Genomic DNA, 71,563 nt, shown 5'->3' with positions numbered 1-71,563 from the left:
CACCTGACATGACTGTCTGATCTCACTAATGCTCTTGCACACAAAACCCCAAAGCCATGCTCCAACATCTAGTAGAAAGCCTGAAAAAGAATATAGAACTTTACTACAACAGCAAATGGGAACAAAATCCGTCCATGGTACTGTAAATACGCAGCATTCTGTGAACTCTAGTGATGTATTGTGGTGTTCTCATGGGTGACGGTGACAGTTTGGCATAGCGATGCCTCAACAGAAGGACCATTAACCATTTTCAAAGCAGTGTTCATTTAATTGCAGGCTTTTATAGGAAGAACGAGAAAGCCCATGAGATGTCGACGGACTTTGAAGTGGCGTGGGTATAAAAGCAAAGAGCGAGGTCAAGTCTGGAAGGTTTTGTCATTTTGCTGCCTTTAATCTTGTTGAAAATCTTCTGTTGCTCTGTCAACATCCTAAACCCCCAACCCCCTGCCCCTCCATTCATCCCTAGCTGCCTGCAGCAGAGTGTATAGTTTTCAGAGATTTTTTAATGAGCTGACAAACAAGTTCCTACACATCTAGCATGGCATTTGCTTCGATGACCGTGCCCTTTTGCGCCTCAGAGAGGACGTGTTAATACCAGGTTCTGATCGGTGGCACTCATTAATTCATGCTTCACAATCCTGACAATTAGAAATGAACTGATACACAAGGAGGTGCAAATATCAGAGTCTTGTGTAAAGAATACAACTGATATCATCAACCTATATGAGAATGCCACTTCTTTGGTAGACGCTTTGGCCTTCAGCTGTCCCCAAGGCACTAAAATGGCCGTCGTTTGCAATGTCTGGCCAATAGCGAAGCCTTTATGTGAGCTCAAAAGAGCACTTCCCATGAGGAAGAGTCGACGCTCTGACAATCTTTCTAATCTCCTTCACTCTTTCATCAGCTTCTGGTCATTGTTTTTCAACACGTCTCCGATGGGATATAAATGCATTATCACTCTTCCAGCTGTCAGTTCATCTTTTTTTATGCCACACAAAATGGAGATGTTATCAGCAAACATGCTATTCGTATGCAAGCACATAAAAAAAAATATATATCGGTTGATGCTACAACCGCTCACGTCAATCTTAACAGAAATGTTACATGCATTATTTATGAAACCTATTCAAGATTGCGATTCTAGCCTGGTCAGGTTTATTTAACTTATCTTTGCAAATGCAAAATGTAAAATTTTGTGTTGGGGAAAATTATAATATATCCGTATATATCCATGTAATATATCTTACGTACAGTATAGTATGTGACGTTAGCCAACCAATCAGGAAACAGGGATGTGCAATATGATATCTTGCGGCGATTAAGGGCCTCCTATCCATAGTTACAGCGACTAAAAAGCTTTACCGAAATACTACTTCGATTCAGCTCGACTTACTGAGTAAAGGCTCGAGAGGCCTCGGTCGTCTGCAGAGCCGAACTCATTACACCGTGAACGATTACGAGACCCTTTAAAACCTTTTTCAAACACGGGAATTCATCAGCTACTCCTCGTTTCTCCGTTTATTCATCCTTCTAGAAAGAAAATGAATTTCTCTTCTCTCACAAAATTACAGAGATTTATAAGGGGACGAATTCTTGTACGTGTCAGGACTCTGCTTTGCTCACATTCAGAGAGATTAAGACGCATTATCAGGTTATGGAACTACACCACAATGAATCCGGCTGGAAGAAGAAGCTGACTGATGACGTCTGACTGATGACTGCTGGATTCATTACTATTACTTATGCAGGCTTACCGATGAAACATTTTAATAAATGAGAATAAACGTTATCAGAGTGAACGAGCGAGAAGATTTACACTTTCTTTTATATGTAAGCTCAATGTAAAATCAAAGAGAGGACTTCATAATCACTAAAAGATGAATAAATCATGGGCCTAGAGAAGATCTATGCTTTATAACAAGGGCCAGGAAAGTAATTCTTTCTAAGATCAGAATTATTACATTATATGTTAAGAAAATATTGGCTAACCATTTTTTTTTCCAGAAAATTCCTTAATAACCCAGTAAAAGTACGCCACTAAGGAGAAAGTAGAGGTTTAATATATGTTCCATGAAAGAGTTTAAAACTAGTTGTAATGAATGGGTACAATACAGGTTTACTGCAATCATTTTATCTGATCTAAAATTTGACTGAGAATTCTAACCCCATTAGCAGCAATTCTAACCCCTTTTAATTCTGAGGAAATTAAAGACGTCTAATGTCAGCATTCAAGAGTACAAGAATGTTATTTTGTCAGCTTGTGTGCCTATATTCATGTACAAGCATGAGGAAAAACATGTTCACTTTGATACTGCCTTGTTTCTTACCACTCATTTCACCCCTGAGCTGCTCCTTCTCTCTCTTCTGTCAGTCTGTCACAGCTTAAAGATGCTGGTGTTTTGGATGGGCCTGAGGGAACTCTAAACAACATAGAGATTACGCTGCTCTTTTTTTTTTTTCCAGCCTTTGACAGCACTCATTTGTTTCGTTTCTTCCTCTTTATTCTGGTGTATTTCTGAGCTTGACATTTCTAAGCTCCGGCTCCAGAATGTGGAGAGGCTGGACAGAATGGACTGCATAGTGACTGAAGGTGACCTATGGATTAAAATTTCATGGGGTATATGTTGATAAGAGAAGAAGCCTTTATTTTTGTCATATATACATTGCAGCACAGAGATATTCTTTCCTCACATATCACAACATTGGAGGCTGGGGTCAGAATTCAGGGTCAGCTATGATACAGCACCCCTGAAGCAGAGAGGGTTAAGGGCCTGGTTAGGGGACCAAAAGTGGCAGCATGGCAGCACTGGGGCTTAAACCCCAATCCACCAATGAACAACCCAGAGCCTTAACCACTTAAGCCACCACTGGTCTGTAATGTAAATGACGTGGACATCTATCAGGGTCTCAAATGAAAAAAATACTATAAACCCAGATGCTTTTATGGATTTGTAAAATTGTGAATTCTTGAATATGAATATGTATGCGGTCGAGGCTTTAGTTCAGCAGATTTTTAGGATCTGTGTGTGGATGATGCACTGTGATGTGCTTTGCAAAACCTTTATTTAAACAGATTATAAGACCCTGTTGCACTCCCACCTAATGGTGAATCTTTTGGCATAACAGACAATCTGCCTTTATTACACAGAGACAGAGAATACAGAAATCAGCAGGGGTAGGATATAATGAGCTCAAAGACCAACGGCAAATGCTTTAACTACCGAATCCATAGTCTCAGGATGACTGAAAATGATTGTGGGACCGAGCAGCAAATTGAACCGTAATTCCCATCTACCCTTCGCTCTCTCCGATAAATTCACACTCGCATGTCTTTAAGGGCCTGTGCAACAGTAAACAAGTGTATTAGCTGTATTTTGAAGAAACAGTTGGGGAGAGGGGTGAAGAAGAGGTGTGAAACCCACACAATTTTTGAGATAGGCTTGGGACTACATTGCACAAATTGCTCAGCTTCCAGCAGATTTAAGCCAATTTCGCACATTCCGTTCATGCCTAGGCCCACCGAGACACGACTAGGCCCTTCAGCCGCCCTGCAGTGGGTCTTCCATGAATATCCACAAACCAGAAATTTCCTAGCTCGGAAAAGAGGACGGAGGACAAACGAATGTTGTTCGCGTTGTTACCAAATACACATACATTGTTCATAATGTAAGCATAATGTATTCGAAACAGAAACAAATACAGGCATGAATAGCAGATGCTGTGTTCTTGTTCAGTGGTGGATGCATCTAGTTGAGAATAGACATATTTACTTTCATGCAGGCAAGCAGTCATAGGAAGCTCACAGGACAAAGAAAGACCATGTCCATTAATGTGAAAGTTACACGACGATGCATTCAACCACTTCAAGTTTAGGCCACGCCCACTTCCGGTTTGACTCTGAACACAGACTCATAACATACTGATACAAATACTGCCATGATATCACAGTTCTCGACCTTATATTGAGACTATTTTCATTGGCCTGTATTGTCTGCAATGCCACATAGCCACCATACTGCCCCCAGGTCAGCACAGTGTTTCACAGCCACCACAGCCCCCAGTCACCGCAGTGACCAAAAACCCATCACACTAAGGATCAGCCACTACACTAACAATACCTCTTTCCACCACACCAAGCCCATTCACCAAATGCACCCTGTCACCAAACCTGCCATCAGTCACCACAACGACCCAAATCCAGCACGCTGCAACCTAGCAACCATTTATCCCCAAACTTTAAACTGCACCCCATCTATCACATGCCCCCAAATCCTACACTGTGCCTCACCCAACATAGTCCCCCAAACCTTACAATGTGTTCCATCCACCATAATCCCCCAATTCCTACACTGTGCCTTAGCCACGGTATGCCCCCACACCCTACACTACAGCCCAGCCACCACACTGTCCCCAATCAAAATATTCCCCTAAATACTACAAAGCCCCAAGTCACCACACCTGCCCCAAGTCACTACACAATACCCAAGCCACCACATATCCCCAACCTTTACATTGCACCCCATCTACCATATGCCCCAAAACCTAAACTGAACCTCAGCCACCAGCCAACCTGTGCCATCAGCCACCCAGTCAATTTCATGTCAACAGATTTTCTCCAGTTGCATTTACTTTTTAGATTGATTGTGGATTGTGATTGGATTTGAAATAAATCTAAAAATTGAAAAAAAGGGTTGGTGGTGCAAAAACCCCACAGTGTTCTGCATGAGCAGTGGTATTATGACATTGTGGCCACACCCCCTATGATGGATAGGGTGGTCGAAGGACATATAGCTGTTCCATCACAGTGGTCACAGGGACAAATCCTACCAGAGAAAAATGATTGAGAGAGACAATTTTCTGTATGGATGCATGTGTGTGTTTGTGTGGTCAGTGTATGTGAAATATAGTGACTGTGACGAAGCAGTCTCTTAGGAGACAGCAGACAAGTTCTATATTCACGTATCTTGTACTGTATGTGTGTTTGTACATTGAGTTCTCCAGGAGCTCTGATGAATATAAAAAAGGCGTTATTTCTAATATTATTATTCACTTATAATTGCAAAAATATGTAATAATTGTTCCACTTTTAATGAAAGAGTAAATAACTTATTTAACTTATATAACTTATAGGTCAAAGGCTTTAGTTCACATCACATAAGAACACCAGAACATCTTAGATGACTATGAATGTTACAGGGTTGTTGGTCCCAGATGGTCTGATTTGAATATTTAAGAAACTGATGTTCATGTATAATAAAAACACAAAAAAAAAAAAAAATCGTCCAAAGTGGAACCATCTTGTTAATGAGAAAAGGTAGATAAGTAAGTTAGACAGTAACTCAAATAGCCACACTTTACCACCACACAGAGCTGAAAAACATCCCAGAACACACAACAGATCATACCTAGAGGCAGATGGGCTACAACAGCAGAAGGCTTCCACTTCTTTCAAGTTAAAACAGGAATCTGATGCCACGGTCTCACCATAACTGGACGGTTGAGGATTGGGACTGCAGAGTTGAAGCATCTTCACCTAAATAAACAATATTCCTGGTTACATATTTGTAGCCGACCACTAAAATTATTTACTATTTATTCATTTTTTTTGCTAGGGAATTTTATGTTCATGTTTTACGTTGAGGTGTGTGAAAATCCTGCCTATACTGTATATTATTCAAGCATTTCACACATCAACAATTTATCCCCTCTATTTTAACTCTAATATAAAAGACATTCTTGATATTTATAATGATTTACTGATACCTTTCTTGTTGTAAATATTTTAAAGCGCTAAAAAAAAGTTTCTCATAAAATCTCAGAGATGGAAACCTGCCTCGAGGCCTACAATATTTCAGAAGGCAACAACATCTGACATTTATCGTTATTCTAACTGGATAAGTAATTACTGACCAGTTTATCACAATATGAATCCTTATAACTGGAAGCTCCACAGGATATCGATATGGAGGATATGATTTGTGGCCCGGATGAGTGTCGCGAGGAATTCATAATGAACACTGGAAGCCAGAGCAGGATGAAAAACAACAGGAGACATTTACAAAGCAGGAGAATCATAATCACTGCTTCTATGACAATTATAATCAGTGTATGTGGGCAATAAACATATTTTATCAGCCTTGATAATGCTGTTAATGTTTGGGAGTTTCAGAAAGAGGTAATGACAGCGACTTGATCAAAAATTGAATAATAAGTTTTAAGACTGAACAGCAATGATCGTGTATTATCTTTATAGTTTTGAATTTGTCATATGAAGTTATATTAAGAGCTTTGTTCAATTTTTAGCATTAAATAGTAGTTTCTGGAATGATGGGAAATAACAAGTAATAACAAAGAAGAAGAAGACAAAAAATTTCAAAGAGCGATTAAGGGGGCCAAGCACTTAGCAATGCTTGAATAATAGATTACAGCCATTATTACTGTTAGAGTAAAATCAATATATGCCTTGTGGCCGAACCTATCTACAGTTACCTTTTTGCCGTAAAATTCATTAGAAATTCAACAGAAGCTATGTGAGCAGAACATAAATACAGGTAATACATAGTGGAAGAAATGACCACCAGCACACTTTTAAATATTACGTGTTGTGAAAGTTTTTTCAGTGAACCAGCAAGAAAAAGCAAATATTAATCAAAGAAATGACACCCATTTGATTCGTGGCCAATTCAGGGACGAACCGAATTTCCAAAGGTACTTGGTTACTAAAAGTACTTGCTACGTCTCTTGATTTCAAAGCCACTGTTACAGAATGCTTTAATGTGTCAACGGTGATTACATCAGAAATGTCCTGAGCATTTTCACCGCACAGGGATACGCTTTGATGTCTGCAATTATAATGATATACTGTCTGCTTCATGGACTATGGGTGTTTGATTCACAATGTTGGCTGAAGTAGCTTCAGTATTCTATCTGTAATACAATGATATTAAAATACTTTTTATCTTTTCAGTGTGGGAGGAATTCACAAAGCAGATTAGCGCTTAAAGCAGGAGAAGGAGAAGCTACATCGAATGAGCAGGTAATAAGTAAGTAAGTAAGTAGTTACACCGTAGTGTGGTTAATAATACTCGGCTGATACCGTAGTACCGGCTCTTAGCTGCAATATAAGATTCTTTAAATGTATAAAAAAAAATGCTGAATCCTACACAGCCGACTTGCTTCTAATGAAGTCGATGGATTTATCTCTATGCTAATGAGATTAGACTTTTCTAACTGTAATTACAACCTTGTTGTACAAACATGTTTAAGTTCTTTTAATTAAATTTGGTTTATTAATCTACTCATGAGAGAGCGAGAGAGAGAGAGAATAAATATGAGACAGGGCCAATAAACTGGAAGAGATATATATATATATATATATATATATATATATATATATATATATATATATATATATATATATATATATATATATAGAGAGAGAGAGAGAGAGAGAGAGAGAGAGAGAGAGAGAGAGAGTTATTTGTTTTTGTTGGATATTGCATTGTGCCTTGCTGCCCCATAATTAAAGCTGATAATGATAAATTATGGAACATTTCCTTGAGATAAAGCTTTTCTGTTCTGCTTGTTTAAAGCCATTTAATGAGTGAATACTTGTGCTTCCTCAGGAAGGGAAATCCAGGAGGAGAAGATCACCTTTGATACTGTTCATTTCTCTTGAGGTTCTGGAAAGGCAATGGACCCTCTAATGTTTGGGAAATATATCTGCCTTTGGAAAATGTTTACTCAAATACAAAATAATGAAATATACTATACTATACTATACTATACTATATCATACCATATAATACTATGCTATACTATACCATACTATACTGTACTATATCATACCATATAATACTATGCTTTACTATACTATACCATACTATACTATACTATACCATACATATAATACTATACCATACCATACCATACATATAATACTATACCATACCATACCATACCATACCATACTATACTATACTATACTATACTGTACTATATCATACCATACCACACTATACTATACTATACTATACTATACTATATTATACCATACTATACTATACTATACTATACTATACTATATTATACCATACCATACTATACTATACTATACTATACTATATTATACTATACTATATCATACCATATAATACTATACCATACCATACCACACCATACTATACTATACTATACTGTACTATATCATACCATACTATACTATACTATACTATACTATAACATACTATACTATACTATAACATACTATACTATACTATACTATACTATACTATATTATACTATACTATATCATACCATATAATACTATACCATACCATACCACACCATACTATACTATACTATACTATACTATATCATACCATATAATACTATACTATAACATACTAGGGTCCAGTGAAAGGGCGAGAAAATAAAACTGGATTATATAATAAGAACAAAACAGTTTTGTTACAGATATCTGCGTCTTTTAAACATTTAATTAGCTGCATGATATATGAATAATTTGTGTCTCAGCCAAAGCCGATGTCAGTTCCTCCGAACCAGCACACTGTCATACAACCGCTGTCGTATTCCTGTCAGTAAGTGTGCATGATATTCACTTGTTATATAATGAATACGAGGTTTTAAAAAATAATCAGCATGAATATTCCTCCAGTGACAGTGTATTTTTGAGACTATTCTGGTGGCTACGATGAAACGATGAATCAGAATTCACCTGTTATTGATATTGGTACTGTAAGAAATAATCAGTAAAATCTAAAAGTTATTCATAATATGCCAATCAGTAATTTATATCAGTAATTTACAGGAATCTTTTAATGATCTGGTAGAAAATATGTAATATATGTTTTTGTTCAAAGCCTTTGTTAAGTTAAGAATCCAGGAATAACAAGATCCAACGACGTAGCAAGGCTTTATTGCTTTTAAACTACCCAATGTAAGCTTTTACAAACTTGATACATGATGTAAAGGATTAATCTGGATTTTCTTTCTTTCCATTATTTTATTTTAATAATTACCTCGTACCCAAATGAGACTATAGACAGCAGATATTGGATTGCATGACTTCACCCAGGACCTTTAAATGTTGAAGAGTGACAGACAATAGAAGCTATGCTAATGTGATGAATAAATGGAAGAGTGAATATCTTATTCAATCACAGTAATATATGGGAGAGAGGGCATTAAACTGCACAAGCTCATTTAGGCTGCAGAGTAATGCTGCATGTATTAGCATAATGACAAAGTGCTTGTGTTCAGCACCCTCACTTCAGCTTCGAACACTGTAAAAAGTTTCAGATACGTTCGATTTGAGCCTGGTTCATTTTGTAAGCCAAGCCAAACAAATGAAAATATATGAATGAATAAAAAAGGATTTCTCTTGTGTAATTGCAAATCTGTGGAATGCTAGCTCAGCTAATTATTGCCTAAAGGGGTATTTAATTTGTATGGAATATGCGAAACCAACATGCTAACTTTAGATGTGAGCCATGTGCGCCAAGGCAAATAAATATGGCTTCTAAACAATCCAGTTACTTTATAGTACCATTAGATGGGACTATTAGGTGTTTATGGGCAAGGGATGTCCTCAGTAGAGAAAGGAGGCAGCGTGACTTAGTGCATTGAGGTGGCAGAGTAGCATCGGCAGTGGATGAATGGGGCAGAGCGACGTCTGTTGTGGATATGGGTAGACTAGCGATGTCCAAGGCAAAGCAGGGAGACCAATGATGCCCATGGCAAGGCCATGAACCATAATATCATACTTTGTGAATTGGGAAGGGTATGAGATGGCTCTAGCTAGATCGGGTACTCCCTTATCAAAAAATTTCCTGAGGGGCAGATAGCAGCAAGCTATCCCTGCATAGCTCTTACTCAAACTCCCCATCCCTGTTCCTTCTGCATTAAAGGGTTCCTTTTCGGAGGTGCTGAAGAAATCATCTACCTCCATTTTAGGTGAAGCTTTGTCGGATTTTAATAGTGGAAGCAGATTCACATGTTTTTGAAAGGATTTAGATCTTGGCTCTTACTCGGCCATTCCAATGCCTTCTTTTTGAAGTTATTCCTTTGATGACTTGGCAGTATAATATCAAAATAATAAGGGGCTGAACAACCACCTGAGGGCCTTTGTGGACAGGAAAGCCCCCTAAGGCTGCATGCTTTATCAGATGGTGTGATCAGAAAGCTGTACTGGAAGATCTCGATCTTGATATACTGTAGCTACAGTGATATAAAGCTTAATCTGAAAAATAGAAATAAACTTCAGGGTTTTGTTAAAGTGTGTGGTAAGATTGTCGGCACCAACCTGATTGATTTAAACAGTTTGCATAAAGCAAGGACTCTGAGGAAGGCCGAGTTAATGTTAAGAGATTCCAGCCATCCCTTTCAGAATCTTTTTATGTTGTTACCTTCTTCACGTAGATATTCTTTACCGCTTTGTAGGACACTCTCACTCACTCATTTTCTACCGCTTATCCGAACTACCTCGGGTCACGGGGAGCCTGTGCCTATCTCAGGCGTCATCGGGCATCAAGGCAGGATACACCCTGGACGGAGTGCCAACCCATCGCAGGGCACACACACTCTCATTCACTCATGCAATCACACACTACGGACAATTTTCCAGAGATGCCAATCAACCTACCATGCATGTCTTTGGACCGGGGGAGGAAACCGGAGTACCCGGAGGAAACCCCCGAGTCACGGAGAGAACATGTAAACTCCACACACACAAGGTGGAGGTGGGAATCGAACCCCCAACCCTGGAGGTGTGAGGCGAACGTGCTAACCACTAAGCCACCGTGCCCCCCTTTGGAAGACAAATAGATTTAAAAATTCTTTTGTACCAGTTGCTATTGGGTTTTTAAATACTTAATAATTTTTTTTTCTTTCTTATCCTCTGTCCTGTTTGTTATTGTGTGTTTGGGATTGTATGGATTCTGCTGGCTGTGAAACAAATTGCCCCTCGGGGATAATAAAATTGACCTAACCTAACCTAAAGCAGCTCAGTCTCACTGAGATTTAATTTCATCTAGTGACTTGCCATCCATGATGAGCAAGGTCTTAGCAGAAACATGGTTGTCTGGGGGAGTAACAGAGAGGATGATTTGATTGTCATTAGCATAGCCCTGGTACAAAAACCCTTGTGAGGATATGACCTCACTAAAAGAGTGGTTAAATCTAGAGGACAGCAGAAAACCCAGCACTGAGCCTTCTGGGACATCGGTAGAGAGCATGCCAAATTGAATAGCAGCCATGTCCTTGAAGACTTCCTAAGCTTGGACGATAGAGGGCAGAGGATGATTCCAAAGGAGTCAGGGTAGGGAATAGTTGCTAGAATACTGGAAGCCAGAGAGGAAGTGGAGGTTGTGACAAGTAGGGGAAATGCATAAGCAGTTGGAAACAGGAAGGTCAGGGAGGGTTGGGGTGAAAGATACAATGGTTGAGCAGGAATATTGATGTCCACGGTCAGGGAGTCTGGCTGAAATCAGGTCCAAAACATTTGCGCGCATGTTTGAGAGAGCTGCTGTTAAAAAGAGTGCAATAGAGAGATGACTTGTCAGAGGACAAGGAGAGTGACAGAGGTGTTGTCAGTATAAAAGATAGTAAGAAGGATGTCCAGTTCTACGGTGAAGATTCCAAAGGGGCCTTGAGGGTAATAGATAACAATAAACTGAACACTGAATGGAGAGGTGACAGCAAATCCAGGGAACTCAAAGGAAGAGTTGTATAGATTAGATAATGAAAGAGAAAGACACTGCAACTCTAAGGCCAAAGCAAACCATCCTTACCAGTTCCTCTTGGGGTGTGAGACGGTATAATCTGTGATAGAGCATCCATAACACCGGGTTCTCTCGAGGCATCCAGTGCCAGGGAAGTTTAAGCTGAGATGAAGTCAGCTGTCTGGATGACAGACTAGAAGAGCACACTTATCATCACTGTTTGTAACTGAGACAACAGTGGAGGGTAGCTGAGGTTACAGGTAGAACAATTTTCTTTACTGTAGTGAAATCCTCTAGGATAATACTTAACCCAGAGTAGCTAGTTAATAATAGCAAAGGCTAAAGCTCTTGAGTCCAAAGCGAGCGCTGGCAGTTTTGGGGTCAAGGAATCACAGAGAATGAATTTTATAATATATGACCTGTGGAAACCAACCAGTGTGGTTCACTGCAGTTAACACAATGTCTGATATGTAAACGGTTGGATTGTTTACTGAGAGGGTCTCAAGTTTTTTTGTTTAGATGTTAAAAGGGCCAACGCAAAAAGGTTTGAGGACCTCTGCTGTAAGCATGTACGCTCACAATGGGTTTCTTTTTCAGCTTCATAGTGATATGCAGTTCCATAGCACAACCCAGTGGATCACCAAGAAACAGCACAGATTCTGAGCAGAGATTTAAAACAGCTTTAAAGCTTCAATCAAACAAGTTCTCTGATCTCTTATAGATTTATTTTCATTTGTATCCCATGTCTATGTTATTAAAGTATAGCGTAGTGTCACATATACTGTAGGGTTTATATTTTGCCCAGCACTTGTTCCACAGAGCATTACACTCCTCTCCTGTTTATTTGTATAACAGCACACCACAATTTACATTGGCTCCAATTTTAATTACAAAACTGAGATTGTAGAATATAATTTCTTACTCAAATTTGCATGGCACTCACATGGGAATATTTTTCTTATCAGACTGTTAACACCTTTACTATGTCTTTTCTACAGGCAATCCTCTTCACGTATCAAATGTTCATTCATCCATCTTCTACCGCTTATCCGAACTACCTCGGGTCACGGGGAGCCTGTGCCTATCTCAGGCGTCATCGGGCATCAAGGCAGGATACACCCTGGACGGAGTGCCAACCCATCGCTGGGCACACACACACACTCTCATTCACTCACGCAATCACACACTACGGACAATTTTCCAGAGATGCCAATCAACCTACCATGCATGTCTTTGGACTGGGGGAGGAAACCGGAGTACCCGGAGGAAACCCCGAGGCACGGGGAGAACATGCAAACTCCACACACACAAGGCAGAGGCGGGAATCGAACCCCCAACCCTGGAGGTGTGAGGCGAACGTGCTAACCACTAAGCCACCGTGTCCCCCATATCAAATGTTTTCTTAAAAAAAAAAAAATATATATATATATATATATATATATATATATATATATATATATATATATATATATATATATATATATATATATATATATATATATATATATATGACAGTATATATATATATATATATATTTATATGTCAGTAATAAGGGTCATTTCCAGAGGCTCCTGCTGCTACAGAGTGCAATTGGATCTGCTGCCATTGTTCTCTTAATGTGAAGACATTTCTCTCTCTCTTTTTTTTTTTTAAACAAATACCCCATTATACCATTAGAGTGTCCCATTATCCCATCTGCTCTATTGCTAATTAACTCATCTCTGCCTTGCAGTCATTAATTATTTAATTCACCATGCTAGCATGCAATGCTATCATACAGCTTCAAATGGAGACCTAGAGCAGGAAGAAAACATGCACACAATGGAATGAATTTAAGGATTGCTTTGGCTGCCCAGCTTTTGTTCTTAACTCTGTCGCACAGCTTGCATTGGGAGCAAGTAGAAGGATTCGGCTAATTTCACTACACTTGAGTTTTGGTGCAGAAGTTTCAGCTTCTGGACATCTGCAAACAGATATGAAAGAGGAGCTGAAGCATGAAGGGCTGTGTGTAAATTCGGGTGGGAAACCGAAACTGCATGCAAATCTAATCCTTGAGGGCAATGATTAAAAAAAAACTCTCTACATTTGGTGTTGATTTACAAATGTAAAATAAAGATTCATTCTTTCTGGCACTAACTGCCACCAAACTCTATTACATGGATAATATAAAACTTTGTCTTCAGCTTTCCATTCTTGGTAACCAGAGTTGTACTTTGTAACCCACATTCTTTAAAAAAAAAAAAAAAAAAAAAGCATGGAAATAAATCCCATTTACGTATTTGACGTTTGGAAATCATTTTATTGAAGAAAGCATAAAAAGACTACAGAATACAAACTTAGAAAATGCTCCATGGAGGTATTAAAGGAGCAGCAGAAAAGCAAAGAGACATGAACTAAAGGGTTTTTTTTTTTTTTTTTGTTATAATATTCCATCTCTCCTCTCTCTGTGCTGATGATCGCATCCCTACATGCAGCACATCCCTTTCTCCAGCTTGTCTAGCTGCACTTTTCAGCACTGGTGCTCTGACTCAGTGGTGCTGACAGAGCCAGGTGGTTCACGTGGCACGTGTAGGTTCGTCCCGAGCTCCAGCGCTCCGGGCTGAGTTTCAGTGTGCTGAATTTGATGAAGGTGCCATCAGATTGACGCTGAGATGAACTCGTCTGTACCTCGGTCCCCGCTACGGCGTTTTCGTTATCGGACCAGGACAGAGTGGCGCTATCAGGACGGAAACCCTTCACCAGACAAACCACCCTGACATCATCACCTGAAGACAGGGACTGAGAGGGAGCCAGCAGAACGAGGGACGGGGGAGATTTAATATCTGGAGAAGACACAGGGAGAGAAAAAAAGAATTCATAATTCTGTATATATATATAATGTCTTATATGAATAATGTCTTCAAACACAATATTATTCCTGTATATTATTTTCTCGAATCTGTTTGGTCAAGTAACATCTTTACACAGGGACTTAAATAGCAGATGCTCCACATTAACTGATTAAACCATGTGTATTTTGTGTCAGGTGACTTTTTATTTTTACATTCATAGAAGTCGTCTCCACTTTTTTGGAGTCTCCACTGTGATAATCTTTTTTTTTTCCTTTAAATATTCAGAAGTAAAGCTGCAAATTTAATTTTTTTTAACCACAGAAAATGTTTAATTTCTAAGTAAAGTAAGATGTAATTGTAAAAATACATGTTAATGTACTGTGTAAAAACATATATTACTGGTGGGAAATCCTTATGCAAAAACATAAAATAATGTAATCACACTACCACTAATATAATAACAATAATAATAATAATAATAATAATAATAATAATAATAATAATAATAATAATAATAATAATAATAATAATAATAATAATAATAAGCAAACTCATACTTTTTGCATGTCCTGATTTCTTTTTTCCACTGTGATAATCTTTTTTTAAGCTGCAAATTTCAGTTCTTTTAACTACAGAAAATTAATAAAGTAAAATGTAATTGTAAAAATGCATACAAATATTAAATGGTGGGAAATCCTTATGCAAAAATAGAAAATAATGCAATTACACTACCACTATTATTATTATTATTATTATTATTATTATTATTATTATTATTATCATTATTATTAATAATAATGATAATAATAATAATAATAATAATAAGAAGAAGAAGAAGAAGAAGAAGAAGAAGAAGAAGAAGAAGAAGAAGAAGAAGAAGAAAACTCATACTTTTAGCATTTCCCAATTTTGTTTTGTAGTATTTTTTATTTTTATTTCTTTCTTTATTTTTATTTTATTTATTTATTTTTTTTGCAGTTGTTTGGAAATTAAAAGCTTATTTGGAAAATAATAAATTAGAAAACAAATATTACACTATTTATAAAAAAAAAACAAACTTTGAATATTGGGTATGATAATTGTGTGCACTATTTATATTGATCACATTTATGACAGTATTTAATGATTTATTTGTAACAGTTGTTTTTGTTCAGTTGGACGTAAAATATCTGTGTAGTTAAAAGTGAACACAAAGATTTAACTTACCAAAAGTCACTTCAGTGCCTCCACCGAAAACTGCAGTGTAGCACAGTGTTAGAGCTGAGTACAAAAACCTCAGGGTCGTAGCTCACTGTTTCTGCTCATGCTGAACACGTCAGTCATCATGACTACAGAATTTAAAGACACTAAACAGGACAAAATGACCGTAAGTGGGACAGGAAGTGGTGCAGAACTCGTGATGGTGATCATACTGAACACTACAGTGTGTGTGTGTAGAACTGGGAGTGTTTCAGACTGATTTATATCCAGTTTAAGTGGTGTTGGGGTTTTTGTACGAGAGGATCGTTAAACTGCAGCACTGTGCCGGTTCCCACACAGTTATGGCAAGCACAGTAATAAACGGCTTCATCTTCAGCCTGAACACCGTTAATATGCAGATATTCTTGGGATCCTGATTCACTGTATGTGAATCGACTCGGCAGTCCGCTCGCTCTGGTGCTATCAACAAGCAAGAACTTTGGAGATTGTCCTGGTTTTTGCTGGTACCATGTTAAACCCCAGCTACCTTCACTGGGTGAACAGAGAATCTTGACATTTTGCCCAACCTGAACAGATATCGCCTTCTCCTGGGTCAACACGAGCGCTTTCAAACCTGTTCACACAAACAGAACACTTTCATTCCTACATTGTTCCAGTCCAGCACTGTTAAAGTTCAGAACTCACATGAGATTATGATGAACTCCATCTTCAGACTAAGCTGAATTGTTTAAAGATTTTGCACTAGAAAGTGTGTTTAAATTGTGAGTAACGTTACCTGTCAGCGTGAGCAAGATGGCGGTGAGGGAAACGGTGTTGAGGGTCATCGTGTTCGGGTCTATAAAGGTCAAGAGAAAAGAGACTCGGGTTTCTTTTGAGAGCAAAGTCGAGCTGCTCGAACTCAAGACACTGCTCCTTTTAAAGGGAGGGTGACAACAGGAACTCACAGAAACACACCTCCATGAGCGTGTACACACACACACACACACACACACACAGAGAGAGAGAGAGAGAACTTTACATTAACAAAGTGCAAGACATTTGCATTGACGTTTTTATACTACATGACTTTTATATTTAAATCAGCCATCAATAACCTTATCAAATATTTAAAAAATTTAAAGTGGATTTCATTTTTTTCAGCAGTTATTTAAAACATAAACCTCATTCTTAATGCAATGGGCAAATCGGCTGGTCTGAAAAATAGCCAAAAGGTTTTTCTGGCATTAAAAGTTTATGCTTTTTTGTCTTAATAAGTTCAAAAGAGAGAGAAATTTAACAGGTACCGCTGAAGGAACGAGTGTTTCTAGCTGCTGTGATTCATCACTGTAATATAAAGATAAAAGAAAAAGCACATTGATACTTCAGTTGTTGTCAAATTGGTGTAAAATAAGGGGAATAAAACACTTTAGGTCATGTCGCTATTGGAAAAGAATCATCTTTAGAGTAACAGGAGTCGTGCAGCTTCATGATTATTTGCCTGTAACACCACATCCCCAAAGTGTTTATTCCTTACTGACTGAATCAAGAAGTGAGAGAAAGAGTGAAACCTGATGACAGGAGAGCAGTTAAAAAAAAAGAAAAAGAAAAAGGAACTTAAACAGAAACTGGATGTAAATGAGATCTCTTGGGATTCCAAATGATCATTTAATAATAAAACTCTAATCGAAAATCATTTAAAAATGAACAACGTACCATAAAATCTGTTCATTTTGAAGTAATAAAAATAAGACTCATGGATATTATTTAGGTGTTTGTTTGTACCGATGAGACTTTGATCTTCGATTAATAAAGTAACGATTAAATACGAAATCTAATTATTCAACACCTGTAAATTCTATTGTTTTTAATAAGGAATTATCAATAATATGGATTTTACAGCTTCTGTATCATCAATAGCTTCTAGTGACTCGGCTTTCTTTGCATTTGGTTTATTAATAAACTCGGCAGAACTGAAGGAATACTCAGTGTTATTCTGACTGAGATGATTAATATCCCACTTTTAAATGTTGTGTTTTTGACACAAGGGGTAAATAAATTAAAGAAGAAAAATATTTAAGTCTATTTCTTTTCTTATTTTAATGCATGAGTTTAGTTAAACTGATTAAATGAATTCATGTTCAAACAGGTTTCAGATATGTTACAGAATTCCACACACCAGTTTGTCTCTTATGATCATTTTATTGAGGAAAACGTTTGTGATGAGCGAAGCACCTACTAGAACATGAAGGATTCTACATGGTCTCTAAAAGAAGCAGAAGAGCAGAAAACCTCAGAGCAGAAAACACTGAGACATGAAGAGAAGGAAGCAGCTGTTCTTAAACTGTATGGTTTATTAATCACTTTCTCCTCTCTCTGTGCTGATGATGGCATCCCTACATGCAGCACATCCCTTTCTCCAGCTTGTCTAGCTGCACTTTTCAGCACTGGTGCTCTGACTCAGTGGTGCTGACAGAGCCAGGTGGTTCACGTGGCACGTGTAGGTTCGTCCCGAGCTCCAGCGCTCCGGGCTGAGTTTCAGTGTGCTGAATTTGATGAAGGTGCCATCAGATTGACGCTGAGATGAACTCGTCTGTACCTCGGTCCCCGCTACGGCGTTTTCGTTATCGGACCAGGACAGAGTGGCGCTATCAGGACGGAAACCCTTCACCAGACAAACCACCCTGACATCATCACCTGAAGACAGGGACTGAGAGGGAGCCAGCAGAACGAGGGATGGGGGAGATGGAGTGGCTGGAGGAGACACAGGGAGAGAAAAAAGAATTCATAATTCTGTATATATATGTAATGTCTTATATGAATAATGTCTTCAAACACAATATTATTCCTTTATATTATTTTCTCGAATCTGTTTGGTCAAGTAACATCTTTACACAGGGACTTAAATAGCAGATGCTCCACATCAACTGATTAAACCATGTGTATTTTGTGTCAGGTGACTTTTTTTTACATTCATAGAAGTCGTCGCCACTTTATTTGGAGTCTCCACTGTGATAATCTTTTTTTTTTTTTTTAAGCTGCAAGTTTCAGTTTTTTTAACTACAGAAAATTAGTAAAGTAAAATGCAATTGTAAAAATACATGCATATATTAATGGTGGGAAATCCTTATGCAAAAATAGAAAATAATGCAATTACACTACCACTATTATTATTATTATTATTATTATTAGTAGTAGTAGTAGTAGTAGTAGTAGTATTAATGAGCAAACTCATACTTTTAACATTTCCCAATTTTGTTTTATAGTATTTTTTTATTTTTATTTCTTTCTTTATTTTTATTTTATTATTTTTTTTGCAGTTGTTTGGAATTTAAAAGCTTATTTGGAAAATAATAAATTAGAAAACAAATATTACACTATTTATTAAAAAAACTTTGAATATTGGGTATGATAATTGTGTTCACTATTTATATTTATCACATTTATGACAGTATTTAATGATTTATTTGTAACAGTTGTTTTTGTTCAGATGGACGTAAAATATCTGTGTAGTTAAAATTAAACACAAAGATTAAACTTACCAAAAGTCACTTCAGTGCCTCCACCGAAAACTGCAGTGTAGCACAGTGTTAGAGCTGAGTACAAAAACCTCAGGGTCGTAGCTCACTGTTTCTGCTCATGCTGAACACGTCAGTCATCATGACTACAGAATTTAAAGACACTAAACAGGACAAAATGACCGTAAGTGGGACAGGAAGTGGTGCAGAACTCGTGATGGTGATCATACTGAACACTACAGTGTGTGTGTGTAGAACTGGGAGTGTTTCAGACAGATTTATATCCAGTTTAAGTGGTGTTGGGGTTTTTGTACGAGAGGATCGTTAAACTGCAGCACTGTGCCACTTCCCACACAGCCATGGCAAGCACAGTAATAAACGGCTTCATCTTCAGCCTGAACACCGTTAATATTCAGATATTCTTGGGATCCTGATCCACTGTAAGTGAATCGACTCGGCAGTCCGCTCGCTCTGGTGCTATCATAAAGCAAGAACTTTGGAGATTGTCCTGGTTTTTGCTGGTACCATGTTAAAACATAATCTCTATTGGCATCTGATTTGCAGGAAATCTTTACATTTTCTCCTTGTTTTCCAGCAATTGCTTTGTCCTGTGTAAGCACAAGACTCTCCAAACCTGCTGGAAAAGAACACATTCTGATCAAATCAATCATATTAACCAAAGAAAATCTTATTCTCTTTACAAAAACATCATGTTAGATCTCATGTTTCAAAATCAGGACTGATAAAATAACCTCACCAGGAAGAGTGACGAGAAGAATCAGAGTCTTGAGGATCATGATGCTCTTCCAGAGATGGGACAGAAAGGACCAAAGATTAATCTTCAGGGCAAGACACAGACTTACACAGACGTATGAGGACACAGACGTATGAGGGTCCTTATGAAGAGACGCAGCACACTTGCGTGCACTCACATACACACACACACACAGGAAAGGATCTCAAGCATTACGAGAAATGATGCATGTGTGAAAAAGTGCATGATTGGAAAGTATGTAAATCTTCTCTCTCAGGAATCCATCTATAGAACTCAGGTTTCGGTATGAAATTTCGACAGATGTGTGAAGTAACAAAGCATCATTAAACCTCGTGCTTCTGACGTTTAATTACTACATTAAAAAATAAATAAATCTTTACTAGTTACTCACTACACTACTAAAGATAGTGATAGCGACCGGATATCAGTATTTTGCCAATCATTTTGCAATGTAAACAAACCTGATGATCATAATTACACATTTTCATCATCATTGTTTTAATTCATTCATTTTTATTTCAATTAAAAGCACAGAAGCTTCTTTATCATTTAAAACCTGAGAATAATCTGACTAAAAGTAGAACCAAAAAAAAAATCCAGACAAATATACAGGTTACAAACAACTGATTTAATCAGCAAATAAGAAAGAAAAAAAACGTGTGTACATATACAGTACACACCATGCACAGATTTGTAAACAAATTTGTATTACGACACATTTGCTTTACAAAAAAAAACGGATTTTATTTTAAGGGGGAAAACAGAAAGACCTCAGATGTTCTGTTTTCTGAATACTGACCATGGATTTGTGAGAAAACCTTGTACAGAGAGCACAATGAGGAGTTTCTTGGAAATTGCTTCATTTACATTACCGGGGATGAACTGTAGTGTAATCGAGCACTTGGAAAATAACGACATACAGATACTTGGTTAAAAAGCAGAAATATTCAAATGAACTGCTTGCTGTAGTGTGTACAGGTGAATTGGAGGCACTGTTACAAAGTGTTACGAGTGAATATACTGGCAGTAAAAAGTAAATATATATATATATATATATATATATGTGTGTGTGTGTATGTGTGTGTTAAAATAGGAATATTTGATGTAATTCTGAGAGAAAAAAAAAATAATAAAATCATGTGTGAGACCCAACTCACGTTTACACTGTAGTACATGTGCATACATCCTTTACATCATATATACACATTGCATTAGAATCAATGGTTAACTTGGTCCACCCTATTGGAGCGACGGACAAGTCACATGACCAATCCGGTTACTCCAAAAGGGAAAGCGGAAAGCAGAGGTCCGATAGAAAGCAAGTAGGCATTGTGGAGTATTTGTGAGTTTCTAACAAAAGCGAGCGCGTCCTTCTTTCTTGGTCTCGACACTCCTCCTGCTCCTCTTTAAGCTCTGGGCCTTTACTGCAGTTATTTCACTGGTCCCTCGACTCGTACAGCAGTTTGGTAGCCTGTTCATGAACGGAGATAAAATCACGGCACTGAAGAAGAAACTGGACAAGAGGGATACTAATAGGACAGCAATCAGACATCATGTTCTGAAGAATGATTCTTTTTTTTTTTTTAACAATGAATAGTTATAATTTTACAATTAATAATTAAAAAACTGCCTGAAATCAGCTGATGAAACTTCTTTCCTGTTTCAGTGTATTTTTTTTTGTATACAAATATGCTTATTAATTATTTCAAAACATATATTACCCGTACATATTTTATGAAACATTACACGTGTAATTAATCTTCTATACTGCTAGGATTAATTAACTGCAATCTCTAAAGCAGCATAAAAATGCACACGATCAATACTTTGAATCAAAACATTACTACTGCTTAAAATAATTATAATAATAACAACAATCCAAAACTATATCACATGCTCCAATTATCACTCCTTGTGAGAGATTTTGCTCATTTTGTTGACAGGTGCCATTAATTTTGTTCCCTTATGATCAGGTTTCCTACGACTGATGCACTGAGAGCAAATTAACGCTTCGTTTTGCAACAAATTGATGTAAATTAAGATACAGCTAAAGATACAGCCGTCATCTCGTCGTCGTGTACAACACACCTGTGTAAAGAAAAAGCTGCCCAGAAAATCTCTGCTATTCCGATGGCATTGATTCCGTGATCTGTACTTTCAGGAGATCCCTTAATGATCTAGACAGCTAAAAGCACTTACCTTGTGCATGGCAGCAAGCCAGCAGGAGGCGCTCTTCTTGTCGTCGGCTGCCTCCATGCGGAGCTGCTGAGAGTCCTGTGAGCCCGGAGGCTTATAGTGCAGCAGCATGCCTGTGGCACGAGACAAACCTCCTGTGTAAGAGTACAGAGAGTAGAGATTAGTCCTGAAATTGTTTTTAATGTAAATAACAAAAAAAACTAACAAAAAAAGTCTGAAATGGACTGATGAAGCATGTGCAGTACCACACCAGAGCGACTCAATATCAGGGTTTACAGCACACAATGCAGTCACATTACAAGGCAGTGATGGCGGTAGAGTATATTATACTAAAGTTCTTTTTAAAGAAGAAAGCTTTTAGCAAGTCATTTATAAATACTGCAACCAACTACTAAAGCGAAGGTGGTTAGTTATTATTAGGTTTCCGTTACGTAACTAAAAAGGTCATTTCAATTAATATTTCTACTGATTTTGGCTTAAGGGTGCACAAACTTCTGCACTAAACGCAGGGGTGGTAACAGTTTTGGCATGCTGAAGTTTTGGCATTGGAAGATCATACTGGATAAAGGACACAAAGGTCTTATTGCATCATGCGATATAAGAGCCAATCACGTTTCCGATATGCAAATCAGAAGAGACTTGGTGCATCATATTCAAAAAATAAATAAATAAAAAATAAAAAATCAGCAAACGTACATGGTGTGTTTTTTTTCCCTTTGAAACTACATTAAATCGTTAGATATTAAGGCGCAGCATATTTAATCTACTTGATGCTCCTGGAAATGTCCTTAGTGTGTTCTACTGTGTTCGTCAGTTTCACTAGGCTGTTGTTTCATGAGACAGCTACAGCGTCACTCCCCGTAAGTACTGCAGCAACATGTGGTAAAGATTCATGCTAGTGCATTATTGATGAGCGTGGAAGTGGTCTAGGACACCAAACCCATTAATGGACATTCCTCCAAGCCGTGATAATGGGTTTATGTAGACGGGTCGTGTGACAAAACATCATTAATACCATGCAAGTCAGGCACAACAGACTTTTAAGATGTTTGCCTTGTAAGCCGTTTCAAAGCAACAGAAAAAGGCAAGCAGGATTTGGGTAAACAAAAGGAACAGAGGAAGAAAGACAGAAAGAGATGCTAACCTTCTGATATATATTGACTGTCCAGCAGAGTGGTGTAAGTATGAATATCTTTCTCTGGGCCCAGAAAAGAAAGGAGGCATCAAGCAGCCCAGAGAAAACAATAAAAACAAACAAGCGCAAGAAATGTTAATACAATTCCAAAGCTTTTTCTTTCCTGTAAAGAAGTGCACACAGGATTAGTATACATCAGTGTCATTTCAATCCTGGAGCAGTTAACTCTAAAGATTAGGACAATATAATAACGATATTGAAATTTCTGCATATTGTGTGCTGTTTTTTTTTGTGAATAAAATGATATATAATGATAAACAGGTTGTCACACATGCACACCATTTCAACAAAGTTAAACGGACTGCACAGAGCTGTGCTGACTCACGTTCGCTTGAACAGGAGCCACACATTACTTTCTAAATCGATGACTGCGTGGTGTCCGGAAGCCAGTTAGCCTTTAGACTGGAGGTTCTCTCAATGCGGAGACTAATACTGTGGTTTAGCTCTTTGGAAAAGTTTCCAAAGAGGAGATTAGACGTACTACGCGTATGCAAAATGAAATATTGCATTTTTACAGATTTTTAGAGCAGTTCAAGGAACTGGATAACTTCAATGTTGTTGTTTTTTTTTTTTATTAATATTATTATCTACACCTAATTTCGATGGTCAGTTAATTCATTCTTTCAGTCAAGACTCATGAGACGACGCATCACTTGTAAACATTCTTATACCACACGGGGGCGCAAGAACATTAATTCACTGACGATCACAAACCGTTCTTATATTCTGCAAAACAAACAGAAAGGAAAATATGCAAAAAAAAAAAGACTGCTCTAATTATGTGATCCACAAATTATTATTTTATGTTATGCCCTATTAAACATCATTAGTCACAGCAAGCTCAGTTTTCACATCAAACAACTGTTAAGTGTAAATGTCAACAACCCCCAAGGTTAGGAAAAAATAAGGCCAGCGTGCCGGGGCGATTAAAAGCTTTTGTTTCTGTAATAACACCCCACATAACAGCAAGTGCCCAATGCCTTTGTGGGTTTGCTAATAAAGCTAATAAAGATATAATGTCCCTGAATAAGCATTATGTATATACATATAGAAAACAGATCTACTAAAAAAGGGCGCTATAATCCTTTGTATCATCAGAAATATTGATTACATTACAAACGTTTGTCACTATCCCACACAGAGAGTTTGAGTAAACCAAATGACTCAACCCGGGGCTGGATCCTTACATGTACACAATTTGGCAGATGCCCTTATCCAGACACCCTTACCTCCTGGGGCTGAGCCTTCTGTCTCTGTCAGCACCTGCATGGTGGAGATCCGTGACAACTCCACCTCAAAATGGCTTTCTCCATCCAGGAACAGATATCTGATTGAATACATGGTACAAAACAGATCATTTTTAAGGCCATTCTACAGTTAAACGTACTTGTTTTTGTATACTTGTGCATGTATATTTGTACCTGTGGTTATTGGACAGACGGCACACCATGGTCTCCGATTTCTCTGAGAAGCCTAGTGTGACCAGGAAGGTGCCACCTAATGTAGACAAATCATTAGAACAAGATTCGCCAGGTACATTTCATACATTGCATATCAGTGATCTTCTGTCAGCTGCCATCAGCTCAAAATAAAAAATAAACACAGAACCCTTGATTATGAGTGGATATTAATAGTGAGTTTGCACAGACATGAAGCCGTGATGCTCCCACCACCATGCTTTACCATGAGAATGGAGCCAAGGGTAGTGATTTGTGCCAAATAGGTTTCAATATCAATAAAATATAACTTTTATTACATTTGCGCGTCTCCTAGGCAAGAAGGCTTTGCCTGGATGTTTTCTAACACAAGTCATGGAATTTAGACTAAAAATCTCAATACACATCCAGTACATGGACAGTTAATAAATTACTCATTGAACTGCACAACAGTTCAAAAGTTTAAACCATGGGCAGAAAAAATTTCCTTTTAAACCAGTGTGACCATGAGAATGTACGTTCGGTCAGTCTCACCTGCCATAAGCACTTTGAGCTGTTTGTCGTAGAAGTCGAGTTCTTTCTGTGAGACGAGGCCGCAGTCCCTGCACTGCCTGACTGGATCTACAAAGCACATCCTGGGCAAGGCCACTTTCTTACTGCAGCATTTATCACAGAAACACCGACCACATCGTCGACAGTGGTGCTGAGGACGCACGAATGAAACATCTCAAACCTGTAACTTGTGACATTTAAATTTCCAGCATTTAGCAGACGCCCTTATCCAGAGAGACTAACACTTTTTTTTTAAACAACTGAGGGTTAAGGGCCCTGCTCAGGGGCCCAGCAGTGGCAGCCTGGTGGAAGTGGGAATCGAACTCACAACCTTCTGATTGGTAATCCAACACCTTAACTACTAGGCTACAACATCTACAACATTTATTCACAATAAAGTATTTACATAGATATAATAATAAAGTATAAACGTAGATAGTGGCTTATTCACTTCTAACTCAGTAATTCATGTAACTGTCTATAATGCTGTCTATAAATCAATGCACATAGCCACCTAACTGCTGTTACTACATAACCACGTAAGACGATATCTTACATATACAGACACACATATAAACAGGAACTTAAAAGATCATTTCACACGTGAAAAAGCCAATGTTACAGACATGCATGTAGAAAAGGGGTTTAAAAAAGGACATAAAAAAAGAATGTCACAAGATTACAAAACAGAACAGTGTTACGCAACAGGAAGCAGCAGAGAAACCAGTCCACTCTGCATGGACATGACACATGACACATGACAGAAGAAAACTAAGTACAATCCTTTTACTAACCTTTCTGGTGATGAAGTCAAATTTTGTGTCACACTGCATGCATCTGGGACACTGAAACAGACAATAAGAGGCTGGTGCATGTAAATGCATGTAAATTATAGATGCCTGTTAATTTACTATATATATATATATATATATATATGTTATATACTATGTTATATCTGAAGGCACCACAAACAAAAACCTGCTGAATGAATGTTTCTTTTTAAGCGGAGTGCGCATGCGCAGAACCCCTTGTTTGACAACACACCGTTTAAATCCCACAACATTGTACTGCAAAAGATTTTCAAACGACTGCTGTTTTTTCACGTAAATCACGATTTATAAAATCTTCTATTCAACTGAATTATCTTATGCTGCGAATATATACAGGAATTGGATGAAACGTCACACTTTAGACACCAATTATAGATGTAAATAATAAACTACTTTAGCTTAGTTAGCTAATGAGACAAAAACAAGCAAAATCTCGGTTTAAACAAAAGTTTCCGCTGAGACGAGCTGACCGAACAAACGGTGCTAAGTCGAATTAGCAAAACAACAACGCCCAAAGAAGTCCAGTTCATCGTGCCACGTCGTTTTTACCTCTTTATCCGGGACCCACTGAGGCTCGTCTAACGAAAACGGGCTGCTGAAAGCTCCGTTCTCCGGCACCATGCGCAGTCCACTCGGGCTTCGCACCAGCTTTTTGCCGTCAGGCAAGGCTGACATTTTTCCTTTCCACTTTCTATCTGCGTACGCAAGAAGGACCAATGTAAACTAGTCGGTTTGCGTTTTGCTCAGTCTGAAATACTTCAATACTCCCTACATAGACTCACTATACAAGACGTCGAATTGTAGCTTCTGCACCCTATGTAGTGCCCTTCTGTATTAGACTGACACCCGTTTTAGGACACGGACAATGGACGAAACTCAAATGACGCCGTGCTTCCTATAGTTATCAACTACGTAGAGTACGAATTAGTGACCTAGTGCACACTACCTAGGGCACTACATATATAAAAGGAAGTGATTTGGGACGTGATGTCGAATGACGAATAAGGTGATATTATAAATCAAAACTGATTACAAACAATATTCACCATTTCAAAATATTTATTCAAAATTTTCTAAATATTTATTCAAATTTTATTTTAAATTGAATGTCAATTTATTTCAAAAGTGTATCATTGTTTATTTATTTGTTTGTTTATTTGTTTATTTGTGTATTTATTCTTTATCTATTTTAATACGCATGAATTATGAACAAAATAAATCTAACATTTTAATAGCACATTTTATTTTTCAACTAAAATGTTTTGTTTCATTTTAGTTTGGTTATTAAGAAAATATTGGGTTAAAAAAATAAAAATGATAAGTGTTAAGCAACCTAAATGATGTTACATGTTTACATAGAGATGTGTATTATTTCAGAATCAGAATCAGAATCAGGTTTATTGGCCGTGTGTTGACACACACAAGGGATTTGGTTCCAGCTGTTTGTGACTCTCAAAAGTACAGACATAAATAACACTATACTATACAAGACAAGACAATACAGACGATGAGATACAATATAGACAGTACGAGTATTACATATGAACACAGAATATGTGACTGATCAGTTACGCACATAAAGTGTGAGAAGTGTATGGTAGTGCAAATAACAGTATTGTGCAATATTATGCTTTTTGTACACTGTACAGCAGCAGTAGTGTGTAAAATATACTGATGATGTGATGACTGACAATTCTGATAATGCAGTACTTACAGATATGAAGCAGGGAATATAAATATGGTGAGTTGTTAATCAGGGTGATTGTCTGGGGAAAGAAACTGTTCCCGTGTCTGGCAGTTTTGGTAAACTGCAAGAAGGGAGGAGCTGAAAGAGGTTGTGTCTAGGGTGCGAAGGGTCAGTGGTGATTTTTCCTGCCCGGTTTCTTGTTCTTGTATGGTACAAGTCCTGGGGAGTGAGCAAGGGGGCACCAATTATTTTTTTCTGCTGTTTTTACTGTGTGTTGCAGTCTGTTCCTGTCCTGTTTTGTTGCTGCTCCAAACCAGATGGTGATGGATGTATGTACACAGGACAGATTCAATGACTGCATCAACAGCTCCTGTGGCAGACCATACATAATTCCTAAATTGGCGTAGAAAGTACATCCTCTGCTGGGCCTTTTTGATAATGGAGTTTATGTTGCACTCCCATTTCAGGTCTTGGGGAATGTTAATGCCCAGAAACTATATATAAATGTAGAAAATATATAGTATTAAAATATATATTTGTAGGAACACTTGATAGTTGTAGATAAAACATTTATATATTTTAATACTATATATTTTGTAATTTGTAGGAATACTTGATAGTTGTAGGTAAAACATTTATATATTTGAATACTCTATAATCTCACTTGAAGTGAATGTAGTAAATAAAGTATTCGTCACTCTTGCGTATTTCATTGGCCCAATTCCAAACGACTATATATTGTACTTGTTTTGTAGTGCACTGTGAAGAACAGGTCATCATTTCTAACTTTATATAGTGCACTTATATAGTCAGTACGAAGGTATTTGGAATCGAGCCATCGTCTGGCAACAAAACGCTCATTCGCGTTGTAAGCTCGCTGGCGCCCTCTGGTGCCCACCTAAAGGATTGATTCCTGCTTTTTGGCCATGGAAATGCCACGGTGGCTTTAGCTGGCAACTGTATGCGTGTGGATGTTTACTGAAATAAACACGTGTCAAAACAGTTTTCAGCGCCTAGTTGGTGTACTGTTACTGGATTTTGCTTAGTTTTATTTTTCGCGTAAAGGTCGCTTTATGAAAGCTACAATCTGGATCGCGGCGGCGGAAACAGAAAGAAGAAGATAGAGGAATTCTCTCGGTCTTCTCGCGAAAAACTCGTCCAGTCCAAGAACAAGATGTTCTCCAAATTCACCTCGATTCTGCAACACGCGGTGGAAGCGGTGAGCTTATGAAATGTTGTGTTTAACCGACAACGTAAGGACAAAGACCGACTGGTTTTGTGTGTCAGGACGGAGGGCCTAGTTAGCTAACCAAAACTAGCACATTAGCCTTACCTTGACGTTCGCCTAAAATAGATAATGCCTGTAATCCAGCATTCTCTATCTGTTTAACCAACTTTAAAACAATTAGTTATTTAGCTATGGTACCGTGTATCACTAACTGTCCTCGTTACCTATTTTGATAACCTACCTAGTTAGTCAACAAGCTAACTTAACGCCAGTGAGTCACAGGCTGAATTCCAAATAGCGCTGTATTTACTATATATAGTGCACTACATAGGGTGCATGGGATTATTTTATACTCTGTGTCGTCCACTTGAATAACGGACCGAGTAATGAGCAATTTGTGACTGGACCAAACGTTAATTAGCCTGTATTACCTATTTTTTACTCTATACACTAGTAAATATAGTTTGTTTACCTAGACGCCGAGCTTGATGTGTCTAAAAAAAAAAAAAACATTGCTGATTAACAAAGCTTAGTTAGTTGTAAAATATTTACCAGGTGGCTTAAGTTCGTAGTCACTACTTGAGTTATCTAGTAAACATGCTAGCTAATCAAGGGACGCTAACGAGACAGTAAATATATAGTGCACTATATAGTGTGCAGGAGTTATTAGTGAAGACCAGTAGCCAATGTTTTCCATCCTTTGTGCACGATTAACAAATGTTCTTGTCCAAGAAGTTGGTCTGTCTTAACTAGGTTTGCTAACCGGTTAACTAGCTATGCTACCTATGCTACGCTATGTTGTTGTTATCTTGGGAGGCGTTAGTGTATAAAGAATAAAGCATAATACAAAAAAAAAAAAAAAATCATAACCAAAAGAAGTTAATGCGTCACTTTTAAACACAAACTGTGTCTAAACAGAAAGGTTAATTAATATGTAGTTAATTTGTTTTGACGGTAGTGTAGCTTGCTAGCTAACGTGCTAGAAAATGTAAACACTGTGTTTTTAGACTATGGCTCGATTCCAAATACCGATGTAAGTGCACTCACTCTATAGGGTTTGAAGTGTTGGCCAATACATCATACACACTAACTCCGATATCTAGGGTGAAAACACCTCATCACCCTTTAACTTAAACGTTTATTTGACGTTGTATTTCATGAAGTTCATTCCTAACCACATGTTGACGTGATGTTGATTATTCTTGGGGATATGTGAGCTTTTCCGTCCTAGCAGTTACATAACAGTGCATTATGTCTTATAACAGCTGCTGTTCAGATCATGTTGTTAGCTGGTATTTTTGTTTTGATTCTGTTCTGCTTAATGAAACGTTTGATTGTTTGCAGCTTGCGCCGTCACTGCCCTTGCAGGAAGACTTTGTCTACCACTGGAAGGCCATCACACATTACTATATAGAGACTTCAGGTAATATTTCTACATCTTGGCACGGCCTCTCAAACCCATTCTCTGTCAAATGAAGGAAAGACCCAGTGTGTGTGTGTGCGTGTGTGTGTGTGTGTGTGTGTGTGTGCAGTTTTTGAAATTTGATACACATCAAATTTGTGCCTTTTGCCTCGGTATAGTCTGCATTATTAATGTGTCTGACTAAACAAACCTTATTTTTCCCCCTGTTTGCAGATGATAAAGCCCCAGTAACAGACACTAACATCCCATCTCACCTGGAGCAGATGCTGGACATCCTGATCCAGGAGGAGGGAGAGAGGGAGTCTGGCGAAACGGGGCCGTGCATGGAGTACCTGCTCCATCACAAGATCCTGGAGACGCTCTATACCCTGGGCAAGGCTGACGTGAGCACTGTTCTATAAGCGGATATTTCTTCTGGAAAGATATCGGCATAAATAGCGGTTGAAAATAAGTCGTCGAAATTTTTTGTTTGTAGTGTCCACCTGGTATGAAGCAGCAGGTTCTGAGCTTCTACACCAAACTACTGGGCCGGATTCGCCAGCCACTCCTGCCTCACATCAATGTGCACAGACCTGTCCAGGTAAAGCTGTCGCACGTGCTGATGTCATCTATCTCTAATCAGCCAGTCTCATCATTTAGCACAGGAAAACGTTCCTCTAACCCCAAACCTCAAATGCAGACGTAAACGCTGTGTTAAGCGAGTTTTCTTCGGCTTCCACAGAAACTGATCCGTATATGCGGCGAGGTTCTGGCTGCTCCTACAGAGAACGAAGAGATCCAGTTTCTCTGCATCGTCTGTTCCAAACTCAAACAGGACCCCTACCTTATTGACTTCTTCTTGGAGGTGAGCATTGTGCCTTATAGATTGTCTAAAATCATTCATATGCATTCAGATGTCTGTCTGTAGCCTAGTAACTTCATAAGAAATATCCAGTAAATATCATTTTTCGGTTCTTTTTTTCTTTCTTTGAAACTAATAGCTTGTGTGTGGTTCTCGAAAAAGGATATAAATATAAATGTACATAGAACAAGATTATATTTATTCAAAGCAAGTAATATAAACCTGTCTGGTCATCACGGATGCAGTTATTTTCTGTTCCGTGTGCAGAATAAAGGAAAACGAGTAGACGACAAAGTACCAGGAGCCGACGGGCAAAAAGAGGATCCTTCGTCTCCAGATACGGGTCAGCAGCAGAGCGACGGAGTCGCGTGTGACAACAGCAGCCCTGCACACGGTGCCGCGGCTGCGCTACACACCAACCACAGCAGCAACAGCTACAATCTGGTCAGCTCTCTGCTCAACCTGACCAAGAGCCCGGTGAGTCCGCCTCTCGTTTATCTCACAGAGCAGGTGCTCGTGTTTCGGTGAAGCGAAGGACTAAAGTCTGTGTGCGTGTGTGTGTGTTCCTGTTCCCCACAGGATGCCCGTGTGGTGGTGAAGGCGTGCGAGGGTCTGATGCTTCTGGTCAGTTTGCCCGAGCCTGCGGCGGCAAAGACGTTAACGGAAAGCACAGAGCTGTGTGAGCTGCTCACGGCTCGCCTCACTTCAATCTATCAGGCGCTGCCTCAGTCCATGGATCCTCTCGATATCGAGACCGTGGAGTCCGTCAACTGGGGGTGGGTTCCACTTTCTTTACATTACCCATTATTCAGAGAGAAACAGTTTGCATTTGTATGCATTTTATATATTTATTTATTTATTATTTCTTCTTCCCAGGCTGGATGTGTACAACTTGAAGGAAGATGCTGCTGCCTTTACAGGGAAGCGAGCGCTCATTTCCTTCCTCTCCTGGCTGGATTACTGCGATCAGCTGATCAAAGAGGCGCAGAAGGTAAGAAGAAGGAGCGTGAACTAACCACAAGCATACAGTAGAACTTTAAAGTGCCGCGTTGTTTGTTTACACACTTGTTTCCGTGTCGACCCGTAGACCGCGGCAGTAGCTTTAGCTCGGGCGGTGAGGGAGCGCTTCTTTGTACCCGTGATGGAGCCACAGCTCATGCAAACGTAAGTCACCTACGCAGTAATGTAAATAAATGACAGGTACACATAAAACTGCACGCTTACTTTCAACACATTGTGTAACCCAGGGTACTTGCATAACTCACTAGTAAGCGTCAGGTCATGGACTCTTGTGTGTCACACCACAGTGTACACACTTTACTGACACATTTATGCCCTAGAGCTTTGTTTGTTTTGGAATTCTCTCTGGAAAACTGCTTTTTTATTTGGTTTTCCGTCCCCGGGTTAGTTGTCGGCGTGTAATTTAGAATATTTGTGTTATTAAAATGATGAAACTTGGATGAAACTAGTTTTTGCCGTCGGCCTGTTCACTATTTTGTATTTATATATTTAAAGAAAACAAAATAATCCTGAGTGCATGTTCAAGTAGAGGCACCGAAGTGCATGTGGACACCAGGTACAAACACACACATGTGACTAATATGGATTAGAATAAAAGCTCTGTGTGTTTGTGTGTAGGTCAGAGGTGGGCATCCTGACCTCCACAGCACTGTTGAATAGGATCATCAGGCAGGTCACGTCGGACGTCTTGCTGCAAGAGACCGTCCACTTCCTGTTGGGAGAAGAACTGGGTCCCGAGACGCCGGCCAGCATTACCCAGAATCCCCTGAGGCACAGACTTATCGGTCACTGCGACCATCTTTCAGACGAGGTACATGCACAGTTATAGCCCTAGATTTGCTTGTTATTTTTCTTATTCATGATTCAAGTTTCTGGTATTGAGTATAAACCTACTAAATAATACATATGTATTATTATTATTATTATTATTATTATTATTATTATTATTAAGCGAACAGCAATCCATTCCATCCACTGTGCAGATCAGTATCATGACCCTGCGGCTGTTCGAGCAGCTGCTGCAGAAGCCGTGCCAGCACATTCTGCACAACCTGGTGCTGCGCAGCATCGACGAGCGCAACTACATCGAGAACAAGGCCCAAGAGGAGCGCGAAGAGCGCGAGCACATGGAGAACGGGCAGCCTCACGACACCGTGTAAGAGACGTGAACGCAGGCACTTTTTTTCACGGTACACAGCAGTAACAGGTCCAGATAAACTAGCTGGTTGTCTGGAGCTGCAGTTGAATCCGGGATCATTTAGTCAGAACCCTTTCTGTGCCTCCCTGCAGTGATTTGGAAGAGGACCCTCTGTTCTCCGATTTGTCTCCAGACACCAGGCTGTCCAGTCCCGATTGGCTGAGCTGCTCACCGCCACCTAGCACAGAACACACCAAGCCTGATGGGAAAACCGAGGTCCACAAAATTGTAAACAGGTCTGTAAGAGAAAGCAAAACCGTTTATACTCACTCACTCACTCACTCACTCATTTTCTACCGCTTATCCGAACTACCTCGGGTCACGGGGAGCCTGTGCCTATCTCAGGCATCATCGGGCATCAAGGCAGGTTACACCCTGGACGGAGTGCCAACCCATCACAGGGCACACACACACACACACTCATTCACTCACACAATCACACACTACGGACAATTTTCCAGAGATGCCAATCAACCTACCATGCATGTCTTTGGACCGGGGGAGGAAACCGGAGTACCCGGAGGAAACCCCCGAGGCACAGGGAGAACATGCAAACTCCACACACACAAGGTGGAGACGGGAATCGAACCCCCAACCCTGGAGGTGTGAGGCGAACGTGCTAACCACTAAGTCACCGTGCCCCACACCGTTTTATACAACAGATTAAAATTTCTGTTCACCGAAACACTGAAATATAGCACACGTTAATATAAACCTGCCGAGTCGCCTTCAAGCCAGAACACTTTTATAGAAAGAGACGCTTTTATAGAAAATAAACAAACTGAATCAAGAATTCAACAGACCCGTGTTTATAAATTGAAAGAAAAAAAAAGTTGATTTCCGGCTTTAAAGTCCTGTCCTTGTCTCCATGGCTTTCGCTCAGTTTCTTATGCTTAGTCCCGGACGAAGCGAAATCGTCTTATCAAGTCGAAGGCACCGGTTACGACACTTACCTGAGGGATGCACACAGACAGGTGAGTGTTTCACATGCTGCATCGAAACAAACGTGTCTCTGTACATCTCTCACTCTGACTGTGACAATACTAATGATTATAAGTTGAATCATTTTCTATAGCACCTCTCCAAAGCAGAACTCTGTGTGTGTGTGTCTCCGTGTGTCTCCGTGTGTGTGTGTGTGTGTGTGTGTGTGTGTGTGTGTGTGTGTGTGTGTGTGTGTGTGTGTGTGTGTGTGTAGTTCCGAGACTTCTGTGGCATCTGCCAGAGGTGGGACTGGCGCAGCAGCCCTAAACCTATTGAGAAGTGTAACCTGGACATCCCCTTCTTTGAGGGACACTTCCTTAAAGTGCTCTTTGACAGAATGGGACGTATCCTAGACCAGGTGGAGTTAACATGTTCTTTACCCGGATCTCTTATTCATTTATTCTGTTTAATATTAGAAACGTTTTAATATTTCCGCTCTAGTCTTAGCGTATTGTATTGCTTCATGTGCTTTATGGTGGGGTCCATATTTTTACACAAAACAGTGAATTTTAATGGACTTTTTTTTTTTCCGTCTTTGTCTCTCTCTCTCTCTTCTCCATTTCTAGCCATATGATGTCAACCTGCAGGTCACATCAGTGTTATCCAAGCTGTCTTTGCTGCCCCATCCTCACTTGCATGAGTATTTGCTGGACCCCTACATCAGCCTGGCACCTTGCTGCAGATCCCTCTTCTCCGTCGTTGTCAGGGTATTTCTGTTTCTGCTGTTTCTCTGAGTTCGGGCTCACATAAGTATTCGATTAACAGCAACAAAACACCTCGCTAACGCTTCCTCTTCACGTCCGCGTCAGGTGGTGGGAGACTTGATGTTGAGGATCCACCGTATTCCAGATTTCAACCCTAAACTGCTGCTAGTGAGGAAGAGGCTGCTCGGGATGGAGCCGGAGGGGTCGAGGTAGTACAGATCTCTACCGAGCGCTGGTGTAAACCTGCTATTCAGCTAAACTGTCATCTTTATCAGAGTTTATCGACATGTATTTCTGCCACAGTGTTTCTTACTCTACGGACTTTTTTTTTCCTCCTCAGTATTGATCACGTGACATTGCTGGAAGGAGTCATCGTCCTGGAGGAGTTCTGTAAGGAGCTGGCGGCCATCGCGTTCGTCAAGTTCCACGCTACTGCGTCTTCATCTCCATGAGCTCCTACCCGCCGTGCCGTGGTGGACACAAGCATCATTGGCACAGTTCAGACTCGCCACAGAGTGGGCAACTGGCACAGGAACCACCACCTGAATCCCATTCATCCTTCAGATCAGGCTCCTGCCTGTAAAGATCCAAAGGGTCGACACTCATCCATCTGAGAACAGGAGAGATCAGGATGGAGTAAAAAGCCCACAGGTCAAACCTGCACACGTGTGATAGTGAAAGGTGATCATAGTAGCACTCATGATGCATTTCCTTGTGCTTTATCCTGTTTCCGATTCATCCAAATCATCATTTTTTCTGTTTTTCCATTTTATGTTCGTTTTTTAAATTCGCCTTTTATTGTTCTTCTGGCCTGTAATTTTTTTTTTAATGTTTCTTTTTGCACATGAACCTGCTGACTTTCAGATTTTCAGGCTTATTTATTCTTGTCCAAAACGGATCATAGTTCTGTGAGACCTAAAAAAAAAAAAAAAAAAAAAAAATCCGAATTGTTGATTAGAGATACTAATTGAAGAAAAAAAAAAAAAAGCTCTTGAATATGTCTAACGTGAAAAAAAATAGAATTTTACTAATCTGTTGTTACGGTAACAGATACTGTGTTCCTATTATTTTCTTTTGGGGAAACGATACCAAATGATGGACTACGTATCCAACAACGCATATGCAACCTAAATCATTATCTGTAATGTTGATACTTTTAATAACTCAGGATCAGAAATCGAACTGTGCTTAAAAAAAAAAAAAAAAAACAACAACGAAATAGAATGAGCAGAATGAGCTGCTTTTAATCCTGTTTGTTTTCTCAGTCCTGATCCCTCTTTCCATCTGTTTAAAAAAAAAAAAAAAAAAAAGATATAACGTGGACTCTGAATGTTTAAGACGGACTGCGCACGTTTGCACACGAGAAAATCGGATTTCACTGGAGCGTCCGCGGAGAACTGTGCGTCACGTTCACGACAGTGTTTGAGAACCTTCCGGGTTTTTTTTTTTTTTTTTTTTTAATGGTTTAACTTCTTCATTGCCTTACATGTGTGTGTTTTAATTTATGTCTCGTGTAAGCGTGAGCCTTGTACTTCGCTAGGATTTAGCCGTCACTCTTCCACATTTTACAGTTATTTATTATAGGTATGAATTTTCTGGGGCTTTCTAAATTTTAAAGGCTCCTTTTATTACTTCAGTATTATTACAGAACATCCGCCATCTTTTTTTTTTTTTTTTTTTTTTTTCTTTCCTTCTCCGTCGTCTATATTTTAAAACATGCACCAGCAATAGTGTTGTCCAGTAGACTTTTATTTTCTGTGAGACGCATAAACTTTACACCTCTGCAATCGTCCATTTACTGTACAGCTGAGGTTGTGAAGCAGTTCTGTTATTATTATTATTTTATTTTTTTTCCATAATTAATGTAGGCATGTGTTGATAATCAATTCTGCAATAACTCAGCGTTATGTAACATAACAGGACGTGCTGTGTATTATTAGACGAATTATCACTCAATATCAGCATGCCCTGAAGTGATTAATCCTCTAGCACGGTAAAGAGATGTTAGGATGTTAGATTAAACGTTACGCCGTATAGCGAAGGCTAAATCCGGTAAACTTTTTTTTTTTTTGGCGGTTATTGTGACGTGATTAGCATCACATGCCTGTAGAAACCCTTTTGCTTCGATCTCTTCTTTCCATTTAACTTGATTATCTTCTCCCCTCCAAATCGATCCAATTAATCAAACTTGCAGTCGGTGTATAATTAAATTGCACATTCACACTTGACAACGTTGTCCTATTTAAATTGTACATATACAATACTTTTACTTATACAAGGCTTTTTAGCATTGTTTTCATTTTCTTTCCTTTATTACCAAAGGGTCGTGTCGTGTACAAGTGCTTATTGTAAAGATCTTTAGTTTCTTGATCTTGCACATTTTCTACCATGAAACGTCACAAGAGGTTTTGTCTAATTTTGTATATATGTGTACAGTGATGTAAAACGCATGCAAACTCTCTCGGGGGGTGGGTGGGTGGGTGGGGGGGTGTGCGGGGGAAATCCCATCTCTTTTTTTTTTTCTGTCATTTTTAGCGGATAAGAGGGAAAGAAGATATTCTCTGGTCTTGGATCAGTGCGGGTCAATAGGCACCTCATGACCTGGAATTCAGATGCAATTACAATAAGACTTTCACAAATTTTTCAACTTTTAAGGCCCAATTAACCAGCATACAAAAAAAAAAACTCCAGGCTTAACATATTTATTATTATATTAAAGATGTGAGAAGTTTGATTTGACCAAAATACTGAACCTTAAACATACTGTCCTTGTGCTCCCTGCCAAATAGAAAATGCAACCCAGAAATATTTTCTAGCGTTAAATGTAACATCACACGCCTAGATGTGATGAATGCCTTACTTAGGTGTAGGGAAGGATGGCATTCGTGCCCTTTCTTGGGGCTTTGAGTCTTATAATTAATGTGCTTTCATTTTACCGGGTGATGTTTTGTGAGTAGTCGAAGTAGAAAGCCACCAAACACCAAATTTTATACACGTAAGTACGCGCTTTTACCTGGTTTTCATTCATTCAGACCAGCCACTGTTCTGCTTGACGGATTTGGTGGCAGCTTTTGTGGAAATCTAGCTCACGACACTGCATCGGATTGACACGTGATGTCAAAAAAAAAAGTCACTGCCATGATGCAGCAACGAGCTGTTGTTCAGATCATAGCGTTGCATGCTCACAATCCATTAAAGTATAACGTATAGACCATTAAAGTAGAGATGAGCTTGTATTAGAAGGGAGTTGCACTCTTACAGCCCCTGCCGACACACTATACGCTGAACATTTGTGATTCAGCCTCAAACTTCTTGTCTTGTCGCACCTTGCATCAATTTTGTATCTTTAAAAAAAAAAAATAGGTTTCTTATATGCTTTCCGTCCCAATTAAAATATTCATTTTCTTCAAGAAGTCTGTATTTTGAATTATTTAAGAATGCTTGATCTTATTGTTCCATCTTACATGAGTTTGATTTGTGTTCTTGTGCATTTTTTAAATATTTCCTTTAATAATATAATTATCTGATCACTGAAGTTAACTAAAGCCAAAATTATGGCTTGGAACAATCCATTCAACTTGCTGCAGTTATGTTTCGTCCTCTTTTATCTATGGCGTTAGGAGAAATCTATAGATCTATGGGTCTCTTTTCAAATTGTGTCCCATACCACCCTCCATACACTTTATGTATCATACCACTTTAAAGATTGCAAAAGTCTAGATCCATATTCGTAGCATTTCTGGAGGATTACAGTTTGGGGAAACAAAAACTACTAGTTGCATATGTAGCTGTGCAACTAGTTTCCATGAACCTTCTCTCGTGGGTGTCTACCAACTACCATCTCTCAAGGGCAACTACCGACCTACCGTTCCGTGCAGCTTGGCAGATGGCTTGCTTGGTGAGGTCCACCTGGGAAGATTCTGTGCAAGGAGATGAGGCACTTGCCCCCCTGGTGGTTGAGCAAACTGACTGTCACAATGTTTTCTGAAACAAAAAAGGTAAATGCGAGATTGACTGCTTTTAACCTTTGTTGATCTACCATACCATAGTTGTTGGCACTGTGGGTTAAAAGGTAGGGTCTCCGATTTTTGAGAAATGCTTCAGAAAACTGACTCGGGCCGAAAACTAAACAAAAATAAAAACAAATATGTAGCCAATGAGCAGAAAGGGGTGGGGCTTGTCAATATGTGGCGGAGAGAGTGTTCAGTGCGCATGTGGAAGGAGCAGGAAGTTGGCACATATTCACAGATTGGAGTTTCCTGAGTCAATAACTCCTGAGCTAAACACTGTTACTACACAAATAACACCTCTTTTCTATCGTAGTAACGTAGAGACGCAGCTACAACCGCGTTTTGTGTAGTAACAGCGTTTAGCTCAGGACATTTCTTTCCATTAGTTGCCTGGGTTACATATGTATGTGTGGGCGGAGCTATCAATACAGGGGTGGGACCCGTTTGGGTTAGGGGCGTGTTTGTTTTGGTGATTTTATATGTCAACATTGGCTTTCAAACATCGGAGACCCCACCTTTAACATCAGGCTTGAGTACCTGTAATCTGGTCACAAGTTTACTCATAGACTCATAGCTGTTCACACCTATACCTGATACTGTCCACTTCACATTCAGATCACCCAATACATGTTGACGCCAGCTGTGAACGGTACCTGTGCCATTACAATTTAAGATGTGTGTATTTTGGCTGGCATGGAATCTGTCACTCAGAGCCTACGAAATGGGAGAGACTTCAGGTCACTACCCTATATTTTGAACACATTCTTTTTTCAAAGAAGAAAGGCTGATGTAGCACATGTTCTCTACCCTGCTCCTGGAAATGATAGTGTCCTCCATGCTCTAATACACCCACTTCATCTTGAGAAAGGCTGTCAATTAGCTGTTTAGTTGTATTAGGTGTGTAGGGTATAAAGCAACTGGCAGGGACTAATCCAGGACCAGGGATAGGAACATATTGTTAGATAATCAAATATGGTGCAATCCAAATAGAATGAGTCAAAGATAGAGACAAGATGTATATATTTATGGCATTTGGAAGACACCCTTATCTAGAAAGGCTTACGTTTATATCATTCATACAGCTGAGCAATTTAGGGTTAAGGGCCTTGCTCAGGGGTCCAGAAGTGACAGCTTGGTGGACCTGGGATTTGAACTCACAACCTTCCAAGTAGTTAACCAAGTGCCTTAACCGCCAAGCTACTCCTAAAGCCGTAAACTTGAAATCCAAAGTGTCCATTGTTGAGCTTCGGAACACCAATAGGCCTCAAAGATGACAAAAACAAATGGTCAAACAAAAAAGAGAAACCCCTTCAAGATAGTGGGCCATAAGAATCGAGGAGGTACACTTATCTGCCAAAAATCAAGACAGGGCTTCACCAGAGTAAACGAGGGGTTTACCATAATATGATAAATTAGCCTCAAAAACAGAAAGACCAAATTAGTGTTTAAAAAAAAAAAAAAAAAAGCTACTACGCTTTTAGAAAAACTTGGCTGCCGTTTGGATTGATTCTGTAGTGTGTAAGGCAAATATGAGCCAAATACTTCAATATTCATTGCGTGGTGTAGCTGGAGACAATACTTTTATTTTTGCGTACTTCAAAAGTAAACCAAGACTTTTTATAGGTCAAAGAAGTGGAATGTTCTGCAATCCAAGACGGTCATCTTACCTGAATCCAAGTTTCAAGGCAAAATGTCCCAAAAACAATCATTGAAGGCCACTGCACTAATGTCTATGGCTTCAGGCAGTGGATGGATTTGTAACCGTGTATTAAATATTTATGGTTTTTAGTTTGTCCAAATATTTTTAGTTTCTTTACACAAATGATTGTGAAGACTGAACTAGATTGGGTCTTATAATTGCCCAGTTACTTATTGAGCATCCTTTGTGTGTAAGGAGGGGGGTCAATAGCCTAGTATGAGCAGTGTTCTTCCTGTAAAAGCCCCGCCCTTCCTCTGCACCAGCCTGCTTCACAATACCTGTACCTTTCTGCTACGAGAACACGCACAGCAAGGACGCTCCATCTCAGCACTTTTCTGAGAGTGTTTGTACGCGCGCGCGTGTGTGTGTGTGTGTGTGTGTGTGTGTGTGGTTGAATTATTGATGACTACGGATGCTCCACACGTCCTGCCAAGGCCGTCCTGGGAGTGTGTGAGTAGGAGCGAGCACTTTGTGTTTATGTCTCAGCAGAGATGGGTGAAAGGAGTACAGTGCAGGAGCCTGCTTATGATGGCTTGTGCAACTACGCCCAAAAAATCACCTCGTGCTTCGGACTTGACGGTAAGTCTTCTGGGGAATCTGTGAACGTGTGTATGAGAGCCTGACCTTGACAGGCATGCATGTGCGAGTCTTGTTTATTTTTGGCATGTGAGTGTATTCCCTGTTGTTTCGGGAGCTGTCCCTAAATCTCTGCAGAGTTATCGATGTTAGCTGATCGAACAGAAGTCTCGAGTGAGCTGAGGTGAAACAAGAGCACTCGTAAAATCTTTGTCCTCATTATTTTGAAGTGTTAACTGGTTTTGGTAACTGGTGCAAAGCTAAAATTAGTGCCAACTGGAGTTGAAGGCACGGAAGCGGTCCCTAGTTTATCAGTCTGCCATGTGATGGAAAATGAGTAAAGCCAAATGAACCTCGCTTCCTTTCCTCGCTGCTCCCAAAGGACAGTTAATGTAGTGGAGCAGCACATGAAACAATACCAGCTATTCTACCAGCTAGTGAATTACAGATATTAGGCCTCATTTTTCAAACTGGATGCAAATGTATTTATTCATAAATTGTTTGTAGGAGTATTTCCAAAAGCAAATTGGATTATATGAAATCCACTTAGTTCTGAAAATGTTTGCAATTAAATTTGTGCAATCAAATAGAGTCTATCATTAATATGATATTTGATGGCCTGGCTTAAGCTTGTTTGATTGTTAATGAGTTACTGCCATTTTATTTCAAATTACATTTAATGACATGCACCTCTTTAGCACCGTTTAGTAGTCGTTTTGTCATTTTCAGCTCTGCGAGCGTTTGCCTTATATGGAGTTTTGTGGGCTGCATTTAATAAAACAATTCAGTTTTTTTTTTTTATTAATAGTCTAATTTTTACAACAACTCATTTGCATGGACTTGCATGGTGGATGCTTCATATACCTTGTAAGCCTATCCATAAACACTTAAAAAAACAATAATAGTCGATATGGTGTTGACGATTGTTTAGACGTTTATTTATGGATTGGATTTATGGATCGGGTCTCCTGTGTCAGTGCTCGGTAACGATCAGGAGACAGATTCATTTATGAGTCCCGGTTTCTTGATTCTGTGACAAGCTGTGTTTTTGTCTTACTAACTTCGAGACAGGACAGAAAAAGAAGCCGATGAGCTGATGTAACAACCACGTAATTAAAACTAACTCGTCTCATAGACGTTACGTTTACTATAAACGGATAAAAAGCATGATGTGTCATTTAAGAATAAATGAAAGATTGTAATCATAAACGGTGTTGTATGGTGTTTCGGGGGGGGAAAATATTCACTTTGGAGTTTTATAACTTCTATATTGGTGTTTTTATCTACATAACAGCCTTTTTACAGACTTTTCAATATTCCCATAGACCATGACCATAGGGACATGTAGATGTTTGTGGATGAGGAGCCTCTTGGGGGTGAGGAGGTCAAGGGTTCCTAGTGTTTGGAAGTGTTCCAAGAAAGCACCGTCTGTAATGAGTTAATAAAATGAAGGACAAAGATAGTTAGAAGAAAAGGTGAGATGTAAATGTTCATGGCCATATCTAGTGCAGACCAACACATTAAATCTCATACCGTCAGTACGAGTGAACGGTTGTGTATTATGCGTTTAGCCTTGTACATGTAATTGGGTTTCGAAATTCAGATCATCAATGTTAGGGCGTACACTAATATCCATGATAGTCAAGAATTCATTCTCATTAATATATTATATATTTTTTAATCATAGAATTTAATTTTTTCTATTGAACCTCCCCAGAGACTCTACAGGAAATAATGTAATAATGGTGGATTGAGGCCAAAGATGTGGGACGTGACTCGTATGGTCACCTGACTGCACTGTTCATTTGATCTTGAGTAAAATGGCAGGAACTAATTGAGAATGTGTGGATTATGAATAAAAAAACGCATCCATTTAAGTCAGAAAGCAGCAGTAAGTTTCAGTGTTATTCACCGTAGCTGTTATATCGTCGCTGTCGGGCGGAATCCTCGTATCTCCAAAACCGTTATTTTTCAGGAAATTAAAAAAACGCCGTACCTTATCTGCAGTGCACAGGGTTTAGTCCCCGTTGCAGTGGATTGTCTTGCGCTAAATTCCTGTCCTCAGACGAGCACCAGAACTAGCGGGGGTCAAGATTTTTTTTTCTTTGAGCCCAGTGTTTTGAAGACATTTACCTCAGAAGACATGTTGATTCGTTGCGACTCTTATTAAGGAGAAATATGCCGTGAAGCTCTCCCGCGGAGTGAGGAAGAGGTGGACAGTTGAAGTGTCCAATGGAGTTATGAGATTTGCGCTCAAGCTATTTTCAAGACTTTAGATTGGTTAATAACTTGTAAAAATAACAGACCCACGTGGGGACTGACCAATAGCATCGATATGTGAAAAAATATGAAATTGACCAAATTTGGACATACGAGGTTTCCGCCCGACAGCGACGATATGTTTATGTATATGTGCTCATCATGGTGTCTCTGTTCTGCTGGACAATTTCAATGAACTTGTGGCAACACTAATATTTCTGTGGTTTTTAATACAGTTTTACATGTAAGTATTAGACACTTATACACAAAATACCTGGATATTAAAATCGCAAGTTCTGTCGGCGCATACAGCCGAAATTGGTTACGGTTGATTGGTTTACTTTACGCTGAAGATTTAATCTTATATTTAACTCTTACTCATCACCATGATTCACTCTGAAAACATGTACTGTACACCATGTTCTTGCTTTCAGTCTTTTATCTCTGAATTATTTACTGAGTAATTCTCCGAAGCTTTATGAATATCTGGCCCGATCACGATAAGTAAAATGAAAAGTGTTAAAATTGCAAAACAAGGATTGGCAGTTGTCCTAGAGCCTGACTAATAAGGCGGGTGTGTGGAGAGTTGTAAAAAAGTATACCGGTGATCAAGCCTGGAAAAATATTGCTGTGTCAGCATTATCTGATCGCATCCTTGGAGATAATCGTGTAGGTAATTCTCTTAGGGAAAGTCTGAGAGCTCATAATGCAGCCTCACGGGCACTAAAACAGTACGTCCTGTCTGGCCATCTGCTCTAGATGAAGTTTATAGATCTCACACAGGGTCTAGTCCTCTGTCCTTCCTGGCAGAGCTGTGATAGTGACATCTGATAGACCGTCTGTCTTAGATATATCTTTCAAAAAACTGTACAGTTGTACAACGCGTTGCATTCCTGCCTCACAGTTCTAGTCCCCATTTGATCCTGACCCTGGGTTCAAATGGGTTGCCTCTGGCTTTTCCCAGAGGGTTTCTCCACGAAACATGCAGGAGGGTGAATTGGCTAGGTGGAATAGTCCCTGTGCAAATTTATTTCTCGGTGATGCTCTTGCATACCTTCCAGAACGCATTCTCGTCTCACACTCAGGGTTCCCAGGATGGATAACGTATCTGACTAGAGGTATGCTTAGAAACTTGGCTCAACTTCTTGAACGTGTTATTTATCCAGGCTTGCAATGTCTCAGCAAATTTCCATCTGGGACGCTGATGTGCAGCATCATCGCCTGGCACGGGATCCTCTTTTCAGTTTGATATTACGACAGAAACTGATCTGCACACCGTAGCTACATTTTCTGCACTTAGACTTGCAACACTAGCAGTCGTGTTTTCATGCACGATCTACCAAGTCAGACGGTTCATCCACTCATCCTCTACCTGCAGTTAGTTTTCAGTATGGTGTCCATGTTTTTGTGCTGAGTACAGCATAGATTCGTAAGCTCTTTGGCTGGGTTTCTCTATCTCTGGCACCATCGTAATCTCTCTCTGGCAACTTTATTTTTGATCGATGATTCTCAGCACATTACTCTAGTTACTCTGGTACTCTAAGTATTGCTTTAGTCTGCATTTTATTCACGTTTTTGCTGACTGGACTGTGTGTTACATGTATCTCGATTACAAGGGGTACGTTAAAAAGCAGCCGTCTTTAGCATTATCGATCCCATTAATAGCTCCATTTGAATAAAATAATCTCAAATACACCTATTCAGAGCAGATTAAAGCAAGTGACGGCAATTTCAGTTTATTTTCCGATATGATTTAGAGTTTACCATTAATTTAATTAAATAACATGTCATGACCAGGTATTCTTTTACAATTAAGTTTAATGTTTTGGAATGATTTCGAATCAAGGTCACTTCAAGTGGGTGTAAACAGTTGTTTCCTCACCTCACCCTCAACTTTCTCTTTTTCAATCTCTTTAAGTTAAAGGTGGGGTCTCCGATGTTTGAAAGCCAATGTTGACATTTGAAATCAACAAAACAAACACGCCCCTAACACAAATGGGTCCCACCCCTGTTTTAATAGCTCCGCCCACACATACATACGTAACCCAGGCAACTAATGGAAAGAAATGTGTCTTTATCATAGCCGTAGGGAAGAACAATACGATTGCAGATAAACCAATAACTCCTGAGCTAAACACTGTTACTACACAAAACACGGTTGTAGCTGCGTCTCTACATTACTACGATAGAAAAGAAGTGTTATTTGTGTAGTAACAGCGTTTAGCTCAGGAGTTATTGACTCGGGAAACTCCAATCTTCCAAGCACTGGAAAGCTGATCCTATATTAACACGGGTCCTACTTCTTGCCTTATCGTAAGCCTTTCTTCGCTTTCTTTCTTTGTTTTTATCCTCCATGTCAGTGTTAAAACCGCTTTCTGTTAATGTCACACATGCGCACTGAACACTCTCACCGCCAGTATTGACAAGACCCGCCCCTTTCTGCTCATTGGCTACAGGTTTGTTTTGATTTTTGTTTAGTTTGTCGTTCCGACTCATTTTCTGAAGCATTTCTCAAACATCGGAGACCGTACCTTTAATACAACAAAAACTTGTCATCGAGAAACCAGAAAGAACAAACTTCTTCAGTCTTACAGTGAAAAGCTTAGTGGCAGCTTTACCTCTGTCGAGATGATAGCACGGACACACCTAGGGCTATTTTTAACAGTCAGTCCACCTATTCAGCCAACTCAGAACCCAGAGGAATGGAAACTGGAAGAACTTTGAAAACTCCACACAGCCAGTTATATGGAAACAATATTGACACTAAATGGATCTCCTTGCAAGCTAAATAGAAATTCAGTTTAAATCAAATTTATTTATCCGTCTTCAGTAATGACAGTGAATCTGGAGATTTCACATGTTTATGGACAAGATGGAACCACAAGGAAACCATTGAAGTGAGGCAGAGTACCAGGACACTAGACTTTGACATGCAAGGCAACAACGCAACTATGCTGTTCAGTTTGAAATCCACTTAGTAATCTATGTGAATTGTTGAACCTCACTGTATTGCATGTAAACCTTATGGTCCTTGGTGGTCCGTGGTCCGTGGTCAGGGAGGAATTAGTGTTAAGTCTGTAATGAACTCAAAAAATTTAAGTTCCCCAGGAGCTCTTGGTTGCTCAATTCCAACCGACTATAACTGTTGTAGAAAGGACATGAGGATGGGATCCCTTCTGAATCTGGTTCCTCTAAAGGTTTCTTCCTTCATATCATCTCAGGGAGATTTTCCTCAAGATGTTAGAGACAGTAATTTTAAACTTTACCATTTTTATTCTGTTTCTATGCTTCTGCTTTTAGACATTGTCAATTGTTAAAAGCGCTATACAAATAAATTGAATTGGGAAAAATTGGATTGATTTGTACTATCAATTGTGCTAAGGTCTATTTTAATTTGCCATTGCATTCTTCTTGCATACAGATCTACTGTTGATCGTTGACCCCCATATTGTGTGTTTGAATGGATGGCAAACTCTTAGAAGATCATCACTGTACTCATTTATAATAGCACACAATTGAATGATGTGATCTCAGAGCAACTAGTACGATTTGTTTTGGACAATTCACAGAAGAATGAGCAAAATCGTAAAGTTTTGGTTAAACTATGTTGTATAGAAAAAGACAGCTATATTATTTCCCTTCTTCACGTCCTACAAATGATGGAGATCTGTGCAGCTCCGAGGGTGAGAACACTGAATGGAATAGATTTGAAGTTTCCGAACTGCACAAAGTGCTGTCCATGTTATGCGAACAGGGATGAGTCACAATTATTCAATTCTTCATTGCTGTGTAAATTATTCACGGCAAAAAAATGGTGCTGATGAGTCTTGTGAGATAGAAAGGATTTAGCACAAAGCATGACAGACTTTAAAAGACACGTCTGTATTTATTTTTGTTATGTAAAATATCAGACAGAGAAAAAATATACATCGTCTAATGGCAACATGACTTGATTGGGCTTCCATATTTACCATCAGAAAATGAGCTAGCTAGCGACTTACATAATTTACTGTAATGTATTAAAGTATTGTAACTGACCAAGATGCATCTACTGTTGTGTGTCTCTATATTACTGAAATTTTGTAGAATTTGCATACACTCCGCCCACAATGACACGATGTAGCCATTTTTAGTGCTGTGCAAAAGTATTCACCCCTATGATTTTTTTTTATTTTTTTTTTCCCCACCTTTTATACTGTTGGAACCTAAATGGAGCTATTTGGATTTAATCTACACAAAATATTGCAAAATAGCTAGCAAAATTATTTACTAGCTGGAAAATCATTATCGTGTAAGTATTTACCCCCAGTGCTGTACAATTTAGTTCCCTGTTGGAAATACTCAAAGAAGTGAATATTACATCCAGTAAAGGACCCATTTTACATCCAGTGATGGATGATATGTACTTGTAAGATATTTTCAAATTTTTGGTGCATTTTTATGTCGGTAATCAGGGGTACTGTAAGTAGCATTTAGTTTTTTTTATTATAAAATATTTTTTCTATTGAAGTTGCTATATTAATATAAACTGTAATGGAGGATAGAAGCTCAGAATAGTATTTTGATATGATTTTTTTTTTTTATGTTAACTTCAGTGTATGCAGTGTATTTAATAAATATACATTTTTTTAATGTTGTTGGGGATAAGATTTGAGATTTAAAATAAAAGTTTGAACTCTATAATAGACATAAAAAATGTCTATTTATTTATTTATTTATTTATTTATTTTTATTTATTTTTAAAATGGGCCTAAAGTGAAGCATCTGGGATTCTCACAAAAAAGGTAAATGCTTAACATTGGTCAAAAAAAATGTATAAAAGCTGTAACAGTCTAAATAAATAACTTATAATATAGTTCATAGTTTAAATCTTCTCTACATCTCTTTAGAGACTGACCACTCTGGAAGCATATCATTTTCCACGGGAATTCCTTATGCGTCATCTTTAGCCTAATTTAAATAATTGCTTTAATGTTGAGAAATATTTTTTTATTGTTGTTTTTGACATTTTGACTTTTTTTTTTTTTTTAAATCTCAAAACCTCTCATTTGAAATGTTATACTGTAGGTTTTAATTACAGTCAAACCTTATCTCCAGAAAAAGATAAAATGTAAAACGGTTAAATATATCAGAGAAAAAAAATTATCTGATTTAATTAATATTAAAATTTTGTTTAAGCTCTACCTGTGTATGCCCTTTAAAAGGAGTGTATCTGTGTAACATGTTCTGGTCTTGTCACATGGCAGCCCCTGCAACCCCAATACTGCAGCGAGGCATGGGTGAGCCCACAGAGGGATGAGAGAGAAAGAGAGGGAGAGGGAGGGGGAGGGGTTAGATGGATGGAGGGAGGAAGAAGGGGAAGAGGGGAGGAGAAGAGAGCGAGAAAGAAGCACAGGGAGTTGGAGAGCAAGCACACTGCGTTTATACCGACTGTCTTGTTCATGCGTTCCTGATTCGCATCTTTTATTTCTTCAATTTCTATTACTACGGCAACTGAAGCATCGAAACGGATTAACACTCAGGCTCCATCTCACCACTGATGGTCATGGTCAAGAAGAAAGGTGATGTGTTTTGTGTGAGCGTTTGTGTGTGTGTGTGATCAGGAACACATTGTGCCTGCACTAAAGTCATTATCCAGCTGTTTTATATGTTGCCACTTTATTCAAATTAAAACGAATTATCACCTCGATGCTGCGTTTATTCTGGATCTTTTGAGTGGTGTTGAAAAAGACGACACACTTCCCAAGCACTTAGACATGATGCTCAGAGATACTGCAGTGCTGCTTGATGTCTTTATTTCCTAAATAAATAAATAAACAAAATAAATGTGAAAAATAAATAAATAAAACAGCAGCTTGAGTCGTTTGTCATTCGATTCAGAATCATTTTAAGTTTGCGTTGTGTTTAGTGTCGGATCGAGCTGTTGACATTCCACTGATACAAAGTCATTTGACTTGAACGATGGATTAATAAGTGATCACGACTGACAGACTGATTAAAGTGATTTTTGAGACTGGAGATCTATAGATCTACAAATCCTGCCTCCTGCTTTTGCTGCGTTGCAGTGCTGCGGTTTTAAATGGGACGCACACTCACGGGGTGGCCCGCAGCCGTAACCATGGAAACAAACCCTCCTTAGAGGTGCAGTCCATTGTCGGCTGTCCTGTGATGGCCTGTTTTATTCTAAACGCCTCTTTGAACACCTCGTTGATGCAGCCAAAAAAGCCTGCGTCTGGATTGTATAGATGAGGCTCTGTGAGGATGCGAGGATGAGTCAGTGACATTCCGCGGGTGGTGGGTGGAAACAGGAGCGTGACAGAAGCAAAGTTCTGCTTATTTCATGCTCTTTTGGTCTAGATTTATTTTGTAGCATGTTTTAAATGGGCTGATCTTTCTTTCTCTGACTCACGTACACACACACACACACACACACACACACACACACACACACACACACAGCTATAAATTTAGAAATGGAAGTATTTTTGTTCTGTAACTGTGAGATGTTAATGCATCAGACCCAACCATTGCATCTACTGTACAAACATCATTTTCTTGCCAGCCTTTCTCTCTCTCTCTCTCTCTCTCTCTCTCTCGCTCTCTGTCTCAAAACGTACATTAGCTCCTGACACTGGAGACTCCTTATAGTAAACTCTCCATGCAAGTTCCTCTGTTAGTTGTTACTATGGAAACAATACAGTATTAAAAGGATTAATATATATATATATATATATATATATATATATATATATATATATATATATATATATATATATATATATTTTATTTATTTTTTTTTTTTTTGGTTTCAGTTGCAGCTGGAAGTACACTAAGATAAAAATTTCAACCTTCTGACCAATCAAATAGCACTGTGACAGTCAGATATCCGGCCATGTGCCTTGATAAAGACTTATTAACGCTCATGCTGTATAGTTTTTTCCTGCTTTTTTTGTTTTTAACACAACTACATGTTAAAGCTCTGTAATGTCTGACGTATGTCTACACTGGAGCTGTCTGTTTTGCTAGCTGCTCCTTGCTAATCTAAATTGTAGTCATTTCTTGCTATGTGCTAATAGATTTAGATGAGCATTAAATTGCACGCTGGGTCTGGCAGAGCGAAGGCTTTGTTTGCGCTGAGACAGCATGGGACGGGGCGGGGAGGTGTGGTTCACGGCGGGCGGAGGGAGTTCAGAAATGAATGCACTGATGAATATTTATGAACAGAGGCTTCAAAGGCCTTGTTATGTCAGCATGCTGATAAATAGGACTCTATCTAGAACATACACAAAGGACATGAACCTGAGAGTTAATTCCTAATTAAATTAGGTGTATTATACTTTGTGTATGTGATGGAGTCAATGTCAAACATTTCTGATATCTATGGGTTGAAGCACATTGTTATTTGCAGGCTGGCGGTGCAGCAATTAAATCTGTTCCTTGGGGAATCAGAAATGGTTGTCACTGGTTCATGTTGCAGAAACGACATTTCTTTGTGCATTACTGGGTTATGAAGGTGCTGTATCTAGGCTGTGCTGTAAATCCCTGGCTTTATATATGTGTGGGGGGTGGGGGGTGGGGTGTTTCAGTGTACAGAAAATAAGGAAGCAATCATTCTTAAAACAATACTGACCTTAGATTCTAATCATATAAGTGTCCTGATTTCTAAGAAATAGGTTTTTGGATTAAGTAGGTTGTATTAGCATGCTAGTTTTATCTGAATTTTGGATCTTATCCTATCTATGATTTTTTTAGCTCTATTTGTGAGTGGTGAGTCGTGAGGACTTGCTTTGGTGTCTCTTTTAAGCTTCAAGACTAAGTCCTTCAAGACAGGACTAAACACATGCTAAACATGTCTTGGTTTTTTTCAACAGTGACCCACACACATGATGCTCAACACCACCAGGAGAAGCCTTCCATCCAGTGCTATAAGTGTGGCCAGCCATGCAAGGGCGAGGTGTTAAGAGTGCAGAACAATCACTTCCATATCAAATGTTTTACATGTAAAGGTAAGTGACTGAGGAATGACAGTCTTTTGTAATCCAGACCAGCTTCAAGCCTCATAATTAGAATGATTCTGAAGTTTATGGCATTTGGCAATTTACTGAAGTCTCACACTGGAGAATACATCCTCATACTAGTTGACTAGGTCATGTACTAAGAATATAGTCTGTTTAAAGAACTCTGTTGTAGGTAACATAATAAGAAAACCACACAAACACCAAGTGCTAATTTAAGTACTTTAGGAAGATATTCTGTGGAGACATCGAGATCATAACAGAGGAATGGTAGAGCAGGGTCGAGCAGTACGGGAGGATCCGAGGAAGGGTGGTGCAGTGTATATTTTGTGCTTGGAGGTTGGTGTGTGCTGGTCTGATTTTGGCTCTGTAAGCAAGCATCGGCTCAAGTAAGGCAGTGGAGGGAGTGTACAGTAGCAATGGGGTGGTGTGGGAGAACTTGAACTGGAAGGTTGAAAAGAAGTCACGCAGAGGTCGAATGGTGCTCAGAGGCAGAGCTTCAGAAGTCCATGCTCCATCCAGGAACTGAACAAGCATCATCGGGATGGTAGAAATGGACAAATGGACAAAAGGAAAAAACAGGAGTTATTGTCTATGGTTATTCCAAGGTACCCCCGAGAGATCCTGACATGGGGTTGATTCCATTTAACCCCGGGAAATCGTCTACTACTAATATGACTGGAGATGCCTTTTGTAGATGTCGAGCATGCCTGTAATGCTTGGGATCCAAAGTTAATGAATTCTTTTGTATCTGATGCTTCCTGAGTTGAAAGCCATCTTGTCTGCAGAGGATTGTCAGAAGAGCAACTTTGCCAAAAAATCATTTATGCATACAGTAAAGATAACGTTACTTCAAATCCCTGGGTTCTTGAAAGACGGAGACCCGATACTCTTATGATAGCGATCTGAATTTCTGTGTGTGTGTGTAAGCTTTTGTCGTCTGCAGAAATGGATCACTGTGTCGATGATTCAGAAAATGTAGTTCTTTTTCTTCTGCATAGACTATAACTGATTATCTCTGTACTATTAGCTTACTTTCTTCTTCTTCTTATCGTCCTTTCTTCTCGTTGCTGAGTATTGACTTGAAACAGAGACACGTATCATCTTCTTGAGGATCGGGATCGAGGTGGATCTGAAGTCTTTCCACCCTCAGAGATCCATCCGGATGAAACATCTCTGTACTATTTGCTTCCTTTCTTCTTCTTCTTATCTTCCTTTCTTCTCGTTGCTGAGTATTGACTTGAAACAGAGACACGTATCATCTTCTTGAGGATCGGGATCGAGGTGGATCTGAAGTCTCTCCACCCTCAGAGATCCATCAGGATGAAACCCTCGGAGATCCATCCAATCTAGGATGGAATTCTGTGGTATACTTTCCTCACAGCGTTTGACTCATCATCTCACTCTGGAGTAGTGACTCATGCTCATTTATTGGGGGGAAAAAGAAGAGCTGCTCTTGCTTCTTTCTCCTCCAGATGACATATTGCAGATGATGTATGCTACAAGTCGTGCCAGAAGACTTCATTGATTTGAAGAAAACTATTCGGTCCTACAGTGCCAGAGATCACTACCCAAAATTCTATCACGTATCTCACCATTGCTCAGTTCTCACAGCAAGCTTAGACCATCCAGGAAATCCATGGTTTCTCTGGTACATCATATCCTTCCATGCATCTTTGGAATTTTTAGCCTCTTTCTAGAATAAGACACAATCTTACTTCAAGTGGGCTGCTAAGTTTGCCTACAATTCTCTTGATGGAAACTTTGACTAGAAATTTCTGCATCTGTTCCTATTATACTGTTTATACAGAAGCAACATAAGAACCTCTTGACTAACGTTATCGTTTACCTGCCCGTTTTCTCACTACTATTGTACAATCTAACAATTGTACCAACACATGCTTCGTCGTAGAGAGAAAAAGACCAATTTGGCTTTCTTGGCTCTAGGGGTTTTATCTTGCACCACTCAAGATCCTCCAACCTCTAACTGACGTTTTTGTTGGAGTCAAATTTTTTTTAGGAAGTAAATAACGTAGTGGATTTTGTTTTGTTGTTCAGGAAAATAATAAGAAACCTTTATCTTCATCATTGGACCATGGTAGTATTTTTTCCCATGGAGGTTTTTCCCCCCACATGCGTCATCCTGCCAGTAAAATTCGACTAGTTGCTTTATTAGAAATTGCTGTGGTACGACAGTTATACGAAAGTTATAACAGGTGTCACGACAAGGCCTGCTCTGAGCACTTTGGCTTGATTGACCCTACGTATATAAAGCCGTAAAATAAATTACATCCCGTGCTGAGAGACTGTTACATTTCCACACACACTTCACACACACTTGACATGCATGAGTCACGAATTGTACTATATAAAGCACCTTGTGGCAAAGATAGAGCTCATGTCCAAGGCAACGACTTGGCGTGAACAATAGCCTCTTTATTTAAACACAGTAGATGCTAAGTATGTTGTAACCTTGTGGGATCTCTAGATAATAGAAAAGCAGCAAGGAAAAAACTTCAAGGATTTTGCATCAAGGACTTTTCAACAACCAATGTAGAGATTTATTTTTGAACTTGTTTATGTAAGAGGAAGAGAAAATGAATAACGGTTTATTTATTGGGAAAGAGAATATTTACTATATTTTATGGCTGTTCATGGGTAAAGAAGTTATTGTTATTATTATTATTATTATTATTATTATTATTATTATTATTATTATTATTATTATTATTACTACTTGGATTATTGCTTATTTTTTATGTGATATAATTTATTGATTTATTTTTACATGACTTTTCTTCACAGATTTTTCCATATGATTTTTTTTTTACACAGATTTTTCACAGATTTTTCCATAAGATTTTTTTATTTTTAAATGCAATTTTTTTTTAACAACTCGCTTATTTTTCCCAAGTGATTCTTTACACGATTCTTTTATTTGTAGGCATTTTTTTTCCTTCTTTTTCTTCTTTTGATTCATTTGTGATCACATTTACATGTCTTATATAAATATAATTCAAAATGTAAAATGTATGTGATTTTTCGGGAAAGGACACTTTAAATGACAGAAGTTTCCAGAATCCTAACTGCATGCATGCCTTAATGTTGTGTGTTTGTGTGTTAGTGTGCGGTTGTGACCTGGCACAGGGTGGATTCTTCATGAAAAATGGAGATTATCTGTGCACGCTGGACTATCAGCAGATCCATGGCACCCGCTGTAACGCATGTGGTGAGTTTGTGGAAGGAGAAGTGGTCACTGCACTGGGGAAAACTTACCACCCTGCCTGTTTCGTCTGCACTGTCTGCAAGTGAGAGCAAAACCCAGTAAAAAATAACTGACTTACAATATCTAGCCCATACACTTACATTGTCTTATTTTTGTCTTCTGTTGTCGTCCCACAGAAGGCCGTTTCCTGCAGGAGACAGAGTGACGTTCAACGGAAAGGACTGTCTGTGTCAGTACTGTGCTGAGCCCATGTCCCCCGTCCCTTCTAAGGGCATCACAGGGCCTGGCAGTGAGTCGTCACTAAACACACTCCAGACAGCTCACTACCTTTTTAGTACTTTTCATGAAGAACTGAGGTTTTACTCTCAACAGAGCAGCTAGTACACAGATTTAATTCTGCTTTACTCTGAACTCTATCTGGAGTATTAACACGAAGGGTTGTAAGACTTTTAGGAACAATTTGTTTGCACACTACGGTTACTGACACTAACTTTTTTAACATGGAAGATCTAGGAAACCATTTCATTTAGAGAATTGAAACTCATACTGTTATATTTCCTGTTATATATCAAACCCACTACAGAAAATATGGTATAGTAGTATACATGGCAGAAAATAACCAATAGAAATTAGACGCCGATTCGAATCAGCAGAATAAGAATTCGATACGAATTCAACAGAAATGTGCTGTAATTAAATAGATGATAAATACATGATCAAAAGATTAGCAAATATTTGTGTTCCATTTGTCAGAAACAAACTAGCATGTCTAATAAATGAATAAATAAATAAATAAATAAATAAATAAATAAATAAATAAATAAATAAAGGCAATTTTATTACACACCACAAATCTCTTCAGTGCTCTCACGTTTTCCCTTAAAATCTCAAAACATTATAGTTTTTTTAAACACGAACATGAATTAATATCTGCCTTTTATGCTGCTTTAATATTTAGTTATTTTTAAACCACACTGTGCGTCAGAGCGTAAATAAAAGGACTTGTGTGCGACTCTTCTGCCACCTAGTGTTCTTTGTGTGTACTGCTAATAACACATCCAAGCTGATGAATGTGTAAATGTCTTAGAAGTGTGTGTGTGTGAATGTGTGTATGTTGTGTGTTTGTTGTGTGTGTGTTACAGCATGTGCAGGTTGTGTCCCCGTAACTCAGTGTGGTACTTATTGGGGAAAAAGTCCTAATAAACCACCAGTACCTGTGTGTGTGTGTGTGTGTGTGTTTGTTGTGTGTGTGTTACAGCATGTGCAGGTTGTGTCCCCATAACTCAGCGTGGTACAGTACTTATTTGGGGGTAAAAGTCCTAATAAACCACCTGTGTGTGTGTGTGTGTGTGTGTGTGTTACAGCATGTGCAGGTTGTGTCCCCATAACTCAATGTGGTACTTATTTGGGGAAAAGGTCCTAATAAACCACCAGTACCAGTATGTGTGTGTGTGTGTGTGTTACAGCATGTGCAGGTTGTGGCAGAGACATTAAGAATGGACAGGCTTTACTGGCTTTGGACAGACAGTGGCATTTGGGCTGCTTTAAATGTAAAGCCTGTGGCAAAGTACTGACTGGAGAGTACATCAGCAAGTAAGATACACACATTTCTCTCTCTCTCTCTCTCTCTCTCTCTTACATGGATCTTCAGTCTGCTATCTTTGCACAACAACGTCAAAACACGATAAGCTATGTCCAACATTCAAAGGATAAATAGATAGATAAAATTATAAAATATAGAATGATATAAATTAGCCTGTGATTAGTTAATTGCTGGTAGATTAAAACATTTTTGTATAGCATTCTATTGAGAATTTTCTAAACAATTGCAATGTTTTATACAGAGGTTCTTTGGTCAATTCAATTCACTTCAATTCAATTCGCATGTATTCCTAAGACTCACATTGTATCCAAGGTTACACTTTATATTTCAGTAATTATTAATTCAGGCATGATTATTCATTATTATTGTTGTGAAGTGACATTATAGTTTATACCACATTATTAAAAACAGCTACATGACTGCGTTTCCTGCGTTTTTTTTCATTCTGTTGTTATTCCTTATGTTTGGTTTCCAGAGATGGCTCCCCATACTGTGAGAAAGATTATCAGCTCCATTTCGGAGTGCGCTGCGAAGCCTGTCAAGAGTTCATCACCGGCAAAGTGCTGGAGGTAGAACGATTCCCTCGTCCACGTCCCTTCCTTCTGTTCGTTTATTATTGAACAGAGAAAACAAATCCTTGCAAACAGCTGCTCTCTGGTTGGTTAAGAGTATTCGATGGCTCCACCTCTTAGTACTTTGACTACTGCTACATGTAGAATAGTACAGATTTGTGTTGGAGTTGAAATCCAAGTTGAACTGGAGCACAGTTGTGCAACAGGACTGGCTTTAGACCCAATGGTGTGTGTGTGCGTGTGCGGTTGGGTGGGTAAACCAGCGATTGTGCTAAAAGCAAAAGAAGGGTGTGTTTGTGATTACGAGTGCGTGTAGCATCAGGAACATGCGCTCGACGTCTTGTAGAACTTTTAGCTGTAATTATAGGAGTAGTTAATTAGTGGCGTTAACGTTATTAAGAGACAGAGTTCTTCCACTCGAGGCGTTTTCTCATCTAAGAGTTTCTTGAAAGTGAATACTTCTGGGTCTTGTGTTTCTGAGAGGAATGAAAGCATTTGTAAAGTGCACTTTGCTTTAAGAGGCAGCAGAATACAGTACATGGTGCCCTTCAGGCAGGTGAGTACAGAAACAAGACCATGTCTGAAAAACATCTCTATATTCTTCCACAGTGGATATGGATGTGAGAAAAATGTGAGATTTTACATTCATAAGTTCATGCTGCGAATGCAAAGAAATGTTATAATGTGAGATCCTGTGTTATTAAAAGACGGCAGCATTTCTGGTGTGTGGAAATGATTCAGTAATGGGTCCAGAACCTTCTGTATAATGTGGTAAAGATGTAGCAGGTTTGATTGACCTTTCTGTGGGTTTAAAGGAATATGAATATTATTAAAAGCTCTAAGAAAAAAGCACACTTTTGTTTCTTTCCTTTAATTGTGGGTTGTTGTTTTGTTTGTTTGCCTTGGTTCTTTTTATAGCTGGTTTTTCTAATTTTTTTTATTATTTTGGTCAAGATCAAATCAAAATCTTGTGTTGTGTGTGTGTGTCTCTAGGCAGGTGACAGACACTACCATCCTAGCTGCGCTCGCTGTAGCAGATGCAATCAGATGTTCACTGAAGGAGAGAAGATGTACCTGCAAGGTCAGGCTGAAACTTTCTCATGAACTTGAAAACACTGAACTGTTGCTTTTTTCTCAGCCTTTTTTAACCAAACAGGTTCTTGAGTATCCGGTTTGGCTGAAATTTTGCCTATTGTGCTCCTTAAGTCTTTAATGAGTCTTTTTTCTCTGTGTGTGTGTGTGTGTGTGTGTATGTGTTGTTTTTATATTTTTCTTTTCTTTAGGATCGACTGTTTGGCATCCTGGCTGCAAGAACTCTACAAGAACGGATGACAGACAAAGGGTGAGACACTTCTCATGTCGTTATCCGTTCCTCGACGTTTCACCATGTCCTCCTGTATTCATGTTTTGTATGTCAGGGGGTGAAGGTTCCGTATTCAGATTCTTCTGACCCCAGATGTCTTGTCCAACGTCCACTTTGCCTTCCTTCACAGCTGTTGCCCGCGTCGCTAGCTCTCCTCGCCAAATCCGAAAGGCAGGTACTGTATTTGCTTTCGGCTGCGCCACACGGATGCCTGCCTTGCTCCCCTGACTCAGAGCGCCATCGCTAGTTCGAATGCTCACACAAAGATCCACTGGCATTGTGTCATTGAGATGTTACCCAGTCATCGATGCTCTGATTAGCTTTGTGTGATTCTCCTTACCATTGGCTGAAAAGATCTCACACAGCATTTTTTTTGAGGATCTAATTAAAATACGTACATTTTTGAATCTCATGAGCCATTTTAATGGCCATGTAATGTATAGTTTGTGCTTAAAGAAGCAGTTTGTAATTTCTATAACACTCCCAGTACTACCAGTGTTACAAATTTTAAGAAAAATAACGACCTTCCATATCCAAGTCCTTTCCCAACTCCCTCAGTGACCTAGTGTACCAGTTTAAGTAAATTTAGCAAGGGGAGGAGCCTCTTTATGGGCCAGAAAAAAAAAAATCTGAACAGAATGAATGGAGCTTCACCTCATGTCCATATTCTGAATCGCACTTCCTTAGACATTATATGGTTAAGATAGGACATCTTTGAAATATTACAAACTGCAGCTTTAAAGCTATTACTCTATCAAATGCACATGCTGATGGACACAAAAATCCAGCCACATCCAGACGCACCCGCTCTCTCAGTATATATACAGCACGGTTCAAAAGTCGAAGTCCATTAGCGATCCTTGTTTATTTATTTGTTTGTTTGTTTTTAAGTCGGTGATTGCACCATTGGCGGGCCAAATTACATTAACAGATATAATGTAGTAAAGTAAAGGTAGAACAAAAGTAAAGGTGCACTCAATTTTTTTGTTCCACGGAATAATCATCGTTAAAATAATGTATAAATATGATTTTTGTTATGAAATATGATGGAAAATACACATTTTGGTATTCCGTCTAACTCACCTAGCTTAAGATGCTTCATCATGGGACGAAGAAAAATAAATTCACCCAATAGTTACCCAAAATTCTAGCTCAAAAATAAAAGATTCATTAAATCAAATGTAAACATAATGATGTTCTTGATGTTCTTATGGAATTAGCATGGATGCTAATTAACTACATTTTGTGTAATTGCTAATCCTATGCTAACCCTGGGTTGCTAAAGTAAGAGCATGACAATTGAAATTCTAGTAAAGTGAAATTCAAATGAAAAAGAAATTCTAGTGAAGATGCACTTCACTGACCACTGACACGGTGTTTAAACTACGAAGGAATACGTGTTCTTTGTTTCTTGTCGCTCTCGAGGAACGTATAAAGCTTCTACACCGAACCTTGAACCAAATGTTTCAGAAAGGTTTGAGAAGAACGCTTTAATAACCAAAGAGCTCTGATATATTTAAAGAACCACTGAGGAACCACAAAAGCTTCTTTGTTGGGTTTTCTTCTGAAGGTGCCGTACTTTAGCCGTTTAAAGGGAAAACTTCTGATGAAGAACGTTTAAAGTTTCCACCAGCAGGACAAACTGCTTGCTTTATACTTGATCAAATTGAAATAGAAAGCAGTTTTGGTGGTAGAATCAGACCTCAGACCTGTGAGACTTTTGAACCCTGCGGTATATACAGTACATATACTTTTCCATCCCCAGATCCAGTCCATAGTCATCATCCGTCGTATTGCTGGATCAGGTTTGGTCGCTTAAAACGTATTTACCTGAAGGATTAGCCTGTCATAATCCTACGTTCTTCTCTTCCTATATTATTTCTCCCACCTGACCATCCTGCTGTGTTATTTTTTCTGCATTCTCATGTCGGGCGATTACTTGTTCCTTGAAAAATCTTAAAAATGACATTTATTTTCTATCGTTTTCCTGCTGTTAATCGTAATAACGTTTACAATCACACTAAAGTTTTGGCGCCCCCCAGTGGAGATGACCGTGCTTGCCTTTCATCACTAAGATTTATTGACCGATTAACACTTTATATCATACAAATTCTTCCTGTTTAACACTCAGATGGTTGCAGTTCATCATGTTGTTCGTTGTATGTTAACGCTCGGTGGACAGGTCTCGGCAGTGAGTGTGTTAGTTCCTGGTTCTAAACTTGTGTTCGCTCCACAGCCGACACGCTCGTCATCCGAGAGTGTGTGTTCCAGACCTGGTTCAAGCATACCTAGCTCACCGGGTCACACCATATATGTAAGTGCTGCACACACACACACACACACACACACATACACACATGAATAGAGGTTAGTGACAGAGCGATTGTTTACAGCTGCTATGATGTGAGTGATAACTTAATTAATTAATTGTAACTGTAAACGGATAAAAAGTACAACATGTTCTTTATCTATTGATCTATTGAGTCTCCAAACTGATGAGGTAAATGAGAAAACAAACTATTGATGATTGTGATGATAATTACCTTGATTATTTGATCCCTCGCCTGTTTTCTACCTTCCTCTCAATCATATAAACTCCTAGATCTTGTAGTTAGTATTTCTTTTTCCTTACCGGATCTTGTTTTGTAGCTAAACATAAACAGCTTGTCCATGTGAATGCTCGATGTTTCTGTTCGTCCTTTTATGATCACTCCTTGTCTGTGCTTGTATGTGTTTTTTTTCCCCCATGTTTTCCCTACAGGCAAAAGTAGACAATGAGATTCTCGATTATCGGAATCTCGCTGCCATTCCCAGAGTCAAAGCCATTTATGACATTGAACGTCCTGACCTGATCAACTACGAGCCGCTTTACACCACTTCCCTCGACGAGATGGAGGAGAGAGAGAGTGTCGGAGAGGTAAAACTCCCTCAACATTTTAAGAGTGTTTATTGCACTATATATAAACTATAATATAAACCATATCCCTTTAATTTAACAGTAGGGTGCAAAAGTCTGAGTCCAATAACAAGAACTGCTCTTATTTCATTTACCGTCATCAATTATTATTATTACATGATTTACTGAGGCAAATCAGTTGCTCTTTTTTGTTTGCACTTCACTTGATTTTTCTTTTTCTTTTTTCGAATATCGGATTCTAACTCATTAATTTTTCATAACTCATGAAATAAAAGCAGTTCTTGGTAGTGGACTCAGACTTTTGGGTCCTACACTTTGTTAACAGCTTCAGAGCTTGAGGCGTGAGCGCTCCCCCATGCCAGATGACCGAGTAAGTCATGCTCCAGCTAGAAGACCTAGACATGTGTTCTTCACCCCATCCCACCGTCTATACCTCACTGTGGCTTTCATTGTAGCACCATAATATTCATTCATATGCATGTTTGTGTGTGTGTGTGTGTGTGTGTGCTGAGTGTAGCAGTTGTCACATTCATGATGCACAAGAAGGTTTTTCTTATCTCCTTATGCTTTCATCTCCATCTTCAATGTTGCTGACTCATTACTCATTTCAGCAATGTGACGTTGCCCTGTTTCTAGTTTTATTATTTTTAAATAACGTCATACAGCCATCTAAAATGTCTCATTGATTTGCCAACACTGCAATAATGTGTTAAATGAATAGTTTAGGAAGAAAAAAAAGACACAATTGCAATTCTATTCTATTCACTTTTTTTTTTTTATTATTTATTAATTCTTTCAGACACCAAGAACTATGTCGCCGATCCCGTCTGCAGATGTACGTACCTGTGTATGAGTGTCAAACACAATTCCCAGTAATTTCAAGAGTGTGTGATTCAACATGAATTGTGTGTGTGTGTGCGTGTGTTTAGAGTTTTTATGACATGAAGGGTCACATCTTGCAGCGCTCGACGAGTCAGGGCTCTATCGGCTCGCCCATCTATAACCGCCACTGTTACACACCGACCCTTTCTCGATCCCCACAGCACTTTCACCGACCTGGTAAGAAGAATGAGCTTCTGCCTTCACGTGGACAGATGCATTATGGGAAATGAGAAAGATTTTAGAGATTTAAAGAACTATTAACATGGCGAGAATTTTCTTTATTATTTGAATCCTCGTTATAAATAAGCTTTATACATGTGAATGTCTCACTTATAATCTCACTTTTAACTAATTCTATAGTAAAATGAGAATAACTATTGTAAATAATAAATCGTTTATCTTATCTTAAATTATGTACGTGAAGATCGAACTGCCGATAACATTTAATTCACACATTTAAATTCTATGTTCTGCTTCACTGATAAAATCTGCTGTAGCTTCTGTTATTTCATTCCGCACCTCTTCTGGACTTGATACAGACTTCGAGCAGTTGTTCGCATTGTTTTGGTTGTTAAGGACTTAAAAAAAAAGTCTCTTCAGCCCTATCCTCGTACACCTATGACCTTTTTGATTCAAGGCCCTGAGCCATCCAGTGGGCGGAGCTCCCCTGGGGCCAGCACACCCCCACTCCCTCTGACCCCGAAACATTTTCATCTGCCAGGTACCGAGGATGCGATGCAGCACCTCTTGTCCTGTGTGTAGTCACATCGTGTATATATATATATATATATATATGCTTCACTCTTCGTGTCTCGTCCTCGAGCGGTACCTCGTGGTGTGTTCACACGATCCATGTTGAATATTTACGTCAAAATCTTAAAAGCTGTGTGATTTTATTTATTTATTTATTTATTTTTCTGGTTCCCAATTTCAGGGACAATCATCTCATGACACTCTCTACCATGTCTTGTGATGATGCATGGCAGATCTATTAGCATTAGCATTAACTCTTAGTGTTAGACTACCTTTTTTTTTTAATTACTATTTTAGGGTATTCTTTTAAGTGCTTAGAAATTTTTTTTTTGTCTTTCTCTTCCAGATCAGAGTGTCAACATGTACAGGAAGCCACCCATCTACAAAAAGTATGGTAGGGACAGAACAGATTCTCTTCTCAGCTAATGCAAGATTAAAGAGATTGCAAGGTTCAGAATTCTTGTGTTCATGAGATAGCGTTCCAGTTAAACTCTTGGTGGATGATGCTGCATCGTGGGTAATAGGATAACTGACAAACCCTTCTAACTGCTCTATACGTATTTACCGCTATTCATTATACAGTGACCTATGGGCTAGCATCATTCTTACATTATATCCTAGTTCCCCCTGCTTTACTACAATCCAGATTTGGCTGCCTTTACAGCCGAAAGCAGGTCTGCAGAAGACATCATCAAATGGGCCAAATTTCCATCGGCACTTGCTCCCGGTCCAGAAGACGTACCTAAGATAGAGACCGAGTGCTGGGTGTGTCAGTCAACCAGTAGTACTCTAGGTACTGTATGTATGCGTTACACACCTATTTGCTATGGACACCACTCCTGGCTTGCTGATGCTGTTTTCCTGTTCCCACCCCCACCTCCACCCCGTTTTAGTGGATTAAATGGATTAGTCCACTGAGACTTTCAACTGTCTAAATAAGGAGTGGATGAAGAGTGATGGCTTTGCCTTTAGTTTCCTTCTGTTTTGGTTGAATGCACTGGAAACGCAGTCGCTCGTATATTATGACAGCTTTATGAAGTTTTTTTTTTACTTGACTTTTGGTTCTTATGAACTTTTTCAGCTATGCAATCACATCATTTTCACCTAAATGACCAAGAAACATGATCAAAACTATGCTCATTTTAATCATCTTTCAATCCAGAATCCATGGAGTAAATGGATATGTTACCTACCGTGTCTTGCGTTTGTATTCACCACCATTAATGGTGATCATCACCACTGAAATGGACTTAATAATTTTGGTATCCGTTGAAAATTAACATAGTTTTCAAACTTATTGAATTTCCCACTGCATTGGGAAGGCCATTGAGTGAAGCATGGTGGAGGCAGCACTATGTTAAGAGTAGCGTCTTGGTTGCTTCTCTAAATAATGCCCTGTTTGAACCAGTACTAATGTAGGAGCTTCAAACCAATGCAATCGCAATTTTTCGATTTTCTAAAAGGGGTCAATTTTATGCAAGCCACTGTAGTGTGATAGCATTATTATTAGTCTCATTATTAAAGTTTGTTTAACTTGTAGTGCCTTTTGAAAGTTATTTAAAAAGAATCAAGTTCATTAAAAGGTATTAAGTTCAGGTGAAAACTGATCGTTGCATGTGTAAACACATACCTCTTGCTTTAATCTCTGCTCTTGTACATTTTATTGGCTGTGACTTGAATAAATGCCAGAAATTATGCAAGGACAGGGATGAGGAAAACTCCCACACTCTTAGAAAGAAAAATCTGATAGACTTTACGTGGGTTCTCCAGTCCAGTTATTCTTTTCTAAGAGTTTATTCTTGTTGCAACAGCTTTTTTTTTCCCCACAAGAAATAGTTTTTCTAAAGTTGTTGCAGCAGCAATCCAGCCACCTGATTTGATCAATCTGCTTGTCTTTATTTCATCTTTATTTTTTCTACACACTTATGCTGTCTTTATTTATCCATGTATTCATATATTCATTCATCTTTGTCTTAAAGTGTGAGAAAACCTTGTACTTGTAGATTTTTTTATTTTTTTATTTAGTGAGGTAAAGAGTACGGTGCATTAGTACTGTACATTATTAACATGCCCTTGTTTATTAGTTTAGTCTTGGAGGGAATTTGTGAACGGGTGAATTTGGACTATAAGAACCAAATGTGAAATTCCATCTGGTGCTAATTCTTTTTGAATGTAGATGCAGTAAAATCACAAAAGCTTCAAATCATTTTTACAGTTTTATGAGTTAAGGTTAAAGACGTCTATTTTTAACCAGGTTCCGATGGGGGGAGACGGAGATCCCGAGAGGAGGATGAGGAGGAGGTTCAGAAACGTAGACAACTCCAGGAAGAACATCTCACCAGGGTAACCTAAAGCATGGACATAAGAAAATAACAATAAATACTACACCAATGGATAAACAAAGCTGCTTGGTTAAAAAGCTAAAATGACAATGAGATGCAATTCAGCGATCTATGATTATCTGTTGCTAATGACAACTGAGTTTCCGTTGTCTTTCTAGAATATTTACGTACAGCATTCGTGTTTGTGGTACGTTTTGAGGTATAAACAGCAGCGGCTCAGGACCATAGATTTTGATGCGGCCGAATGACAGTAATATTGATGTAGCCTCAAGAAATTTGAGAGCATTGACACTTGACACATACTTTTGTCTAACTGTGTTTGAGGTAATATCTTTAACCAGAACTGATGAGCTTCAGCCAATATTCAAGTCCAACTTGACCAGAAATTATTCTGACCTGAAGCGATCTCCCCCAAAAAAGGGGAGTAGTATACGGCAGACATTTTCTTCTGTTTTTTTTTTTTTGTCTTTCTCAGCATGTAAAATACTTATTTGTCTTCAAATATTTCTGAAGTATGGAACTTCTGTACAGGTTCTGTTTGACTGTGTGTGAGAACAGATGCAGTCTGGTCTTGGAAAGCTCATCCTGAAGGAGGAGAAGGAAAAGCAGCTGTTTCAAGAACGTCACGTGCGAAGTCAGTCTGCACAAAGACCAACAAACGGCAACACAGGTGTGTACTCATTGTTGTAGCATTCAATTAGCATTTAGCTAGCTTAACAAATATAATAAAGCTGTTGTTAGCTAGCATGACAGTATCGTATGATTAAACTAGCTGTCTCAATACAAAATGCCTCAATAAATACCAAGAGTACCTAGCAACACCTTATCTTCCTAATCACTCAAATGCTAGCTAGTTCATTCTGCTAGTATTCAGCTGGTTTGGATGATTGGAGTTATTGTCATGTTAGCTAACATTTGTCAGTTAGCCTTAGCTGGCCCTTGGTCAAAAAGGGAGGAGTAAAAAGGCTTAACAAAAGTATGTGTTAGTACATTATTTATTAAAAATACTCTTTGTGGTAGATTAGATTTTAGCCCAGCTTTTAAAGGATGTCTTGTTTTTTTGGATATTGATTTACTGTTTTCTTGAAATTGCAGATCCAAATTCTCCTGCCAAAACAGGGTCACTTCCTGGCTACGGGCGAAGTGGGTTGCACAGGGTAAGCAACATACAGTATATAATATTTTTTTTATATTGCAGCCAGTTTATATCTGTTTATACTCCTTCATGTGACTAAATGAGATACTTTCATTATTTCGTCAGCCTCAGTCAACTGACTTTACTCAGTACAACAGTTACGGAGACGTCTCTCCAGGAGGACGAGGTTCGTTCACAAACTGCCCGTTAATACTGAAATCCTATTAGTTTAGAGTTAATTCATTTTAGCTGAATACTGAATTGATGTTTTTGCTTTCCTTCTTTGCAGAATTTCAGGTAAGTGTTACAGCATCAGATTTTACTTCATGCCTTAGATCATGTCATTTTTTTTCCATATTTCAGTTATAATTGTTTGGCTATGTTTCATGAATGCAGCAGTTGCTATAGAACATACATATTGTAATGCCAAGCTAAACTTTCTCACACAACATTAGTGTCATCAATATGACTATAGTTAATATACATACACTTAGAATCTGTGTTCAGCTTCACTCTTTTAGCTTTAGGGTTTCTATTTTAATTATTATAATTATTATTAATTAAACTCTTCTTCCCAGATTTCTCCAAATACAAACTATTTTTTTTATTGACTCACATGAATGTGTGGTGTTTTTGACAGTCAGTCCATTTGTGTGTCTGTAGCCCTTGCAGGATGGCCATCGTCCTGTCAGCAGAATGGACAGGGGGGTTTCGATGCCTAATATGCTGGAACCAAAAGCAAGTATCATCCCTGTTCATTGGTTACCGCTCTTTCCTTCATGCACTCTTTGATTGTACTGCTTCAAACAAAAAGTTCCAGACTCTTTTACCACACATCATATCAACTGTATGATCCCTATTAATAAAACAATCAACTTTTCCAGCAAATCTTCCAGAAATTTTCATTTCTGTGTTCTATTCGCATGCTCTGACTCCTGATCAGAAATGAGCCCCAAAGGGATGATCGTAATGACTGTATATATTGACATATACATCTATCTATAACCATGTTGTTCTGTAGAATCCTCTTTTATTAGCTTATTAGACTAAAATTCAGACTTTAGGACCAAGAAATGGTTGCCCTTCTGACACATAACTTAAGGCTATCTCTTATGAAGGTATATCCTTACGAAATGCTCGTGGTCACCAGCCGTGGCCGTGCCATGCTGCCCAGAGATGTGGACAGAACCCGACTGGAGGTAATGGTTCTCCAGTCCTTTAAATTATTTATGGAAGGTTCAATTGACTGCAAAGATATTTAGTGCTTTCATAACACAAACTATGCTTCACTTTGGGCTCCATCACTCTTGTTTTGATTAGAATTGTTGGTTAGAATCCAGGCATGTTCCTGTTCCTCGTAAAGTGACAGGAGGTTGTAAGGCGTTGACATGTCAGTATTCAAGATAAACTCTAAAAACATGCTGGCCCATGTCTGGCATTGTAGGAAAGCTCTCCACTGTCCTTAACTAACCTGACAAGATTTCTGACAGAAGCAGTATGCTAAATTCTTAAATGTCCATAATCTTCACTGCTAACACTAGCTAGCTAACGCTACCTAACCTGACTACATTTCTGAAAGGATTTCTGTTTCTCTTTTATGTTCTTTCCAGCGGCACCTGGCTCCAGAATTGTTCTTTGAGATATTTGGGATGGACATTCAAGAGTTCAATAAGTTACCTCTATGGAAGCGCAACGACATGAAGAAGAAAGCCAGACTCTTTTAACCATAAAAAAGACACAATACACTTCTGTAATGTAGCCATATATTTGCTTGTAATCTCTCTTTCTTTCTATCACGGCCATTGTATGTGCATATATAGGAAGGGACGTGGAGCGATTTGACTGTTTTATGTTTATATTTTTAGCACAACATAGCACTATGGTACCATCATTTTAAACAAAAAAGTGACATCAGCACATAAGCACTGAATGTTCAGAACTTTATGTATTTATGTCTCTTGTGCTTGTTTTCCTCCTTAACAGACATTTTCTTTTTCTGCTTACTTCTCCTTAGGTAACTTCCGCTCGCGTAGAAACTTAAGACATTGTCACAATGATTTCACAGGTAATTGAATGTAGTCACAGTGAGCTTTCACGTATGCTTGTATGTTGGTACGTCTTTATGTAAGATGTTATAAGCACTAGTAAAGTTCTCCACATTTTCCACATTTACTCCTTTAAATTTCTTGTTTATCTATATTTTTGTCATTTGATTACTGAACTTTAGTCAAACCCACACTGTACACGTCATAAAAAACAAGCTGGATCTGGATCATGTTATTCCGAACGGAAAACCGCACTGCCATTTATTCTATGTATGAATGACGAAGTGAAACGGTTGATAAACTGTGATAGACAGCAACACCAAAGGTATGGCCATGCCTAAGAGAGCAAAAACAGCACTGGGTTTTTCTCAGGATCCTTTCCACTGAAGGCTTAAAAGGACCAAATGTGTAAATTATAGTTTCGGACACCGATGTCAGAGCAATTTTTTTTGTTGTAGCTTTGTTTGGGTGGTAGGTCAAGGAATGGCATGGCTTCTTCCTCTCTCTCCCTCTCTCTCTCTTTCTTTCTCTGTCTCTTTTCACATTCAAAACCATACACAAGTTCTTTCAGCTCTGTTTGTCGGTCGAAACTAATTTCCATGTTAATCTAACTGCTTGCAAAACACCGGGATTTGACAAGCGACAAAATGTGAACTCTTCGTGAATATTTTATTGATGTAAAAAAGCTTCTGGTTAATAAAATGCAGCAAATCAGATGGCACATTACGTCTTTGTTTCTGACTGTTACATTTATGGCGTTTGGCAGATGCCCTTATCCAGAGCAACTTCCATTTATCTCAATTTATATAACTGAGCAATTGAGGGTTAAGGGCTTTGCTCAGGGGGACAAGATGAGCAGATTGGTGGACCTGAGATTTAAACTCACAACCTTCAACCAATCAGTGGGCCAACACCTTAACCACTAGGATACCACATCCCCCTAAACAACAAGTGATTATAATGGCTCTAGAGTAACAAAACAAGTATAGTACAAAAGGCAGAGACCACCTTTTTTTAAATTGCATGAAAATGCATTCATTCTGTTTTCAGACAAACCCTCATTCAGTACTACAGTAACTTACATACAAGGTCAATATTCAAATTTACAGATTTCATACTGTTTTGTTATACATTTTCCCACTTAAAAATTTCATTGAAAACAGATGTGTGGTCTGGATGGATTTGTACAGTACAATATGTTTTTTTTTAGTAAAGATAGCAATTACATACACGTCCATACAAAGAAATGTGATTCATGGAAATGCAATTATCTGTGCAGATAATCATGAAGCTGAAGCAGTAATAAAATCATGCAGAAACAAGTTAATGTTGACGTTAAGCATTCGATTGGGTGAATAGGACACCATGGCAGAGTTGGTGTAAGATGGGCTCAGTTTTTTTATTAAATAAACTGTTAATTTCCTGGAAATAGTACACAGTGGTGGCATGGATTTAGGTCAAACTAAATATATTTTTATATATATTTATATATATTACCAAATAAAATAAACATTCTCAATCTGGTAGAAACACACAGAAACACATGGACACCAGAGGGCGCATTAGGTTTAAACCGGTTTAGCGAAGACTCTACAAGACTTCATTACATCTCATAGACTCCAATTTATTTTCACAACCACCTGGAAATGCCTTGTTATTTCACCTCAGGTGGTGATCTACGGCCAAGTTTATACACATGATCCTTAATCACCTCATTGTTCTTCAGAGACAGAAATGCATTCAAGTTTATTTCCAATAAAAACAATACAATAATATTGAGTAGTGTGGTGGTATAGTGATGTCCTGCTTACACGAGTAATAATTAATGCCATTTTAATAGATTGAGGATTTAAATGAAATATTTTTATCCTGAACTACCGGATCTTCCAGACCACTTTATGTAACGGCTGTCTGATTTTGGACAAAGTAGTAGAACCATAAAGGTGGACCTGATGCATTGTGGGTTAAGTGGCTCTGCTGGTTTACAGCTTCGTGGCCTGTAAACGCTCTAACAGAGAGACGCAGACAAACAAGACACTGTTTGTGTTAAAGGGATGGGCTACAGTGTACACAGATCCCAATCTATTTTATTAAACATTTATAAAACATGCCATGTTCGTGTGTATGTGTTTTCCATTGAGTGCCATTCTAATAACTGTTCCCTCATCCAGTGTTGCTTACCTGCTAAAATATCCTTCCTGCTTAATACCACACAATTTATTGTGTAATAATGAAAACATTATTGTAACCAATCAAAATTCGAGTATATAAAAAACGTGTGTCGAAAGGAACTGGTGTGTTTGTTTATTTTTTTACCCATTAGAAAGTGTTATTTTTTTCCTCTCACATCACAGCAATTTGACTGGGATTACATTTTTTGTATTCATTAAAGCAAGACATGAAAAGTAGTTTTTATTTATCACACCGAATGCTGTTGATTGTCAAGTTAACATTTACTGACCGAGCCGATTTAAATTCAAGAGTGCTGAGGTAAAAAAAAATAAAATAAATTGTTGTGCACTTGGAATATATAATAGTGACTGGGTTCATTTTATTTGGGCTTTTTAATGCTCAAACAACAGGTGTGTGTCTTTGAAATGAACAGATTATTGAATTCTTGTTATTGTTGTATGGGTGTGTTTATGTCTGCGTGTGAGAGTGTGTGTGTTTGTACAAAAGAACCAGACAGTAATCAATATCATGACTCCTCTCATGCTGGGTTAAGAGTGCACTTGTTAACAATGCTGTCTTTAATTAAACTCCTGCTGTTTAGAGGTTTTAACAGTCTTGAAAACAACATTCTCCCTCTGTTTGTCTCGTCTCAAATGCTCCC

General features: G+C 38.7%; 4 protein-coding genes and 1 gene segment (V, D, J or C); 2 read left to right on the top strand and 3 right to left on the bottom strand.

Moving 5' to 3' along the window:
• Nucleotides 1-14,117: 14,117 nt before the first annotated feature.
• Nucleotides 14,118-16,702, bottom strand: LOC132846966 (immunoglobulin lambda-1 light chain-like). Its single transcript, XM_060871800.1, has 3 exons — nt 16,549-16,702; nt 16,075-16,386; nt 14,118-14,564 (listed from the first exon to the last, which is right to left on the bottom strand). Exons 1-3 carry the CDS (start codon nt 16,595-16,597, stop codon nt 14,239-14,241), a joined length of 687 nt encoding a protein of 228 aa, XP_060727783.1. The 5' UTR covers nt 16,598-16,702; the 3' UTR covers nt 14,118-14,238.
• Nucleotides 16,703-17,931: 1,229 nt separating this feature from the next.
• Nucleotides 17,932-19,408, bottom strand: LOC132846766 (immunoglobulin lambda constant 2-like). The segment is given in 2 exon segments: nt 17,932-18,503; nt 19,378-19,408. Coding segments are annotated over 2 exon segments (357 nt in total).
• Nucleotides 19,409-20,651: 1,243 nt separating this feature from the next.
• Nucleotides 20,652-27,035, bottom strand: zfyve21 (zinc finger, FYVE domain containing 21). 2 transcript variants are annotated; one of them, XM_060871798.1, is made up of 8 exons: nt 26,801-27,035; nt 26,216-26,266; nt 25,404-25,572; nt 24,855-24,930; nt 24,663-24,760; nt 23,383-23,436; nt 22,242-22,372; nt 20,652-21,513 (listed from the first exon to the last, which is right to left on the bottom strand). In XM_060871798.1, the coding sequence occupies exons 1-8, from the start codon at nt 26,924-26,926 to the stop codon at nt 21,478-21,480; spliced, it is 741 nt and encodes a 246-aa protein (XP_060727781.1). In that variant the 5' UTR covers nt 26,927-27,035; the 3' UTR covers nt 20,652-21,477. The 2 variants fall into 2 exon arrangements, with proteins under 2 accessions (XP_060727781.1, XP_060727782.1); XM_060871799.1 differs by lacking the exon at nt 23,383-23,436 and having other exon boundaries at nt 26,801-27,025.
• Nucleotides 27,036-28,839: 1,804 nt separating this feature from the next.
• fhip2a (FHF complex subunit HOOK interacting protein 2) lies at nt 28,840-37,564 on the top strand. Its single transcript, XM_060871796.1, has 17 exons — nt 28,840-29,157; nt 30,511-30,589; nt 30,803-30,972; nt 31,065-31,169; nt 31,311-31,433; nt 31,698-31,907; nt 32,010-32,206; nt 32,307-32,421; nt 32,518-32,594; nt 33,069-33,261; nt 33,434-33,606; nt 33,741-33,884; nt 34,532-34,622; nt 34,844-34,987; nt 35,196-35,336; nt 35,439-35,542; nt 35,674-37,564. Exons 1-17 carry the CDS (start codon nt 29,113-29,115, stop codon nt 35,783-35,785), a joined length of 2,223 nt encoding a protein of 740 aa, XP_060727779.1. The 5' UTR covers nt 28,840-29,112; the 3' UTR covers nt 35,786-37,564.
• A 3,605-nt stretch (nt 37,565-41,169) lies between these two features.
• ablim1a (actin binding LIM protein 1a) lies at nt 41,170-69,571 on the top strand. 6 transcript variants are annotated; one of them, XR_009648574.1, is made up of 22 exons: nt 41,170-41,621; nt 51,749-51,883; nt 55,017-55,200; nt 55,295-55,407; nt 56,585-56,711; nt 57,197-57,290; nt 58,287-58,374; nt 58,577-58,635; nt 60,893-60,970; nt 61,418-61,573; nt 61,899-61,943; nt 62,373-62,408; nt 62,503-62,632; nt 63,093-63,176; nt 63,555-63,602; nt 65,463-65,551; nt 66,109-66,220; nt 66,646-66,707; nt 66,812-66,872; nt 67,349-67,423; nt 67,804-67,884; nt 68,296-68,354. XR_009648574.1 is itself a non-coding variant. In XM_060871795.1 (22 exons), exons 1-22 carry the CDS (start codon nt 41,534-41,536, stop codon nt 68,407-68,409), a joined length of 2,085 nt encoding a protein of 694 aa, XP_060727778.1. In that variant the 5' UTR covers nt 41,170-41,533; the 3' UTR covers nt 68,410-69,571. The 6 variants fall into 6 exon arrangements, 1 of the variants encoding a protein (XP_060727778.1); XM_060871795.1 differs by lacking the exons at nt 61,899-61,943; nt 63,093-63,176 and adding exons at nt 63,855-64,001; nt 66,975-66,982 and having other exon boundaries at nt 68,296-69,571; XR_009648576.1 differs by lacking the exon at nt 41,170-41,621 and adding an exon at nt 49,264-49,438.
• The last annotated feature ends 1,992 nt before the right edge of the window (nt 69,572-71,563 follow it).

This window comes from Tachysurus vachellii, chromosome 6, assembly GCF_030014155.1.
Source record: "Tachysurus vachellii isolate PV-2020 chromosome 6, HZAU_Pvac_v1, whole genome shotgun sequence".
NCBI classification, from domain to species: Eukaryota; Metazoa; Chordata; class Actinopteri; order Siluriformes; family Bagridae; genus Tachysurus; species Tachysurus vachellii.
This window is presented reverse-complemented; position numbering and strand designations above follow the sequence as displayed.

Coding starts and splice junctions, on each gene's coding strand:
- LOC132846966 (XM_060871800.1), bottom strand. CDS start 16,597: ATGACCCTCAACACCGTTTCCCTCACCGCCATCTTGCTCACGCTGACA. Junction 16,387..16,548: donor CATCTTGCTCACGCTGACAG/GTAACGTTACTC, acceptor TTGTGTGAACAG/GTTTGAAAGCGCTCGTGTTG. Junction 14,565..16,074: donor AGTGCTGCAGTTTAACGATC/CTCTCGTACAAA, acceptor TGTCTTCTCCAG/ATATTAAATCTCCCCCGTCC.
- zfyve21 (XM_060871798.1), bottom strand. CDS start 26,926: ATGTCAGCCTTGCCTGACGGCAAAAAGCTGGTGCGAAGCCCGAGTGGA. Junction 22,373..23,382: donor CAGTCAATATATATCAGAAG/GTTAGCATCTCT, acceptor ACTCTTACACAG/GAGGTTTGTCTCGTGCCACA. Junction 21,514..22,241: donor GGCTTGCTGCCATGCACAAG/GTAAGTGCTTTT, acceptor GTTCATGAACAG/GCTACCAAACTGCTGTACGA.
- fhip2a (XM_060871796.1), top strand. CDS start 29,113: ATGTTCTCCAAATTCACCTCGATTCTGCAACACGCGGTGGAAGCG. Junction 29,158..30,510: donor TGCAACACGCGGTGGAAGCG/GTGAGCTTATGA, acceptor GATTGTTTGCAG/CTTGCGCCGTCACTGCCCTT. Junction 32,207..32,306: donor GTGGAGTCCGTCAACTGGGG/GTGGGTTCCACT, acceptor TCTTCTTCCCAG/GCTGGATGTGTACAACTTGA.
- ablim1a (XM_060871795.1), top strand. CDS start 41,534: ATGGGTGAAAGGAGTACAGTGCAGGAGCCTGCTTATGATGGCTTGTGC. Junction 58,636..60,892: donor GAACGGATGACAGACAAAGG/GTGAGACACTTC, acceptor TTCGCTCCACAG/CCGACACGCTCGTCATCCGA. Junction 62,409..62,502: donor CGCCGATCCCGTCTGCAGAT/GTACGTACCTGT, acceptor GCGTGTGTTTAG/AGTTTTTATGACATGAAGGG.